General features: G+C 40.0%; 1 protein-coding gene across 4 annotated transcripts; it reads right to left on the bottom strand.

Moving 5' to 3' along the window:
* Positions 1 to 6,313: 6,313 nt before the first annotated feature.
* Positions 6,314 to 60,464, bottom strand: stxbp6 (syntaxin binding protein 6 (amisyn)). Of its 4 annotated transcripts, none has more exons than XM_069707188.1 (7): positions 60,197 to 60,464; positions 51,296 to 51,511; positions 19,316 to 19,446; positions 18,926 to 19,091; positions 16,043 to 16,141; positions 10,028 to 10,185; positions 6,314 to 8,212 (listed from the first exon to the last, which is right to left on the bottom strand). In XM_069707188.1, the coding sequence occupies exons 2-7, from the start codon at positions 51,447 to 51,449 to the stop codon at positions 8,189 to 8,191; spliced, it is 732 nt and encodes a 243-aa protein (XP_069563289.1). In that variant the 5' UTR covers positions 51,450 to 51,511; positions 60,197 to 60,464; the 3' UTR covers positions 6,314 to 8,188. The 4 variants fall into 4 exon arrangements, with proteins under 4 accessions (XP_069563289.1, XP_069563288.1, XP_069563290.1 ...); XM_069707187.1 differs by having other exon boundaries at positions 60,178 to 60,464; XM_069707189.1 differs by lacking the exon at positions 60,197 to 60,464 and adding an exon at positions 51,809 to 53,248.
* Between the last annotated feature and the right edge of the window lie 484 nt (positions 60,465 to 60,948).

The raw sequence follows: 60,948 nt of genomic DNA on the forward strand, positions 1-60,948 counted from the left end.
CACTTCATCCCAACGACAGAGCAGAAGCACTGAGTGCTCCCAGAAGAGGAAAAGATTGCATGTATGTGCTTGTTTAAAGCCAATCTGTTTGTTCAGTCAAGTTAATATTACAACAGCTGGATAAACTAAAAGAGTGGGCTTTTCTATCAATAAGGATGCCACATCATACCACAGACACACAACTGCAACTACTGTACATATAAGATACTTTTTTTTTTTTTTTTCTACAAGGTACGTCCCAAAGGTGGGATGGCCATGAAGAGAAACTGTTCTTGTATTTCACACAAAATGGGCATTTATTTTCTGTGCTCCTTGTATAGTAACAATAATGCTGCACATGTGAACATAAATGGCATAAAAAGTCCACAAGGAAGTGGGTCACTGCAGATATTTCCCTTCCACCCCCATTTGTCTTCTGAAGCTCATTTCTAGCAGAAGCTTAGGGTGATATTTATACTCAGAAGGGATGTACTCTATGTTTTTCACTTCAGCTCAAAAATGTCCCTTCGGGTTTATCAATAAACAAAACCAATGATATTAGGTATATTTTCCTAGTCCAGTGCAGAATTACACAGAACAAAGAATAAAAAAAAAAAAAAAAAAAAAAAAAACTCAATACAAAAAGGAGTAAAGTGAGAGAGAACCTTTACAACAATAGGACCAGTAATTGAAAAAAATATAAGTGTTAAGAGTAAAAGTATGTGAGGTAGGCGCACATCAGCATAATGAATGATGATTCCAGCACGGCTGACATTGCACTCCACAGGAGCTCAAAGGCAGAGGGGAGAATTGGGAGGATAGGCTGCTCGATTTAGAGCAAGCAGCTGTTGTGCACCTCGCCTCGCTACACATCTGCCAAGTCACTGTGGGCAAGCACTGAAGTGACCCAAGCTGCACCAGTCTCTGCCTCATCCTTTAATAAAATCCAATTTCTCCCTGTTAAAGATTCAGTGTGTAGGATTTATGCGTATCTATTGGCAGAGGTAGGATATAATATATAATAATTGTGCTTTCGTTAGTGTATAATTCCCTTAAACTAAGACTCACTTAGAGTTAGCCCTTCATATCTATATAGGGGTTGAATCTAACTGTCCAACATCTGGACTGGTAGACTTCAGTCATATGTACTATGACGTGTACACCATCATCACTGGCAGAACACTGCAAGGCTATATAAGGTGTTGTAAGACAAACCGTTAGACTACAAGAATAAAAAGCTTTTTGATCACCAATACTTCTTCATATTTCTATATAACGTGATGTGGTTAAATATTATTTCTGACCTGAATCAACCAAGTAATGTTTTGATAAAGTAACTGGTATACACATTTATAATAAGTTGTTTTAAAAAAAAAAAAAATGTAGGCAACAACCAGAAAAAAAAACCCCACAGTGCCATGTTCTTATTGCAATGAATTCTGGGTAATATAAATCAGTAGCCTGGTGAAGTCCGCACCCCAAATGAACTCTCTGGACGACTGTAGAAAGCCCTTGAAGACTGGGTGAATTGTGGGTCTGGACAGGCCTCAGCTCTAGCGGCCGCTACACACACGTTCCTGGGATCTCTGCGAGTGCTCAGGGTTTTCTGAAAGATCGCAAGTCCTGACGTTTAGCAACCTCACCACGAGATACCACTGAAACCAACACACTGCTCCTTTAACACACTTTTTTTTTTTTTCCCCCACGGTACTCCCCAGTTGAGAATATATATATTCCTGTAGTTAATTGAACAGTTGACAAGGAGCACTATCAATTATCGGGCGTGGACTGCAGTATTGATGGTGTGAATTCCTCCCTCCTCTTTCAGCTTGTTCATGAAGCTGCATCAGATGCCGACTCTGTCCGTCTGTGAGAGCAGCTCCTTTAATTTGGTGCCATGTGACTACGTGTAGCTCAACTTAGCCAAAGCAATCAGTGTGTCTTTGCTGTTGTGTGTGTAGGTGACTGGTTACCCCGTAGATCTCTTGTACAAAGTTATTATGATCCACAGGCACGTCTAAAAGTTAAGACACTTCTAGCGGTTATAAAGTTAATGACAATCTGGTGTCCCAGAGAAGCCACAGTTCAAATGACATCTACGTAAAGTGAGTTGTTAGGATCTGTTGGGATCGATTCAACGGCCGACTTGGCCGAGCAGATCCAACTGTGGACGCAGCACTACACCGCACACCCACTTCACAGTGGTGAGGGTTTGAAATGTCCAATCACCGCATACAGTAGGGTGTGCTCCCTCCGGCTGATCCAACTTAGCACCGACCTTATCAACCTATCCGTTTCTAACCATAAGTGCAGTGTGTTTACTGTACTGTTGCTATGACTACAAAGCTTACAGAAAGAGTTAGCACTGCACCGCAAACTCAAAAACCGAAAGCATAAAAGCATCGTAATGCACATGCCAAACAACAACTCAAGAAAAAGAAAAAAAAGACAGCCACTATAAGAAATTCTGAAACTGCTATTTAAGAACATAAACCATGAAATGTGAGGACATGACAGATCATTTATAAGTCTTTATTTATTTCTGACAAACAGAAATATGAAATTGTCAAATGTTACTGGCTCATTATTAATTCTACTACAGTAGAGTTTCATGCCTGGGTAGTATTATACAGTAGTTTGAATACATTACTCATTTTAAATACACTTTTTAAGTCAAGCACACAATGGAAAAGTTTTGCAGCACTTTTTTTTTTTTTTTGGTGCAACCAGTTTGTAAAACTCATGTCTAGACAGATTTCTCTGAATCCCACTTTCCAGAATACCTGAGGGACACGGGCAATATCCTGCTGCAGTTACTAAACTTTGACTTTGAGGTAAAATCCAGTCTCTACTAATAGCACTACTAAGGAATCATTGCAGAGATTTGTATGTGATAATGAGAAATAGAGGTGCAGTCCCAATTCATCCGTCCTCCTAACCTCTGGGTGTAACTTGTAATTACTCCTGTGGAGCTTTGGGAAGGCTTGCAGATTAAAAAAAAGAGTTGCCCCGAGGCCTGTTGGTCAGCCAGTTAGTCAGGCAGCCACAGAGGCCCTGCTGAAGTGACACTAACTCCCTGGCTGACAGGAATGTCAATGCACTGATCAAGGTGACATCCCACCAGCCGAGCTGCCCAGTCTTTTGCCAAGATCACCCAATAAATACATTTGTACAGTATGTCACGCGCACAAATGCTCCTTCAGCATGTGAAAATAAATTTGCATCAGCATGAGTCTACATTAAAAGTTTCTTTGAGTAAATCCATTTATTTTCTTTATACTTCCAAGTTTCAATAGGAAATATTCTACTTTTTACTCCACTACATGTATTTAATGTAGTAAGATGTACACTAAAGAAATATGATTCGTAAATATGATTGTCATAGATTAACCTACCCAACAGCAAATCAAATGAATTCAATTTGATCACATTAAAAATGGAATTTGTGCATCAGAAATAACAATTCAAAATGTGATATAATATGTATACAGCAAAAGAGGCCACACACCTGTATATCTCTTTTTCATAAATTGTACTGATAATACTTATGTACATTTCTAAGTAGAACTTTGGATATGGTACTTTTACATTTGAAGGAGAGCTGTTATAATGTGGCACTGCTACATTTCCTTTAATAATAAATCTAAGTACACTTCCACGACGTATAATGAGCAACAGTCCTGCATTCAATTCACAACATTTCTCTGTCTGACATTTAGAACTATTAAATAAAATGATAATTTGGACCTAATATAACGAAATACATCAGACAACAGTGAGCTATTTCTATATATAAAAAAAAAGAAAAAGAAAGCACTTTTAAAATGTGAATAATGTACTTTTGAGAGCAAATTTGGACTTATTCCTTACAAATTTGAGACATAATGTATCAGATGTTTAAGACTCTTTACTATAATGGGTTGTGGTCAGTCTGCTGGTCAGGAAGATGTTTGATGGCTTAACTGCCCACTTGCTCTACTCTGCCATTAACTGTAGCAATTACCGATATTGAACAGTTATTAATCAGCCTGTAATTCACGCCTTAGATCCCACCCGCAATCAATGTACACATTAAAGTGAAATTACACACTAAAAATCAGTAATCAATAATGAGCCGTGATGCCCAACAGACAGAGTTGATGGTTCTTTTCAACAAGACCAATGCACCCTCCTGTGGTGTACAGAGGAAATGACTTTAGACAGTATTCAAACGCACTCGGTATCTGCAAAGAATTTTAAAAGCACGTCTTCACTTTGCATTGAACTTATTTAAAAGCTAAATCTACAACATAATAAAGTGTGCAAAAATTGAAAAATTCCTATTTTGGAAAATAAATGTAAGTGGTTGAATTCTATTTAAGTGTTCCAATAAACCAGATTCTAATCTCAGAGCAAAAAAAAAAAATCTTCATTTTCAGGTCCCGTGCCACAGGAGATTGTGTGCGAGTGCCAAATTTGAGGTAAAAACTAATGCATGAACCTCTCTATAGGAGGAAAGGAGAGATGATGATTTTTTTTTTTTTTTTAAGACGGAGCCAGGAATGATTCACAGGAGTTGGCAGAGTGAGTTATGCTAGCAGAACCCTGTGCAGGGGCTTTAATGAGGTGCTTACTTCCCGCTCTCCGGCACTAAAAGCTATAGATCATGCATTCCAGCTCTGCTACTGCACTAACTGCCATTCTGCGTGTCACATTGATCTGCCTCATTAATTGGAGGATTAAAATACTATTAAGCGGGGCGAGGAGGTGGGGAAGGTAACGTAGATGTTTTGATAAGATTCATTCCCGCTTACTTGAGGTCTATATCAGCGATTTGGCTCTGCAGTTTCTTTCCTCATACTGTGAACACAGTAAATGGGTTTAAAGCTCCAAGTCTTTTAATACAAATGAAATGATATGAAAGATATGATTGAAGTTCCACAAATATAAAATGTTATTAGCTCTATGCTGGTCTGCACTGGATGTACATTATTTTTAATTGTTTTGTTTTTTTAATTGTCAGGACATGTGAGCATCGCAAGTGTATTTCCGTGGGTATCATAAATTCTGTCTATATATTCAAACTTTGCCAACTACATGAACTTGCGTGGAGCCTAAAATATTACTAGTAGATGTGTTCTATCAGTATTTGATGACAGCACTTCACTCAGTGGTACCGCCACAAGAACTGTGAACCTGAACTCCACCCGACTTCAAACAAATGAGAAGTTGTTCAAAAGCTAAAGCTGTTTTGTGGTTGTATTTTGTGTCTGCTCGTCATGGCGTACAGTGGGGTTTCCTGGGATTTGTCGACTAAATATTTTGAACAGAAAGCCTGAATTACCGAGTGGGAACCAGCAGTTTGAAGGATGTGAGCCTCGACCAAGTACGGATCGTCTAAACAAGAGTCGTAACCGTATACCACAGTGGATTAACTGTAGAAGGCCAACATTTTGGGTAGACAGCTATATAAAGATAATATTTGTGAAAAAAAAAAAAATCTTGTAGAAACAGCATATTTGATCACACAATCAGTGTTACTAAATTTGCAAGCATTAAGCATTACTGGGGTGGGGCCTGGTGTTGGAGTTGGGACACAGATCGTCTTTTTAAACTACACCACATGAGGGCAGTCTTTATACTGCAGTAAGCGCGCACACACACACACACACACACACACACACACACACAAATTGCAGTCTTGTCGGTAATGAGCCGTCAACATTTGCTGCCTTACATTGTGCTCAAACTGCCCTCTGCAGGTGAAACAGGACAATTTCATGTCGGCCACTTGAAGACACCCTTAATTTGACTGCAGTGCAGCTGAATCATATAATGTTATCTAAATAGTTGAATCAATGGAACTCAAAAAAAAGTCTTAGTAGTAGCAACAAATTCTATAATGTACTCAACAAACATCACCAGCATTGATCCATAGAAGAAACATCACCAGTCCAGAGGAATCAATTTGCACATGAAGTATTATGTTTATTACTTTTTAAGCAATAAGCTCAAATTAAATTGCAATGTCCCTACTTTCTAAAACATTTTCTTTTTCCACAATAAATAATGTAAATACACACACATTGTAGAACTAGTATCAGAGTTTAAACCTGGTGAAACAAGAAAGGAAATTTTAGCATGCACATAAAATTGAACTACAGAAACGGCTAAAATTACATCAAAGTTGGCATATTTAAAGGCGCAAAATTTGACCAAGAATGAGCCTCACCGTTTTACCTCAACATGCAGTTACTTCTGCATACAGTAACTTTCTTCTGTAAACATTGTACCGATTTCATTCAATTGTAACCAAAACCTAAAGAAAACGTTCTTCGTTGAACCTTGGAGGCAGTTTTTACCCTGGATTGCTGCATAAAACAAAAAAATAGTGACACCAATTTGCGGACTGAAGAGAGACGTTGACATACAAAGGCACTAATAAAGAACCATTCTGTCGTGATTGTGAACTGGACTTTATTTGACATCTTACAGTATTATAGAGAGTTGTGATCAATGTGATGAGATCAGTGTTGAAGCATGAAGTGAATCTGAGCACATCAGACAGAGAGAGTGGCACAATGACCCTTGAGACACTTTAAGCTTTTGGCAGCTTACCGTTTATGAGTAGGGAACATCAATGCGAGTAATACACAAATGCAATAATCAACAAAATAAATGTACAACTTTGGATTCCATTGTTTGATGGAATTGTTAAAGCTGGCTATAAAAAGGACACTGAGAATTCTATAAATTCATCTTCATATATATATTTTTTTTATTATTAAAACAATAAACATCCAAAGTGTTAAAGAGAGGAATAAAAGCACACTAAGAGTTAGGCAACTGGAACGTTTCACTGTGAACTCAGCAGTGCTCTGCAAGATAAGGTTATCAGTGCATTGTAACATCATGAATTAAAAAAAAAAAAAGAATCAAAATATAAAAAGAATCAAATACATCTCAAGTGTGAGCGAGGTCTCTTGCCAGTGAGGAAGCCAAAGTTACAGTCAGTGTGAGCGAACTGGCAAAGAAAGAGAAAAAACGACCACACTGGCGCAGCTAATTCAGACATTATGTCCTCTATCAGCATACACGTCATTATAATGATAAGCACAAAGTAAGACTACAAAGTGTTTAAAGTTGAAATACAGCCAGGATTAATTTCAAAACATCCCGTGTTAAGGGACAAATTAGCTCTACAGACATTGAGATAATAGTACTAGAAGAATTACATGTTGCTTTTTACAATGCAGAAGCTGGTTTACTGAATTGTTCTCCTTTAACATAAATCATTATACGGAATAATTAATATGCTCAAAAAGCTCATTCTTACAATAAAGTTCAAGTACACTTCCAAGAAATGTTAGCGTCTGTATTTTGTGTAGTTTTGGTTGTTTTTGAATTATAGGCATGTCTAACGAGGAACTAAAACACGTCATAATCATTTATGTTATACGGTCACGCAAACCATTCTATTCAGCCTCACCAGCAGCTTATTAATTGGTAGGTTGGGAATATTTTGACGAACACTGTTTTGATACATATTGAAATTGTGGACAGATCAACATACGAAAAGAGGTCAACGCAACAAAATTCAGAGTTGACTATTTTCTCCACAGATGGGATCATCGCTTTCATCTGACAAAAGTTATGGCCAAAATACCCAGGCACAACCTCAAATCTAGGCTCTTCACACAAGTTATGTGTTGTATGTTTATGTGGTATACTATCACCCAAACCCATGAGGCTCTTTAACCCATAAATCAGACTGCATAACCCCCTGCAGTGCTCATAAATAACTCTGAACAATTAATACCTTGCGAGACAAAGCGGTTCGTTGTCTGCTAGTGATTGCTGATAATGACTTGTCAGCACGTGTACAGTCTCATTAGTGTCTGAGCATGTGAAAAGAGGAAGTGTATTGAGTGACTGACGTTATCAAGTACAGTCATAGCTGTGGCTTGTAACTTTCTTTTTGGCAAGGGACACGTGAAACATTCTGTAGACAGCCTGAAGTTGTGTTGTTTACCGCCCCTCCGCTCGATGCTTCACCATCATGAGGAACGAGGTGCACCAGTACAATAACCCAAAACATTAAAATGTTAACATCGTTAACAAATATTAATCATATTAAAACCTTTAAAAAGAATCAAATCTGGAATCCTTCTCCTGTACAGCGACTGGCGATTGCCGAACCCCCCCAGCCCAGTTGGTTTTTGGCAGTGGTCTAACACTTGTGCTTCATGGCAAGCTGTAGAAAAATTGGGGGTGGGGGAGGGGTGGGGGGGGGATTGCAAGACAACACAGTGAGAAAACTGATGAAAGTGGCATCATCGGGTGTAATAACAACTAAATGTACCAAACACTTCACTAAAACTCAGCGGTGAGCAAGTGGGATGATTAAATGAGGAAACAGGATAGAAAGTTGACCACTTCAAAGCTCATGCACAAAGAAGAAAAAGCTGTAAAGCAAGCCAGCGGGCCCGAAGGTTTTTCAATCAGGTAATGACAAGGGTTTCTGCAACTTTATTTACTCCGTCTCATTAACAAGGGTATTGATGAGCTTGACTGGAGACTCACTGAAGAGATGACCACGGCCACAAATCTAATGCAAAGCTACGGGGTGTGAAGACGTGGGGATGGGAGACACGCGCGCACACACACACACACACACACACACACACAGATTACAGAGTGAGTATGGAGTATGTTGCTGTAGCATGAGGAGAACTGAAGTCTGCAGATCGATCAAGTGGGGGCAGTAGAGCAGCACACAGAAATTAGTGGTTTTGATTCAAACCGAGTCAGTGCAGCTGAACTGTCTGCTGTCACAAAGCAAGGCGCAGAAATAGGATTGCAGAAGTGGACAAAGAGAAAAAAAAAAAGAATCAAGGTGACCCAATCGCGGTACTGCAGACACTTAAATTAAAATCAGAGGTCCAAAGGTCTACTTGCACGACATGCAGATGAGTTGAAAGTAGGGAAACTCAAATCCTTCACAATACATCTTGTCAAGCCACTCTCAAAGTCATCCTCAAACAGAATGAGGAATTACTTCCTTTTATCCATCTCTAAGACTGCGAACTACTTTTGACAGAGAGCTCCAGACAAGCAACAGCATGACTCTTGATAATAAAGTGCAAGACTAATGTCGGTTATGAAGCAAATAATATAAAAGCTAATAGCGTCAAGCGAACTGAGAAACGCAAATAAATGAGCAGTTCTTTGCAGGGTGATGCAGTCATTTTCTCCTGAAACCACCAACGTCAGGGCTTTTTTTCTTTGCTTATCACAGTTTTTGTAATTCATCACAGCGGGGAAGCTCATCTGCGAGCAATGAGAGGGCCATGAAAGGCTCTTCAAATGTCTTTCAATTATCCCACCATCTCTAGTATGGTATTATGCATCATTCAAAACAGTCATTTCAGTAGGCAGTGCATGGCTTGACTATTAAAGCCAATGGCATCCAACTTTTTTTCCCAGGCATATGTCTGTCAGTGAAGGCTATAGCGGGGCTGCCTCATTTTACATGACAAGAATTCAAGCTGCAAACCCCAGAGGATGTAATGCTATACGGTGCTAATAGAAAGACAGCCACTGTATGGCGATCACGATCAGGTGTGCTCATTACATAGCAATTGATTTTTTTTTTTTCTTAAGTCTAGCAGTAAAAACAATATTGTGCTGATAGTCTCATTAAACAGCATGCAATTAGATTTCCTGACAAACAAGAGATACGGGATTGATGGAGGATGAGGGAACACCCTATAGAGAACTACAACAGTGAGAGTAAACGAGGGAAGGAGGAGGAAACTATTATCTTCCCAGTGCAGAGAGCCCCACTGTTAACGAAGAGGCTGGAGTCAGTGAAGCAACTCTTACACATATCCTTAGGTTAAAGAAACACGTTTCACCTTTTGGCTCCACTTAGGATTTTGAATTCATGACCGGATGTTCTATAACACACGAGATGGTACTCTGTCAGAATTTCAACGTACTCTGTCGAAATACGTACAGAAAGCCCACCTCGAGGTTACGCATGCATCTTGCTGACCTATCGCCTCACCTTGTGCGCGGTGACAGAAAACTGTTCGGCACTATTCATCATGTCTGCGGTCCTCTCCTCAGCCCGACCTAATCGCTCGCCGCGCTCGTTCAGAGCCTGGCTGGCCTTCTGTACAGCACTTGTCACGCTGTCTGCGGCTGAGTGTAGTATGCTGTTACCTGCAGATAAGGATGGGAGAGAAGAAGCGAGCCAGACGGAGCAAAGAGAGGCAAGAGAGAGAAAAGACAAAGGGTTAGAAATTGTGATTCTTTGGTAAACAGCATATTGTGAGAGACCAATTGTCATGAAACAACCTGTGACATGAGACGCTTGTGGTGCAATCAGTGACCACAAGCATGATTGTTAATGGTGGAAAACAAAATCATGAGAAACAAAATGGCTTACGACAGGTGCGACGTGGGAAGATGGCTAATGGCTTTTTCTTCAAAGCTGATTTACTTCAAGTAAAGATCAAGTGAAATTAACCTTTCCAAACTTGAAAGTATGCAACAGCCACACAAGTAAGTCTGGATTTAATGCCTCCGTGAGGAAAGCATGTCATTCCTGGAGACTTTCAGCACTGATTTTATTTTTGATTTTTTTTTTTACTTTCGGAGTCAGCTCTTCCCTAAACTGTAGAGTAATAAAGGAAGGATATGCGCTTGGCTGCATGGGCCGCCCTGGAGACCCAATAGTGGAGATCAGACAGAGTACACATCTTTAGATAGCTGTGGCAGCCCTGCGGATGTTTCCTCTGACAAGCCATTAATCTACCACACATTGGGAGCGCTGCCATTATGCACTTTGCTAACAACTAGCCTAGGAACAACAATCTTCCTGCTGCTTTCTCTTTGTTTGCAATACAGTCGCATTGCACTGTGGGGTATAATCTCTCATTTTATAGAGATGTACCTCAGGGCAGAATGCCAGTTTAGGAAATGATCACCTCCTTTTAAACAATATTGTCACGAACTACTCATTTGACCGCATACCTTTGGCTGCCCAAAGTGTCCAATAGAACTTTGTGTCTGTGGATACAAGGTCCTGACCAGTCAGTTTTAATGACAGCCGTGTAGGAGCAGCACAGAGTAAACAATTTTGCTAAAAGACACTATAAAACGTGACTAGAATGACAACTGCACTGTAGCACAACACATTATGCCAATGGAATCATTTGTTCTCCTTTAGGTATTGATTTGGTAATGACCACTACGGCAAATACAAGGACCTTCTTTTAATATCAGATGATACACTACAATCTCTACTCCTTTATTCAGCTGTGAACAAGAGAAAAAATAATTTCAAAAACCACCAGAAATACCCAGTGAGAAGGTAAACTAGATTTGATTTTCCGAGGTCCATATCCTCAGATACACATTTATTGAGTTTGCAGAAAAGGTACAGACAGAGTAAACCTTAAAGGCACTGAGAGTATCAAGACCTGACAAGCCTGATTCTATCTTTTCCCACAGGAAACTGCAATATAGTAAGTGTATGTCCCCTGGCATCAAGGCAGGTAGGCTGAGTGACAGATAATTGGGAGAGCTCTGCTGCAGTGGATTATATGACAGCCCAAAAGCAGACGGCAAGACCAGCTGGTATTCCTTCAAAAGAAGTTAACTTGATAAAGTCAAAGTAATTTATGTAGAGACACACCCGTGCTGCAGACACACAGACGGATGGATGTATGCATGGATGGTCATACCCACACCTACGCACACAAAAGGAAATGGAAGCAATTTTCCACAGATTACATTAAATGAACTACGCTGCACACGGCAAACACATCGGGACCAAAGATAAAATAAGATTCACTCCTGTTTCATGAAGTCAAAAGTGTAAAAACAACAGAATTTGTCCACAGTCAGACTGTTTCTAAGACAACAAAGGGAACTTAGTATTTACTTTCATTCGCATTCGCAAAGTTCTCGTGTTGTGATCCTGTATTGCCAGTGTGCTTCTGGTTTACACAAGCTAAAACACTTTCCTGAAAATATACTTTCTCTTAGAGGCATTAGGTCCTCAATGCAAAGGACAAGACCTCTTCACCTTCAGACAGATTTCTCTTAATCCTCCTCCTCCAGGGAAGCCCGAGGAGTAAAACTCCCTATCATCCTCGATATAACCCCAGCACTCAGAGCCACACCACGCCACACACTCAGAGAACATCTCCATCTATTTGTCTGCCCACCATTTTCCCTTCTCTTGTGCCCTCCTCTTCTCGTCTCAAAGATCAGCGGCAGGCTGCAACATGGGCTCCCCCAGTGTTGAATGTAATTAGAGAAAAGGCAGGGTGGAGACATTGTACAGGGTTTGTGAGGGAGGTGCAGCATCACAAGCTGAATGGAAAGTGTGGAGGAGTAGATTATGTTATGTGATGCCACTGCTGCTCAGAGGTTTCGATTCAAAGAGGAAGCTGATCAGCCAACACTGTTATCAGAGGGGATAACAACAGATTTGTACTTTGGATGAGGCAGGAGTTGAAGTTTTATGACACTGATGTTGTATCTTAAAGAGGGGCTTTTTTTGAAGCTACGTTGACACATTTTTTTTAATCTACTAAACCCATGACACACCTCTCTTAACAATGGAGAAGGAATTCTCCAAAGATACCCAAAGATATCAACATAATCAGCCTTGTTTTCCTAAACAATGGAGTCTGAACAAAGAGGCAAGTGGTTTTCTGGCAACAAAATATTCCAGATAATAGAAACTACGAGCATAGACCAGCATAACAAGGAAGTGGGAGAAAAAAAAAAAAAAAAAAAAAAAACACTCCACGTCAACCCCTTTTCCAATTCTGCTGTAAGCAGTAAGTTACAGGCTGCACTGCCATGATGCCAAGAAAACAATCTGATGGTTATCAACAGGAACATGTCAGATACAGTTCACAAGAGGCTGACAGCCAAGTCCCATTTAGTATCACAGTGTATGGGATTTATAAGATTGGACGGTTAACTTCAAAAACAAAACACCCTGACACCAAAAATGCATCCAAACAATACATGCTGTAGTGCATTTAATATTCTCATTCTGGCAGCGAATGTGATCATATAATCACTGTGCTGGGATAATGCTGTGGGGTATATTATGTGTGGGTGTTTCAAGGGAGCGAGTGTCTAACAATGATTTATGTCGTACTGTGCACTTATCTGCACTTGAGCAAGTTCCATCAAAAATGTCCCTTAATACCAAGACATCACGAATTAGGATGGTGTTATTTATCGAAAGACACTCATGAAACATTCTGTCAAGGATTTTGGTAAAGGATCCCAATCCTATTCATAATTCCCTATATATCCAGAGCCTCATCACTGTGAAGCACACAGCATTGCACTTATTTTTAAACAGAATCTTCTTATCCCAGTTTCTGCTATAATGAAAGAGGCCATATCAAAACATTTGATCACTTATTTTACAGCAGATTTATATACTTCCTGTTCAGAGAGGCCACACAACATGATTGGATTTTGCTAAATGTTAACTGCAAATACAAAACGCACGTCAAAGCAGTTATTAGCAGAGAAAAACACAAATGTAAGATTAACCTATCCCATCTATTTACACTAATACAGTCAGCTGTATTTGCAAATAATAAATATTTCTTACAAATTCTTGGTTGATTTTAAATTTATAGTAAACATGTATGTAAAAATGTGGGTGTTCAACATTATGAATATTTTCAACCTAAACCAAACAAATCCTATTTTCCTGATGACAGAAATGAGCCGAAATGGAGGATAAGCAGAGAGTAAACAAGGCTTTGTGATGGCAATATTAAAACATAATCAAATAAATGTCTGTACAATAACTGCTATTTTCCTAATACCTTTTTCACCCAAGCCACAAATGTATCAGCAATTTCAATTTTTATTTCAATTCATTTTTCGATTCAACTGGTTGTTGTTTTTAAGCGTGACAGCAGCACATTGTGAGAATTGGAGGGAAGAAGCTCTATAGTTAATCAGTAATGTAAATTAAAACATTCTTGTAATACAGCTAGTTTCGCTTTTCTGGTTCAGAGGAAATGATTAACCAAAATCTTTGAGGATATTATATACTTTACATCCTTCTGGATAGGGTACTTGCATACTTGAAGTTCATAGTTCATTCGATGCTGTTTGTATACATGTTAGTGTATTTTGCGCAATGGTTAGGTTTCTACAGTATAAAAACCACGATGGCAGGTAAAGCTCTGGTACTTTCAGTAACATTACTGCTACTTTACAATTCCAAAGGGATTACACATAAAAGAATAATGTATAAAATGGATGGAAAATTCATCAAGAAACAGCTATTAGACATCATAGGGGCCTAAAGGCACAGCTATGATGCTCCAGCTGCAGGATAAAACCCTGCTGCAGTTTAATTAATGCAAATCTTGACATTACCCAAAGCAGTGTAATGAAACTATAGCAGAGGTTCAAACAGAAAGGGCACCACCCCCTGGCTCCTGACACACATCTATTACTTCTCTATAGCCCGTTATCCAGTTACATTTTTTAATCCAATCATTTTTCTACACTTTTCCTGCAGTTTTTTTTTTTTCAGTGCAGTCAATTCACTTTCCTCTCTTTCACAAGTCACACCAAAATCTCCATTTCATTGCTCCGTCTCCCTTCTGTACATTTCCCTCTTTTTTCTGAGGCCACTTGTTACCATGAAATACACAGTATAATCAATTGTTGCACATTAACTCATTAAATCTAACACGGTGCATCAAATTAACATAATTATTCCTTGTATTATTACGCTTGAACATAGCGCATACTGCTCATAAATTCGTTCTCAAACACATTTTTGCACTTATTCTTTCACGTAAATTTTGTATTAATACATTCTTAGCTTTTGTGGTAGTTGCATTTTTCATACTTAGTAAGAGAAAAAAAACAAGCATCCATACAATCTATTTTCTAATCATCATGCACTACTACACCAAGGCAAATTCCTTGCATGCAAAAAGTTACTTGGCAATAAATCTGATTCTGAATCTTTGGCCTTACATAAACTCAATTGCACTCCCGTTTAATTGTAAATGTAAAATGTGTGATCCAGTGCTGGAGTTAACCACAAACAAACAGTTACTAAGCAATTAATCTATATTGTCTTGAAAACCATCCTGTAGTGAGAAGGATGTGTAGTTAGAACGACTATTCCAATGCCTTTATTAACAACTCAGAGAAAAGCATGACATTGTTCAGCCCCCAACATTTTATCATGAAGGAAAAGGCTTGACCTTGCTTGCTCATTTGGCCTTTAGTTTAGTCACTGTCATGCTGTTTGAAAATGCTTCAACGAGGCTCTAAAACACTATTGGGGACAAGCATGGAACATTATGTCCTAAATACACCATAGAGCTGTGCCAACAGTGACAGAAAAATAGCTACTAGGTATTCATGAACAGCCTACTCCCAGTGGCTTTAATCAGCAGATAAATGTCAGCGTCACACAATGCATTAAAAAACATAATTTCCATCATTATAGTCAGATGTTACACAGAAGTACAGAATACTGAGGACATCATTAGCGACGAATCTCTCCGTCATTGTATTGCACTCGTACAACAAAATGTGATTTACGTCTGTGCAGTATTTGTCGATGGCTCTGCAAGCAGTATGACAGTGAGGGGTCAGGTAAGTGAATGTAACTCGTAAGCTTTGGATGTAAACTAAAAATCCCCTTCAGCATGTACTCAACCCCACGGTGACACATGAAAAATGTATGCACGTGTTCACTGGGAAAATATACTTGTTTGCATTCTTGCTGCTGTTAAAGGTAAAATGACCGATTTGCAGATAGTACAGGAAACATCCTTCTAATATCCTTGATTTGGTTGTAATACCAGACAAGAGTTCAAATTAAGTGAAAATTAAGTTTCTGCAAGATAATTTATCTCATCAAATTGAATACTAATGAAACCATTACAGGTTAGTAGGGGATATATATGTTTAATTTAGTCCCAGAAACTGCATTCTACATGGAACTCATCATGTTTTTAGTAAAGGGTATAACATCCCCTTCTTATTTTGCTCTTACCTTGTCTTAATAGATGACCAAGATGTGAAACAAATTCTTTCCTCATTCTGTTCAAAAAGACCTGGCAACGGAAAATGACTGAATCTACTGCTTGGCCTTCTGCGATGAGAAAATATCAGAAATCATGGTCAGCTTTGATGCTCAAAACTTGATTTTGAAATTGGTTACTTAGTTTTGAAATTAGTTGAGAGGGGTTAAAGTTTTGGGGTAATTAAATCATGAGTTAAGCACTGTCAGGCAGCCATAAAAATAATTATTTTTATTATTATGCATTTATCGAGTAAACCAGGTCACACAATTAATACTGAATTGTTTTATTTATTTTGGATTAAGAAAATAACCGGTTTGTTGTGTTAGTGAAAACATTTCAAGACTTAACCCACTTTAATACAAGCTGCTTGTTTTTACCTTAATAGAAGTCTTCAGGAAGGAAAATTCACACAAAACTTTGTTTTGTTAGATTTGAATCTAAATGAAATTTGTCTCCACCTAGTTTACACAAACACATCAGTTGGACAGAAAGGGTCAGGTGGGAATTGGGTTAGAACAGGGTATAACAGTGAGGGCAGTAGCCCAAGTTGGCACTGATAACAAGGCAATTAGCAAACTAGCTGCTTTTATTTCTAGACCCATTACATGCCTCATCAAGGATCAAAAACACGGGCCTGTGCATCTACCCCATACCGCCCGGGCAGAAATCTTTGTAAACAGGATACATTAACACAGCTACCATGAATATGAATGAGGGGGTGGGGTAAGAAGCCATTTACGATATTAAAATCATACAAATAAAGTGTTTTTTTTCCCCATCACAATATTGAGTCCCCCCCATGCGTTGCATGGATAAGACAGCCTCAATGTCGTGTCTAAGTTTACTATCTTCCAAGCAAAACATACTTGTCTTACAGAAGTGCTTTTATAAAATGATTTTATTGCACAGATTCACTCGTCTCGACTCCTTGCGATGGGAAACCGGCTTTATGTGCATTCATTGTCTATTCTGTGTTTTTCAGGGGACTGCCATCTTGGGTATTTCTGCAGATAGAGACTCCCACAGTTATGGTCCCACACCTGAGCAGCGTCATGATTTTTGTTTTGCACTGGTGTGAGACTTAAACTGGAGGGGACAGAAGTGGCAGCAGGGTGGGCATCCTCTCTACTACTCCTCTCACAATGTGCGTGGTAAACAGTCAGCTTTTTCATCTATCATGCGAAAGCTTCCTCCATGCATTGAGCGATGAAAGTTCATTATTACTCGTAGAAAACCACTGCTTTAGCACTAGAAAAGTGTCATTTAAATAAGAAATATAGCTTTGTGTGTGAATTTATCCATATTACAAGCATTTGGTGTACATCAGGGGCAGTACTACGATCCACAAGTTTCTTGGACTGCAGTTGAGTTAAAACAATGCTACAGGACCCCTCTGTATAATTTTCAGATGTACTGGAGGCGTGAGGTTGATATGCAACATCTGTGCTGCATAATGCATCCTACTTTAAAGCGTCTCGGGTGCAGTGCTCTCTGGGACGCCACTACCTTCCCACCTACACATACCGAGCATGCACCAAGGTCAAGGTTGAAAAAAGTTCAATGTGGAAAAGTTTTTTCAGAGTAGGAGGGGTGTCAAGGTAACGTAACATGATGTTGGACGTACTGGCAGCGTTATCAATGAAAAGATAGTGGGGTTTCCAAACAGAGTAAGAAAAACAGGCACAAAGTAAATTTGAAAGCACCTTGTGTCTTCATATATATATATATATATATATATATATATATATATATATATACATATATATTTACTTTGTGCCTATTTTTCTTACTCTGTTTGGAAACCCCACTATCTTTTCATTGATAACGCTGCCAGTACTTCCAATATCATGTTACGTTACCTTGACACCCCTCCTACTCTGAAAAAACTTTTCCACATTGAACTTTTTTCAACCTTGACCTTATATATATATGTATGTATGTATATATATATGTATGTATGTATGTGTATATATACATACATACATACATCTCGGTATGAGAAAATAATTTTTTTTCCCGAGATTTAATTAATAGTTTAACAGATGAATTTTTGGTTTTTATGCATATCTATTTCTGGTAATCGATTCTTGTATACTCCATGTGGGGCAGAAGGACACCACGCAGGGGGCGGGTTGGGGGTGTGTTTCTAGAAATGATTCCATGAATAATACAACAGGCGGAATGGTTCTCAAAGACGAGGCTTGGGAGTAAACAGATCAATATCCGATTAAGCCGGCCAGGATGCTGCATTCTCACCATCACCTTAACCCTCCTACAGGAAACAAACTATTGCAGCAAGCAAATGATGTCATGTTATGTTCACATTTTACAAGGCTGAAATGTTTGACAATTGATTGTGTTATGACTTGTTTGATCAGCTTGTCTTTATTATTAGTGTCAAACAGAACCTCAGTGGCTGTTACAGCTTTTACGGTTATGTATAATGTTATTTAGAAGGGTGGAAATCAATCAAAAAATATTGAGTTTCACACTTCAGGCACATTCAAATGTGTCAACATCACCAATTAAGGAAAATCATTACTTAGTGTTATGGTGAGTATTTCTATGTGCTGTAAAACCAGTTGATGTGTGTCTGATAATTTGAGTCAGAGCTGATGCATTTTCTTGGACATCCTCTTTGACTTCATTTCAGCACACAACAGATGCTCTGTGCAACGAATAAGTATACATTTTCATACACACCAGGTGCTGGTTGTCATCATACATAATTCGGTTCAGGCTGGATTACAGCACAGTTTGACAGCAGTGAGTCTGGCACTGTGGACTCACTGGGTACCGAGTAGAAACATTAACAAAGGACAGTCAGCAGTGAATTCTTTTTATGGTCTTACCCCCCAGCAGTTTGGACTGACAGTTGACGAACTCGGGTTTCCGCGCTGCGCTGTAGCGCTGGCAGGTGTGGTGAAGAATCTGGATAAAGGTGCACTTCTCTCCCGCTGAGCCAGCAACCCACTGGTCGAAAGCATTTTCGAACATCAGGTCAAACTCTGGACAGTCCTTGGAAAGACCAGCAGTGAAAGGGAGACATGAGTCAGGGGCTGAGAGAGTGTAGTGAGGGCAAAGATGCATCTCAACTATCAGGCAGAGCAATTCTGAAATTTGGACACAGCAAAATGTTGTTTTGTATGAGCAGGACTTGTGTACCCCTAAAGATTAAAGATGTCCCTCGCTATATTTACTTAATTCATAGCACCGGTTGACGTGAAGTGAAAATGACATACTTTGCTGGGGTCAATGCCGTTGACCTGCCGCAGCTGGTCAATTGTCCACTGTGATCTTTTTATGAAGGCGGATGATCCTTGGAACTGCTTCACCTTAGTGATGGATAAATGGGACGGTTTCTTATTTGTCACTGTGGAAACAAAAACAACAAAACACGTTGGTTGAGCCCAATGCAGCAATAAGCAGCACTGACATTAAAACCCAGAAAATGAGGTTTCTGCAACTTGTAGACACCGTTTAGGTGCTATACTAAAAAGTTTGGATTGGGATAACTAGACAGTTCAGGAAACCACGTGAGAAATATCAGTCATGCAAAAGTCACAAGCTTCCTTCAGTGGGTGGAAACAAAGGGATCTATTAACAATGAACATTTCCCTTTTGGAGCCAACAGCAACAGAGACCTTGATAAAAAAAAAATTTGCGATGAGAAGAAAAAGCCTCCCAATGAACATACAAGCCCTGTAAACATGGGTCTGGCTTTTATATTCATCCTACCACTATTTGTGCAGCAATCTTATATACAGTATACTGTGTGATACATTTCTGTTGTGTAACATTTTCCACACTAATCGTTTGAGGAATACCAGCTTCACTCATCCAAGCATTACAGTACAACTGTTTATATTCCCGGGCATTTCTGTGTTTGACTCTTGCCGCACAGAGATCAGCACGACCACATTTTTCCAGATCATCGAGGCTTTGAGTTCCAATCATTTGCCTGAACTGTTTTATATCCGTGTGGCTGAAATCGGAATCTCTTTGTCATTCTCAGGGGTAACATGCTCCTGTTTTGCTTTTTTAACCCCAGCAGCAAACTTCTGCTTCCCCTCTTCCACATTCGCCATTGTGTCATCTTAGAGAGATGGGAAGTGTTCGGGTCACTTTCTCTGCTGATCCTCTTTACTCCACCACAATCCCTGCTGGCTGCCATGTCCCATTCTCCCCGATTGTTGAGGTTTACTTTGTGAAAGAACTACTACACCCTTGTCTGGAAATGATTTTGAAAATATACTGTAGGTAGGGCTGGTTGTTACATCAGGTGATACATTCAGTAAGCCAACTCCCACGAGGCGTGGGATGTTTGGATATGTTTTGTGTGTCCATTTAGACAGCTGCAGTTAATACTGGAGGTGCTGGCCTGAGGTTGCAGGGTGGAACAGGCAGACAGAGGAAGACAGATGCAATACAAGCAGGCAGACATTTCTCTTTCATCTTTTCTTTGAGAATGTATCCTGATTCAAACAGACAAGTACTACCATGAAAAACAGATGAAGTGAGTGATCAGATCTGTCCGGGGTCACATTGAAGGCTAATAAGAGATCTAGCAAACTCCAAAAAAAAATCATGTGTAATGAACCGGTGTGTCGAGGAGTAAAGGTCTAGAAGCTAAGGTCATCCAATTCACTGCAAGAATATTTTCTGAGTTACATTGGTGTCAGATGATACACTATAGCACAGAAGCACTGCTTTCCCCCAAACTGATAAGGTAGAAATTGGGTTTTTATTACAATTATAGTGAAGGACTGGTAGCTGAGAGATAATAATAATAAAACAAATTAAAAAACAAATTTGAAACTGACATAAGTTCAGTGTAAATTCAGATTTCTTATAAGCAAGCTTCACCATCTTATCCAACCAAAAATGTCCAACACTGCATGGGGCTGCAATTAATTTTTTTCACTATCAATGAATCTGACAATCATTTTTTCAATAAACTGAAAAAGCTTGGTCTATAAAGTGCCACAAAATAATGGTAAATGCTCATCACAAGTTCCCAGAGGCCAAGGCTAAGTCTTAAAATTGAATTTTTTTTATATATTACATTTTATATTATACTAAATCAGAGAAAAGCATGACATTCAAAGGTTTCAGCTAAAATGAGTGAACGTTTAAACATTTTTCTTCAGCCATTACTAATCTATATGATTTCAGGACAGTGCTGTGTCATGTCACAAGTGTGACCTGCCTGCCAGTTTGCTTATTGGAAAAGGTACCGTGACCCAAAGCAGAACAGTCAGCCACAGCAGGCGAATGCAACATACTGGAAATGCACCAACAGCACTTTTACAATATGCGGTCGTAACCTCTGATCTCATGTCTCAGCGGCTGTAAATATTTACACCTACAACATGAAAGATGATGAAAATAAAATCATGATTATGAATGAATACAACCCTTAAGCCCGAGCGGCTCTGACTGACACATTGGTTCATTTGCATACACACTGTCAGATCGCAGGCTTTGTGGTGAAGCTGCTTTCAAAACAATCACACTGACGCCACGATTAGAATAGTGGTTTCATAACTCAGCAAAAACTGTATGACACACAAGAAATGCATAGTGAATGATCAATTGCTCACACAAGAAGGAAAAAAAATACAGCGCATTCAACCTGGTAGCACTGTTTCACTATTTATTCTTCTTCTTTTTTTTTCTTTAAACTATGACATTACAATGAGACCTGACAAGTGAAATGCACCAGCAGATATGTTAAGGAGACCCAATGTCTCAAGGCCATGGAGCTAAATCATCAACACATCAAAACAGAGGCTTTAATCAAACTGCCAGACACCTTTGTGCCTCTCAAATCAATTTCATATTCAACTGTTGACTCCCACTTTGTCTGAGTAGCTCCCTTGAATATTAGAACAATTACTGAAAGTTAGTAGAGCTGGCTTCACTGAAACAGCAATCAAGGAAGAAAAATATGTATACTCAAGCTCTTCTGCAAAAATGAAACTTCCAAGTCCCTCGTCCTGATGCATTTAAATCACAGTGATACTGTGAGGGTGGAGAAAACCCAAATAACAATAGAGTCAATCAGAGATCATGATAAAGTCATAGAGTGGAGTAGGACATTTTTCTTAACATTATTAAGCATGTTGTTGAGCCACATTTAATCAATACTTGATATCCAGTGTCACAGTAAACTCATCTTTTAGATTACATCTTTTAAAACCACTTTCGAATGTTGAACTGTGAATATGAAACTATAATGTGTCATTTTCTTCACTCTCGCAGAGGCAATCCTTGAGCACTATTAAAGTGTAATAAACTGAGAATGAGCAGAGAACACCCGGCTAACTAATATATCTAGAACCGAAGAAAGACCACGACCACTGAAAGGCTGCCAGACGCATTGTTTCCAGGAGGACTCGCTGTCAGAGGAAGGCCATGCTGGGGTTCCTGTGCTGCTCCTTTCACATGCTCTGGTGGTGACATGCTGTCGCTTCCTCCAGTGGATCAGTCCCTTGTTGTGCTTGGCTATGTGTGAGGGCTGCAGCCTGAAGGGAAACCCGTACTGTACCCTTTACAGAACTGCGGACATCACAGTGGAAACATTCTTAGGATCGGCTTACCCGCAAGGAAATATCGCCGTGGTTGTGGTTGTTAACATAGAAACGCGAGCACCGGGATGAGTTTAAGCACCCGCTGTAGTGACATAACCGAACATGCAAGAAGCCTGTATGTTGTCGATCGTGAATGCGAACTGGTGTTTTTTGGGGGGAAATGTTCAATGTACTGTAGCTCTATTGAAACAAATATGATCCAGAACAACCATCGAAGTACAGAGCAACTATGGAAAACAAAAATGTTTGAGCTAACAAATGACACCATAAAAGCCAAGAGAATATGACGGACCACCCACATGGCATAACATTAAAAACGTCCTTTCACTTATATAACGCAACATAATCCTTCTGTCAGCAATGATTCTTATCAAAACTCCTCATCCAAAAAAAACAGAAATATGATAAGCATCAACATTTTGGTCCAACCAAGAAAAAGAAAAAAAAAAACCACAGAATAATAAATCAGATTTTGATGATAAAGTGAAACTGTCCAGTCTGGGAGACGCCGTTGCCTTCGGATTCACCCACTGAGAAGAATACAAAGTGTTACTACACAAGACATTTTAGCCGTTTGTACAAACACAAATTTCTGTCCACTTTGTTTTGTATTGACAATTTGTGATTATGCTGCTGCACAGATCTTTGCTTATATTACAAATTCTGATTAAACTTTGAGGACACTTTATCCGTCAGACGGAAAAAATGAAAGTGTGTTTTTAATTATTTGACTCCTTTCTACCCGACATCAAAGAGGCATTTCACAGCCTCTATGGGCTGGACATCTCTTGACAAATCAAGCCCCTTCTGTCTGTACTAAATTGTTTCTATGCTCCGACATTAAGTAGGGACATTTGCCATGGCAATCTCATTTGCACGGCACAAATTTAAAATTTTTTTTAAAAAAAATTAAAAAAATCTCAGAAGCAGGGCCTTTCACCTGGTCAGGTTCATACAGGGACAGCAAGGTACAATGCTCCACATGCGAGTTTGACTCTATAAATCCATTTGACTAGGATTACAACAGTAGGAAATGCTAATGAGTGATAAGTGCTGTACTACAAAGAGGTGTAGTTTGTTTGGTTTGGCTGAGGACCTTTCTCCGTTTGTAATACAGGAATGCTCTCAAGGGATACATCATGTGCTTAAACAAACTAAACAAATGAGTTCATGAGTTAAGAGCCCAATGCAGCAAATGATGCTTAGAAAAAAGAAGAAAAAAATAATAATCAGGAAATAGTTCAAAACTCAATTGCAGCTGTTTAAACAAAACACAGTATTCATTTGTCAGTTTTTGATATTTGGAAGTCATGTTCTAATGGGTCTTCAGATCATTACATAACAAGTGAGCAGCTGAAAGCTCACAGCTTGTGTGAGGAAACATAATGCTTTCCACTCAAGCAAATCATTTGTTTTACACTCTGTGAATTCATTGAACTAAAGAGTTATTATCAGATGAGTGAAGTAACCGATGAAGACATACTGTATATTTTATGGCCCCATAAAACCTCAAGGTCAATTTGCAATACTTATGGATTGCAGAATAGTTCCTTCCTTGAAACAGCTATCTTGTTACAAAGAGCACCATTTTGAAAGGTAAAACCGTTTATAGTTTGCCTAACAGGTTGAATGTTGTGGTTTGTTATTAGAGCTGTCGTCTGAGGGCACGTCTAACACTTTTCTCCGTCTGGGTCTATGATTACAGCTCTATTTTAAAGCCGCCCCCACTCTGCTTGAGCTGGAACACACTGTTATCTTCAGAAAGAAGCTGTCACCGAATGAACCACAGCACAGACTGGATTGGCAACAACACCCTGAAACAAAGGCCTCTACAGTCTATTCATGGGCCCCAAAACACAGCTACCGCTGTTCACAAGGGCTCTCAGGCAGGATGGTACACATGCAGTGACAAGGCACCAATAGTGAAAGGGAGTGCATTTACCACAGTGAACAACAGCTAAAGAATAGAGGTCAGCTTCTTGCAACCGTTGGGAGTGACAAGTTACTAACACAACAGATTCAAACACCATGAGCTTAACATAACACAACGAAGCACTTTCTACTTTTATAACAATAATATCTTTACGAAAGGCAGTAGCCACGCAGTTTCAAATGCGAGTTACTATAAAAAAAAAACGTGTTTTAATGCAAATGTGTAATATTTCAACTTCTTGTTTAAATTTCCATTGATTTTAAATAACAATTTCATGAGAAGATTTCTAATCAGTGAGCAAAAAAAACTTAACTATCTAAATTTCATTTTGATTAAGACTAAATAACAAGGATCCTTTAAGAAAATGCTTAGCATTTTACATATTCTTTAGGTAAAAAAATCCTCCCAAATATTTAAGAAATCCATGTCATATGTGACGGATTTTTTTGTATTTTGCCATCTTGGAATGTGTTTGAACTTTTATTTAAGATAATCTATCTTGAATTCAACAACTAAAACCCTTTGAGACACGTGACAACGTCGCCACTGTGGTCAAAAAAAACTTATTTCCAATGGTTTGCATGGAATCAGGACGCACACACGTGCCCAAAATTCAATTAGTTTAAAGTTTGGCCGAGAATAGCTTCGTGGCAAAGAGAAACAGGTCCAGCCAGGCATGGAAAGTAAAATAGAGGAAAAAATGATATTGTGTGTTTGAATTCCCTGAGTAGTACAGCATAAGTTTGTGTTCTGAGAAACTTGGGAGGAAAGCCTTAGTTTGGAAACATGTTTCCAACATCCGGTGTGTTTTAAATGTAAGTAGCTCGGTAGGCAGTGTGTGTACTGCTGGATTGGATTAGGATTACCATATGGTTCTAACTATTCCTCATCAATGCCTCCTACAATCTTGGAGTTCTGAAAACTCTGCCTTGCTTTGTCCTCTTCGACTTACTTGAGCATCTTGTCAGAAACTCGCCGTGAGTGCAGCGCAAATCAAGCTGTGTCTGAAAGGGCCTGAACGCTACAAGAATCCTGCACCACTTGCTAAAACCTGTAAACCTCCACAGTAGCTAATACTGATTGCTGTTACAAAGACTACAACTCCAGGAGGCCAAGGTTAATTGTTGAAAAGGAATAAAATGTGATCTCATAGTTGTATCAGATCAAACTGAGTGGCCATGTTTGTTTGTTTTAATTACAATGGAGGTGACATTTATATATAACCTGTTTCAATCATGCTCAAATAATATGTTCAGATTAAAACTCGTTCGTGTCAGGTTTGATCTTTTAAAATTTAAGTCAATCCTTTCATCTGAGCTGCTTTAAAAACACAAGAATCCCAAAGCCAAATGAGCTTTTTAGAACGTAGAGTTGTTGAGGCTGCCTTATGCCTCCAGTCACATCTGTTATCCATCCAATTATAGCATTCACCCAAGGACAGCACATTAAAAGGATTCTGGAGGCTTGACAAATCGTGTGCGTCAGCCATTCAAAACCAAAACTCTTTTAAGGCACTAAAGCGTCTATGGGTTCATCTCAAATCAAGACTAAATGAAGATATATTATATTAAAAATGCGGTTGAGATGAAATGTTCAACAAATTTCATGTTTTGTTTTCATGCTTAGTTGGTTTTTTTTAATAAACGTGTATGGGATGTAAATTATTTGCAATGTGCTATATATGAGCATTCATAACACAATTTGGCAATTCTTTAATTCACTTTCTGTACAGTGTCAAATTTCTCCTTTGACTTTTTAAGATACGAATTCAAGTGGACCCAAATTGGGGATTTTAGAGTGATAAATGGTTTCAGACCAACATGTCAGGCAAAGACTGTATTTAATCGCAATGAAGAAGCAATATGCTCTGTTGGACTCTAATGAAGAGAAACAAGCAAGAATATTATCAGAAAATACAGAAGAAACTAATCTCACTTTGCAGAGGCAGGTCATAGTATTGCTCTTTTTCATCTTGCCTCCTGCTCCTTAGCACATCCAGGGAGAAAAGACGAGGTCTCTTGTGAGACCAATATTCTACATTATGACCCCCTAAAATCATCCATCACCCAGTGCTCCATAGACCACTTAATAATCTGGCTATTCAGCCTAGGCCCCGGCCCACATAGAGATATTCTTCTAGAGCCAGAGACCACGGATACAAGGAAATATTTAATTACAATGGGGCACCGACCTCCGACTTCCCTGCTGTGATGCTGTGGGATGGATTCAATGCCAATCTGTCTGTCTAGGAACCCTACCAGTCATGTAAAACCTGGATTGATCGCGTTTCTGCATGACTTCACACAGTTCAATGGTAAATTACATGTTTTACTCTATTAAATGTTTATTGGTAACTGATTGGTATTTGTAAAAAATAAATCTATATTCCACCTCACTGGACAAAAAGCAAGAACTGAACAGAGAGAGAGTGGGGCATAGACGCCAAAAAGAAGCAAAGACATTGAGACATTGTGATTATCGCACATTTAGCAGTACAATCTCAAAGCCAGGTGTCGAAACACATGTACAAAATGCGTTGAGTGAGCCAAAGCTCTGGTGCACATTAATACACAAAGACCTCATGTCAACCTCATCTGGATAACATCACACAATAGCATGCACTGGTATCTCAAACAGTCAAAACAAGGTGCATTCCTTAACACTTACTTCTTCAGGATGACCTAAACTGATGTGCCTGGAACAGATATCCTCACAGCAGAGCCAACCTCCGTGTCAAGCCTGGGTTACATTGCATTTGACAGATCGTATTAATAACCAGTTTGTGAACCCAAATGGACGGTGAATTCAGCTGATGTCAAAAAGGTTCTTCATCAGAGCAGCATACACTAACTTGTCTTGACATAATCCTGAGACACCACTTTAGGAAATACTATTTAGTGTGTCATTTTATCTTTTAAAAGAAATCCAATTTGCAGTAACTTTATCCCCGAAACGATCCACCATTATGCATGATCACTTCAGCGATACAGGAGTGTTTACCTCTTGTCTCAGTGGTCTGACTTTTGGTTCTAGGACATTAGAAATCTAGTAATATAAACCTACCGCGTTAATGCTAATTTAGCCATCATCTGATTTTAAGTTGTTCACAGCCATTAATGAATTCGCTTAGTGGAGTTGGATTGAATACCGTGTCATCCCAGCGAATTCTCCCTTAGGCTCTGAAAAGTGAAATCAAATGATGAATCAAAGCATTACTTTTCAGGCTTTTTGCCAGATTTCATTTCCTGGCCCATCTGTTCTCTTTTAGACGTTTAGTGAAGCACTGTCTGTAGTTAACATTGGAAAGACGGAGATTATTATTGCGCTCTTTTCCAATATCCAAGAACACACACTGCTCTGAGAGTTGCAGGAAGCCTTAAGAAAACAAGCTATTCACGGTGTCATTGCTGTGATGGGTAAATTCAGAGCAAGATATTTTTGGGGTCTAAAACAGCAGAAAACATGTTTTGAATGGCAAAGAAAATGACTGAGCCATGCAGGATTATGCCTCAGGGCACCTTTTTTTTTTTTTTTTTTTTTTTACTTTCAGTTTTGATAACCTGTCTACTTTTCATAAGATGAAAGCAAAAAAAAAAAAAAAAAAAAAAAAAAAGCTTTGGCATTCGTTTGTTGTTCCTGATTTACAGGATGTGCTGTAGCCAAGAGAAAAATATCTTATGTAAAAAAAACAAAAAATGGTAATATCTAACAGTTGTACGTGAATCTGTGTGCATGTATCAACTGTACAAGGCTTTAATATGTCAGAGACAAGGTAACTGCTATGTTCACAATTCCCTTCACGTACAGTATACAGGCAGGATTACATCCCCACCTGACATGCGCCCTCAGGATTATAGAATGTGGTCAATATTTCATGTGAAGTAAATAAATTACACAGTAGTAAATCTTTATGACCTCTTTGAATTGTATTACACACTTTATAATGGATAGGTCAAACTCCTTCTCCAGGACCAGCAGGGATTAGGGTGATAAACTGAACACTCAAAAAACGCACACCGATTCACTCGTAACAGACACCGCAAGCTAAAAACAGGAGAGTTCAGCTACTCCTAACAGAAGAACTTGCTGCACTCAGCAAATTTCTCAGCAACAGATATACCGTTACATTTTTGAGTCATTGAAGTGTTTGGGCTACCTGACAGAATGACTGTGTGGGGCTCCATGAAGACTCCTTCCTCATCAAGAGTTACAGACTAGAGTATGATCAAGGTCAAGCACAAAGTCAACTGAGCCCACAAATTACATTTAGCAAATGGTGCCGTTGCATGGAACAGAAGGCTCCGTTATGTATGCTTCCTAAGGGACAAAACAAAACCCAGGAGTTATTAAAATAGTATTTTAAATTCAGGAAAACTGGATTAATTCCTCAACACCAACTGCAGCTTTAAAGCTAAAAAATGATGATTGTAATAGGAGCCGAAGGGCTATCATTTAGTCTCTGCTGGATAGATTTTGTCCTCCCAACAGCCCCTTATTTGCTGTCTACATTAACAACAGTCTCCAAGATAATACAGATGACCTAACCGTATATTAAATATGACACAATGGTGACAGATGCGTGCAATTAAAAGGGCTTGTAAGACAAATACCATCTGTACCAAATGAAACTGGAACGTGATTTACAAAGAGGTCATTATCAAAATGATTTGTTCAATGGTTTAAAGTCGACCGAATAGTGAAAGGTTATCCAAAACATGGGTCACAAAAATTCCCTTAATTTAAATTGTTGGCTTTACTCTTCCGATTCATTAGTCCAGTTCAGAAGAACATTTGGTCAAAGCAGGAGTGGAGAGGGTGATGAATAATTCAGTAATCATAACAGTGGGGTGATGGGAGAAAACAAAGAGAGTGTGATCTGGCCACATAAACATATACAGTTGTATGTTGAGGACATATTTTTGCACCGATATGTTTAACAGTGATTCAATCCAAGACATGGCTTTGTGGAACAGCCTGGATCTGTCAGACATATTTAAAGAATAAACTAAGTCACCCACCGGCTTGTATCCATGGTGAAACCGTATTGTAAATCTAAAAGAAGACATCTGGGAAATGGGTCTTTATCTGTACATTGATTAATGTATGATGTGGTCTTGTGTGATGTTGTGAGGTATATTAACGAGAGTATGAAAATCAGGAGGTAAACAGCATCACTGTCTTGCTGCAAGTGCAATAAGGAGATTCAATGAATGGCCCTCAAGGGGTGAAACATCACCAGTGTCAACAATAGCAAACCTAAAAACCAGATCAACACTCTCTTCAAGTATCCAATTAAGCTTGCTAGCCGCCCCACTCAATATTTATATTGGTTTTTAGTCACTTCCCTTATTAGGGACATTTGTGTGGCTGATTTACTAAACTTCCAATTTGCCATGAAGAACGTCTGCAGAAAGTAGCAGGAAGAGCATGAATAATTATTGCCGATGTTTTGCTAAACTCACACTTTGAAGACGATATCCAATCAAAGCCCACAAGAATACAGTGCAGGAATCAGATACAGCACAACAGTCACAAACTTACCAACATTACATGTAAATCAAGTTTGCTGTTGTGGCAGGTTGACAAAGCTTAACTTCCGAACCGATATGCAGTTTAGGATTTGCTCAGAAGCTGGCTTTACCCGTGCTCAGAGTCCTCGTGCTAAGCGTGCACAGACGTGAAACCGAAACTCAATCAACATCTGCCCGAGGCACTCAGAGCAAACAAGCGTATTTCCTAAAAACACAGTTTTCCTATAATCTACAACACCTTGGGTTCAAACCCATCTCCATCTGAACAGAAGGAGTTACAGTGTAATGACTGTATGACTGCACACCAGAGCACAGACTGAAAAGAGACCGTGAATATATCCCCTGGGGCCCTATCTCACACACACACACACACACACACACACACACACACACACACACACACACACACACACACACACACACACAGTAAGAGCCGTGTCACCGAAGGGCACAGATTGCTACTCTGCCAGGATGGATCATAAACATGCAGGAAAAGTTGCATTTGTTCCCTCAGTTGATGGGTTTCCATCTGGTCTTTCCATGAATGATGTCCCATGCAGCAGGAAAACAGCTGGGGGTTCTGAGATTGATTTTAAACTGCGATATCATTCTTCCCTTCCTTCCGTCTTTAGCACCGTGTCAGACCCAAGTGGAAAAAAACAAGACCCTGTGCTGTTTCAGTTCTTTTTTTTTTTAACACGCACAAGAACTAAAAAGAAAAAAAAAGTTTTTTTTTTTAAATACCCACGGTGGTTCTAAAATCATCTTCCACGGACAAAATGTCCAACAAATATACATTTTCTTCCGTATCATGTATAATGTGCGTGTTCTTGGCATCCCACTAGTACACTGTGTGCATTGCTACAGCGCTGTCAGGGAGCCCCCCCCCGGGGATGCTAAGCCGTGCCCTTAATGTAAAATACCAGAGCAAAGCCCACCCAGGGACTGACAGAGGAAGTCTCAACAGTAGACCATCAGAGTCCCTGTGGGCTCCTGTCACCAGGCCTGTTCAGCCACACAGCTGCCTGGAGAGAGAGAGAGAAGACGAGATGCCAAAAGGTGCCAGTCCGTATCCCATCTAACCTTTAAACCGTGACAAATGCTAAACTTCAAGTTGCCCGACTGCCTGGTGTTGGCCTGAACCCCCGCTACGAAAAAGTGATAGTTAGAAGATTTTTATTTATATCCTTACCGCAGCACGTCTGTCAAGTTTTAATAAAAAAAAACAAATGAGCTCTTAAGGCCGCAACCAATACCACGTTTGAACACAATGCCAACTTGACGAATGAGCAACAACTGTACGCATCCTCAAAACAGTCATCTAACAACATCTCAATCCATGTATGCGATACACTTATATCCGATACATGGATTGGATATTCCTTCGCAGGACGGATATTCTGAATCAGCTTCACTGATCTTTCTCTTCGGCCACAACGCTGCTGAGCTACAACCCAGACAGACATTTATATCAAGTTTTACACACTCATTGTCCGGTAAATCCATGCACCGCAGAGTTTCATGTTGTTGCGTTTACAAATAAGTAATAAAGTCGAAAAAAAAAAAAAAAACACCCATTCAAAAAAAAAAAAACATGAACATATCATGAAACAACATTCTTTTACATTTCTCAAGAATGCCTCGTCACCATGCTTTACTTGTGAAAAGTTGGCTTTTCGAAGATAAATGGTTTTCAACTGGTCAGCAAAAAGAGGCAAACTATAATTGGTGTGCACATCACCGTTACACCCTCTGCTTTGTGGTCTGAGAAAACCGTACGAGGTCAGACTGAAATGCGGCCTGAGAGAAGTTGTTGATCTTTGGGTGAAAACTGAAGCTTTGATGTTCACTTTCCACCAAAGGTTGACCTCAGACAATGGCAGCATGGACCACAATGCTCAGCATGAAAGGGATGAAAATAACAAACACATTTCTTAGTCCTATTTGTTTTTTTTTTATATGCGGGATGAAAATGTGCACAGAAACAGGTAGATGTGGCACAAATTACAACTGCAAATTTCTTTATCAGATGGCCAGAAACGACTTCACGAGGACGTTTATGTTCCACTCTATTTGCTGGATAGCGATTTATTGCTGAAATTATTGCAGCCAAATATGCCTGACAACAACTGGAGTACAGCAGGGTTGTGTTTCTTTGGGAGATTGTTCTTTTTATCGTTTCTTCCCCTTCTCGGCTAAAACAAATCTCAATACTTTAAACTACATCTTTAAATTGCAACAGCTGCAACTTTAATTAGAGGGTAGCTTCTGGAGTTAATTTCAGTCCCGAGAGCTCGGTCTCATTTGACTCTAGTTTGGATAGCAGATCTTTACAGTATCTCGCATTGGCTTTGGGACTTGTGATTGAATTTCTCCGTGGCAGGCCTGAGAAAGGTGTGAGGTGGTGGGTGGGGACCATATGGTGTTGTTCAATGTCTTGGTGAGGTTCACACCAGGCAGCTCCTTCCCTACAGGGAGTGTTGTAGATACAGAGAGGGACTCCAGCTGCTCCTCTGGGTGACCTTCATTACCGCAATTAACATGCATGCCACTCAGAGGCACACAAGGCTGCGGTGAATGCTGCACTTTAAGCATGGCCAGAGACGAGCTGGACGAAGGGCCGAACACAGTTGGTCAGTCAGAAAACAACGAGGACAAAATATTCCAAGAAATGGATCCATCAAACCAACAGCGAACCTGTGAAGCCGTGTTTAGACCAAACGAAGCGCACGTTTTCGTCACGTTACTCGCTCAAGTTAAATATTTTCAACTTGCGCGGACGTGAATTCGAGCCCTTTCGCACAAATTCACGTCTTCGCATTGACTTTGTATGGAATGGCTCTGCGTTTGGTCTGAACACGGCTTAAGACAGGAATTTATATTTCCTACTTACTTACATTAGCTTTCAGGGTGAGTGAGTCATTTGGGTTATCGGGTCTCTTATCAGTGTTTTATTGCATAAAATCCATAAAATCTCTGACATCCCATGAAGGCAGAACTGTATTGTCTCTAGTCTTACTGAAATATGAATTTTCACAACAACACTCTGCAAAGGGCCGTATGCACAATTCATAAAGCTGGTGGCTCCTGGTCCCCCTCTGGTTGCTCTGTTGGAGTTTTTACCAATAAAGTCCAGCACTCACTCTCAAACTTAATTGCCAACAAAAAAAAAAAAGAACACAGAGATGTAATACTATAGACCAACAAGAAAAAAACATCCTTATTTCAGGAAAAAGAAAGACATGAATCACAAAGGTACAGCTCAGAGCAGAAAGATTTCTAGTGCAAGTTGACAAGTGTCCCACAATGCAGTCCATCACTTAGAAGCACTCACAGGCTCTACCAGTCATTGAAATGGATGTTCACTCTTCTAGATATGGAGCTGCTAAGCCATTATACATATGCACTGACTTCATTGACATTAGGCTTAAATGTCTCATCACCATTGAACAGTCTGATGGAGCCCAGATTTAAATGCCAAAAGCTAGGTCAGATCATCTAAGAGGCCGAAAATCTTCGTTACAAACATTCAGCTTTTTCTCAAAATTCTTGACAGTAAAAAAAATCAATATGAAAAAACGATCGGCTTATTGCGCAACAGCTAATGGGCACTTTATTCAGGAGCTTTTGTTTGTTATTCTCAAAGCAATCGATCAAAGAACACAGGCCAAACAAGGGGAACACAGAAACCATTACCTCTTATTTTCCACTGCTTTCCCAACACAGACTCATTCATTTCCATACCTGATCAGATCCCTTGGTGCAGCGGCAAAGCAAACAATAACAATGCTTAATTGGTCAGAGAGAGGATCAGATTTGCAACGACACGAGGACAGAGCAGCACTCGGCTGTTTTGTTGTTTAGACAAAAGACTTTCCACACGTATTGATCTGCGTCGCTGATTGTTTGACATTATGGAGGAAGCTAATGACGACAAGTTCATCTGGTGACCTAACATGAAATTAATACTGTTCACAGCGTTGCGCTTCAGAAAAACAAGGATCTGAAGAAAATATCAGAGATTGGGGATGCTATTGGGATCGTTATCAAAATCAGGGCGTGTACTTTGAAAACATTATGTAAACATCATGGAATAAAATACAAATAGCTTGCTCACAGTGTCATTTTTTTAATTGATTATGGCAAACATTGATTTGCAATTGATTGAGCACATTTAAATAGTGAACTCAAAGTCTTTAAACATGCTTCTAGTTTAGAGTCTGCTGTCCTTTGCAGTAAGCCTGTAGACTTTTATTGACATGCAACTGGCAGCCGAGCAAAAGTGAAACTGCCGTGGTGTTGTTGCTGATGTGAGCTTTGGCTTCCTGTCAACAAGAGCACTTACAAATCTTCAGGACTTTCAACATTAAGCTGTAAGTGACAAAGACACATGAACTAGCACGTCAGGTCACACTATTAGTAAAATATAAATATAAGGCATGAACCCTGCAGTAGTTCTTTCTGAATAATGACCAAAAGAGCACACTCACACACGCAAACCCATACTCCTGTCTATGATAGGGATGCAAATTCTGAACCTTGACCAGTAGTAAGCCACAGCCTCATCAACGAGCAACACTGTTTTAATCGTAAAAAATGTATTAAATGCAACGGACATTATTGCTGTTAGAGCAGCGACTCAGTTGGAACACTGTTGTACCGACTTTACCCGTCCTGGAAATCTGTCATTATTTACTTTCACAGCTAAAATGTATTTAACACTCAAAGCAAGGGAGCATTGCTGACACAGCTCATCAGTTTTGTTTTAATTTTGTTGGAACCATGTGTAATTAGAGTCCTGCTGGTCCTGAATGGTTCGCAGCTACAAAAAAAAAAAAAAAAAAAAAAGCAGCTAGGAAAAACAAAAAAGCTGACACTCGGCTCCCGGCCTGCATTTTCACAACTTTATGCTGCAGTGCTCATCAACCCAACTGCCACACTTAGCAGGGCCAGCCAGGCAACAACTTTTCTCTTCCTTACGCCGTGTTGACAGAAAGCATTCAAGTCTCATTTTTCATTTTCTCCTCTGAAGAGCATCCGGACATGGTTCCATTTCTAATCTGTCCAGCTGTTCACATTGGTTTCATAACGGCTCCCGTTTTACTCACGATATATACCTAGAAAAACAAGTTGAAGCGTTTCTTTCCACCGACCGAGCACTGGAGCTGCGACTCTTAACATGCCATCCATGCTACAACGTCCGAGTAGACGCCGCGTTCGACGGCGTTCTACAATTTGTGCGGCTCGTACGGGCAGCTGGCAAACGCGCCCGTTTCTCCATCTCATGATATAGCAAGAAGCTCCGCCTGGTGGTGCAATGACGTACTACAGCAGATCTTCACAACATTTTCTGACAGCTACACCACATATCCCTTGTCTTCTGCATTATCTGTTAATAATTTAAACCATTTAATGTATATGAATGGTTTTAATCAATTCAGGATTAATCATTAACATAATGATATGCATTTCATAAAGTAATTTCAAGTGTCAAACATGCACACACATGTAAGACACGTATTCAACTGGGCCTCTCAGGGAGGCCTGTATTTTTCTTCCTTAGCTTCAACTCCAAATACTCCAGCTGGTCATTGTGAAAGATAAAAAAAAAAAAAAAAAAATTGAGACGTGAGAGATGAAGACCAACATATTAATATAACAAGAAGGTCAAAGATATCAAAGTGAAGAAAGTGAGAGTGAATGGGTGGGGGAGTAAAGGAGCAGATCAAAGAGCCTTCACAGCGAAGGACATGAAAAGATGAACAGATCAAACATGTGGAGGGAAAGTTCTCTCTTTAGCCTCCAGTTGTCCAGTTTAAGAGTTATGGATTTCATGGGAGGAGACACTAATGCAACTTGTAACGATGTATTGAAAGGTCACAGAGTAGCAAAATGTATTCGGAGTAAAGCCTCATAACATCTGGATTCAGGGTGAGGTTGAAGTAACCTCCATCTTTAGTTGAAGTGTTATCACAATTCCGCCAAATTATTCATCGACTCTGAATGAGCACATACAAAAACGATGTCATAAACTTGTTGATTAAAAGGCATTTGTGTTGCATTATTATTTAGGAGAGTAGACCTACGTTTGATACAGAACAGCCTTCTTGTCAGTTTTTCTGGGATTATAATCAAACAGCCTTGTTTTGATTATCTTCTCCATCTCATTCCACAATTCTGATAAGTTTTTTTTTGGTTGTTTTTATGAAACAAAAGCCAAATTCAATGTCATGCTCTTTGTTTTGGCATGAACATTATCAAAAGCCTTCATTAAAGAACATCATGTTCAAAAACCAGTTTAGCATAAATGGCCATGTTAAACTGACTTGCCAATCATGAGGAGGAGAGCAGATAAAAATGTGTTTCCTTTTTTACACTTGTAAGTTTGAAATGTTATTATTATTTGTATTATCATCAAAATATGCCGATAAAATAAACAGACACCATGCCCGACCCTTTGCACTCAATAGCACCTTAAACTATTTAGTTCGAAGAAACAAGGAGGGGTCAATGCAGGCATTTAGAATCAGCAGAAGTTTCTGACCTGAGAAGTGTGACAAACAAATGGGTCTGAGAAACTAGGTGTTGCCACAATGTGTCGTAGGAACCACAATCCCCCTGAAGCTACTGCAGAACAGATTTACAGGGAGGCCTCTCATAATGAACACCAGTTAATATAGTGCGTCTCTATTTTTGACTGTCTCTGCAACATGGAGACGCACCCATTGATAGAGTGAGAAGCTAATTAACAAACCAAACAACTGAAACAACTGCATTCAATACGAGTTGACCCAGTGCTCGTCTATGCCTCAAATACTTCCAATTAACGATCTATCCAACCATCAATAGTGATAATGGGCGGAATGTAAATGTTTTTAATTCGGCTAGTCCATCAGGGAGAGGACTTTTAGGAAAACGGCAACAAATGCTCAAGTGTACAAAATAAATTTGAACCAGTATATGAAGGAAATAAGAAGCATATATAAAGCTTTCTAAAAAAAAAAAATACAGATCCTCTTTTCTTGAAAAAGTTGGTTTGAAGTTTTTGGGCCATCTAACATGTTTCTGTAAAATGTTCCACTGGGGTGAAAGCTCCCAGTGGAAGCTTCTTGCTAGATGTTGCGTCCCCGTCCGTTACAACAAAGCACTCCTTTAACTAACTTGTTATCCCATTGACTTCACTTCAGATTAACCTGACCCCGGCAATGCACAAGATTTGCTACTGGCACAGACAAATATCTTCGTCCAAAAAAAGCAATTTATTCTAATCTCACTGCAGACTGACTTTTATCTGATAATTGTGACGAAGTGATATTATGGGAAGCAGTGTGTTTATGTGTGCCCGTGCTGTTGTGAGTGTATCCATTTTCTAGAAGTCGGTCTGATGTTCCCCACAAGGTCCAATTACTAAAGCTCAGTAGATTCAGTGCTGTCTGTTTGCATCATAGCTGATCCACATCTAATGGCCTGATCTAACTAAACACATGAGGCAGCATTCATAAAAAAGCAAACAAAGAGAGCCTCGCCACCCAAATATAACAGCAATATGAACATCAGCGCAGGACCACTGTGGGGGTGGTTCACATATGCATCTTGTGGAGGAGGTCTGGCCAACCTGCCAGACATGAAACCAGCAGCACTGTGGACAAGTATCCTGCACAGCTGTGCACATGTCTCTTGGCGCTGCCTGAATGCTGCAACAGCTCTCCATCGTCACTCGTTCTCTCCAGCTTTTAATTTTAGTTCTCACTCGTGCTCTTTTACTCAGTCTGCTGCTTGCTTTTGGCCTTTGAGAAGGAAAGGATTAGAAAAAAAGAAATATATGTGCAAAAAAAAAAAAAAAAAAGAAGGTGAGTATGAATAGATATGGTGCCGCATCAAATCCAACTCTGCATCTTCTTGGAGACAGCAGCTGGACTCAGATCTGCTTGGAAGGCAGATTTCTTCTCCATTTTGGGGCCACAGATAAATCCACCCTCCCTTCACAGAGACTGATAGAGTTAACTCCAGATACACTGGCTCAGCAAATCCGTGTGCCTCACTTCAAAATCAATACGAGTGGCTTTAAAATGATATAAGAATGATCAGGCCCAGCCAGCGTATGACCGTGGAATCAGATACACCTTTGAATTCATTACATCTGATGGTATCAATCCTGCCATGCTTCATTTGAGCCCCTCAGAGAAAAGCTTTTCTCATTATAGTCCTTTTAAATCTTCTTTGTCCTTTCTCAGACAACTATAGGCTCATCGAATGCCAAATGGAGGCAGAGAGCATTTCTGCAGTGCAAGAAGCAAAAAAACTGAAAATTGTTGACAGTACACAAAAATAATAGAGCGATGAATGGAGTTTTACAAAATGCTCACCTGCTGTTGACTTTGTGAAATAAAGTCTAATAAAGTGTATTTCCTTTAGGAACCCTGGAAGTATCACTACTGACCAGTGCAATACAGACATTTAACCAAGTTACTACACATCATGTGTCTTCAGTGCGTCATGATGTCCATTGACAATCTATAACAAATAAATACCGCTGGCCTTCTGCATGCATTGTGTTTAACTGTCCCATTAGAAATAAGCTCTGCTCAAAGCCTGCAGGATAAAAGCAGGATGCAGCTTTAATTCATCATCCACTGAGAAGATTTTGGAAGGTAAAGCCATTGGGAGGCTGCATTCGAGGAAATGCACCTCAGATATGTGTACAAAACTCCGCATCCTGTCAACTTGGAATTCCTGTATTGAATGCAAAGTTTTCAAAGATTAATAATAAAAAGAAATAACATAAATGAAGGAGATGAACCTTGAAATTCATGAGAAATGGGGGCATGCAAGCCTCTGGATTCTTTAAAAACTGCCATGGCAGCCGTTTGACTTGGCTCGGAAATTGAGAAAAAACAAATGTTGAATTGATAGGTAAGCCTCGGGCCGGTCAAACAACGATTATAATTCACAAAGATGGAATGGATGAATCAGCACTTCAATTTAGTCTGTTTATTTATGAATGGAGGCAGGAAGAAAGACTCAATGTTAAATATTTGCTTTTCCAAAGTATAATTCAGCATATGCTGCCAACACTGTTCTCTCACCTCATGGCTGATGTAAGAGAGCCAACTAAATATTTACTCAGAGCTGAAAGGTCTTCTCTGCAAACGAAAAGCCTAATCGATAATTTGGAGTCCTTGCCTCAATCACTTACAGGCAGTTAACAAACCAGCTCGTCTCCCTGAGCAGTGGAAACACATTTATATAACCACAAGTTGGTGATTTAAAAAAAGATGATAATGCCATTACTCTACTTTACACATTCCATGGGGAATAACAAGGAGAAGACTGGGTGCAACAATAACTCTAGTTGATCTGTTGGCAGCAGGAAGATACACTCAGGGTTTCCCCCAGTGAGGGAAAACATTCGGCGCAAGCACCCTGAATTGTGGCGCGATGCACTTCGGTTCTCTAACTTGGCAACGTGCCTCCTCACGGAGTCGGACCCTGAGCAAGAAGAGGCTCTTGAGCAAGTTTAAGTGTGCAATTACCTAAAGTTTTATATTGCAGCTGTTTTGTGGCGACTGGATGAAGCACCCTCACTCAATCCTAAACAAATTTCAAACATTGTCATCCCCATTGTTCAGATAGATTCCAAATGATGGGAAAACAGTGTGCCGGTGAAAAGATGCCAACACTTTACCTACCAAACAGTTAATATAATCAAACAGGAGATAACTGGACAGCTAAAGAGTCGGGCCTGCTAAAGCGCAATAAAACTAGCACGATTCTTGTTAAGAAGATGAATCCCATTCCCCCCCATACAGGCTTCTGCTGAGCTGACAAGAAGCATTTCAAAAATGGATGAGTGAGGACGAATGTAGACCATATAAAGAGTATTGAGAACGCAGCGTAAACTACAGTACCCGTTTTCATGGTTCTCCCTGATGCTCTCTCTCTCTCTCTGGAGAATGTTTTGGGAAATCAAGAAGATATTGAGCACTGAGATACATAAATGTCTGTGAGCAGACATGGTCAAAGAAGAAGGTGACAGTTTATGAAGGACATGCATAAATTGAAATGCTCCTTTGGCACAAGCAGATATTTTATGTATGCAGCACTTGAGGTATTAAGATACCTTTGTGGCCACCAAGGAATAAATCAAGGCAAGACACATGAACAGCAGAAGAATAAATGTGTCTCTTATTCTCCAGTCATTTTTGTTGGGGTTAAGAGATAGACAGACGATAACTTCATCAAAGGGAATACACTTCAACTGTGTTACACATACATGTTGCAACTTTGACTTTACACTGAATATGTTTAGGTAATACCAGATCATTTCAATATCAAACTGGAAGAATTAAGTGAAACAATCAAACAGAATCAATGTGGGAAGCACTGTAGATACAGCTGTTCAGCAAAGTAAGCTCCTTTTCAGAAGGACCAATACTTTCTGGCCAGTAAATAAGAAAACCATCAACGTGAATTTCCATTCCACTGAACAAGAAAAAACCATTTCTGACTCAGTAACAGCGCTCCAGCTTTTACTTTCCATTTTAAACCATTCCTCTTTCCAGTAAAGACTGTCAGAGGTTAGGACCCTTGAGAGCTCACTCTCCTTTTCCTCTCCCACGTCTCACTGTCTCACTACTATCCACGGCTCCCTCCCTGCCTCTTCCTCTCCCAGCCTGAGCAATTTTATATTTTGCACAAAACAGTCCTTATTTTCCTCTGATTAATGGTGTCATGTATCTCTGATAGTCTCTAATAACCAGACAAGTATTTCATGGCAGGCAGCGTCACAAGGGGACTCTTGCCTGCACAGATTTACTGGTTGCACCTGTAGATTAACACAGAGAAGATCCAGCCAAGCTCAAACCTGTCATTCACATCCATAAAATTAGTCTTATTTATGGATACTTGGTAGATTTCGAGCTTTTGGCTGCTGCCAAAACAAATCTTTCCTTTCAATGGGGCTGTAGGGAGTGTTGATGTCCATTACCATTAACATGTCTAACAGAAAGAAATGTCCAAGTTAAGTTTTGGATAAAAAAAAAAGTAGTCATTTGTTTTTACTCAAGCACACATCGCATTTCAAACACTGTCAAGTAATAAATGCAACTTATACCTGCGGCTCTAAAATATACCATCTGGCTGGATTTAAGTCATATGGGTTTTTTTTTTTTACAGCTGGATACTTTTTCCAGATATGCAAGATTTTTCAGCCAAACACATAAATTGTACTGGATGCTTGAAGCCAGGATGATATCATATGCGTTAAGATAACAGACGCTCTGCTAAGTCCATCTATGATGGAGGTTAAACTGCGACGGGAAGATAAACAACTGAACCCAGACTTAACAGCACAGATGCCCCTGAGGGACACGAGAGCTCTCCAGTCCTCTTCACATTAAGTGTGTTCGCAGGATTCCTCAGAACTCCATTATGAAGTGATCTGATGATACTGCCATTCTTGGCTTATTACACACGGACAGTGACGCATCATCCAGCCACTCTACAGCTGTGCAATCGTGCAACATTCATCACCTTATAATAAACGTGAGGTAAACTAAAAAGATGTCATATGTTCCGAGTCATGTGACGACAGTCCAGGAGTCATTCATAGCACCCCCCCGTTAATCAGGCGTGCTCCGACGAATACCTTGGTGTGCATACTGATAACACTGATAACGTGTTGAAAGCTCTTAAAGATCTTACTTTTTAAGAAGGCTCAAGTTGTGTGGGAAAAATGTCTGAACTTCAGCACTTTGTGAACTTTGGCACTAATGCATTGATCATTGCGAAGGTGCAAATAAGTCCCTGTGTGGCAGTAACTCTGACACCAAGACAAATTTCCCCAAGGGATAGGAAAATATATCTTGACCTTCATCTTTAGATCTTAGGAAAAGCACTCAACACAGACCAGGTTCATTGCATTAATTATCTGCTTCCCGTGCTTTCAAAAAAAACAAATTAACCAATTAAGAGAGTCATTGTAGTCACACAGAGACATATATAAATTACTCGAGTACCTGTTCCTGCGTTGTTGCAACCTTGATGGGAAAACCTTATCATACTCTTTTATTTGTCTGTATTGTCATCAGTGAGTGCAGTGACTGATGTAATGTTTTCTTTCTGAACTTTAATTAAAGGCCTGAAGAAATGGTGAGGACAATCTATGAGTAGTGTTTTACACATTAAGCCTTTTATTTTGTTTTCGGTTTTTTTCCTTCCCTTTCCTGTAGGTTTCCTAAAATTTACTTTTGACAAACTATAGAGTGATCATATTGTTTAAAAACATATCTTTGAAATGTCTGTACTTCCGTTTCTTCTAATATATTGGTTGACTTGCTGATACCAATACATCTGCAATGAGCTGATATTGACCAAGTTGATTTATTAGACAGGATTTACTGAAAACAAAAAGACAGCGCCTCATTTCCTGGGTGTCTACAACTTATTCGAAGGCTGATTACATGACACTGACCTGTGATGCATTTGACTATCCAAAGTTACACTCGTGATCTGGCCCTGAAAGGATAAAAAATAATGTGATCCACAAAAACACTTCCTCTTACCTCTGACAGCGTCTGGCTACTTTTTCATTTGATCTCGCAACTCCCTCCCCTACAGCAGGACTGTTATTACTTCCAATCTGTGGTGACAGATTGAAAAACAAAGCTTTGTGAAATGTGTTGAATCATAATGCACTGGCAGGACTTTTTGTAACCAAGGAATGTCAATACGCTGTGCAATAAAAAAGAATTCTACTGAAACGAGCCCTGTTGTTCAGCCCAGAAACACATCATAAAAACATTTTTTCTTCATGTGAGCCATTTCTATTTGCAATATCTTCAGAGGCAGTTTAAATACAGCCAAATCAATATGTTGGAAAGTCAACTGGGTTGAGTAACTAAAGTTGGTTATTCAACATTTAGTTGTGGAGGCTCTCAGTTTGACAAGAACAGCACATCAGCTAATTATATGGATGGGTGACTTTTATGAGGCCAGGCTCTTCACTCTTGTATTACAGCTATTTTCTCTCCCCCCTTTTTTCCCTTCATTTCACACTGCACCAGTGAAAGGAAGGATGTGGGGTACAAACTTTGTTTGCACTAAACAAAAGCTGAGAACACCATGAAGATTACTCTTTTTCCACGTACACGGGGAATTGCATTGACACGGTCTTTGCTCCGGTAGTGAGCCAATGCATATGCTCAGAGTACACCGCACCAAAAAACATGTGCTGTCTGGGTCTCTTCTCAAATAATGGCCACATAACCTCATCTCCCAGGGCCATTCCCTGCTGTATGTGTGCCATCAACACTTCAACAACAGAGGAAAAACAACGATACACCCCAGCAAAGAAGCCAGAAACAAACCCTGTTCACTCTAAACAACAGAAGTCATAAGGTCTTCAAGTTAAGAACCATATCTACCAATGGATTTAACATTTTCTCCACTCCTGTTTATGAACTAGTGTATGATTGAAACAAAATATATATATATATATATATATATATGCCCTTTATGTACTGTGGTACATAAACAATCTGAAAACATTCCCTCAGGATGATCTAATTTTAGAGGGTTAGAAATCCAGTGCTGCAATACAGCAAACTCTTCTCAACTGTATATGAAGTGTTTCAAACTACACCTACCCACAAATAACATCCTGAGGTGAAATATATAGTCTAAGCATACAAGGTCCAATGAAAGAATAACCAAGACTACACAAGTCCCTTGTTTTGTCTTTTTCAGTTGTACTTCCTATCTCCTCTCTGCTTCTAATGTAAGCAGGAACACCTCCTGTCCTCAACAAAACAAATCCTAAAAAAAGAAGAGAGGCACGATAACAACAGCAGCCACAGAGAGAAGAGTTAGGGGAAGCTAGTGAGCCTTCCAGACTGAAAACAGTGCACTGCTTCCACCAGCAATCAGCAAATTCCCGTTAAAAAGAAAGCACCCTACTGTTTCTCCTGGAAAGTAAGACACAAACACAGCAGCAGCAGCAGAACAGCACACAGATGGATGACTAGCGCACAGTTGAATTGGGAGGAGGATCAGGGTGTAAAATTATAGGTGTGCAATAGGAACTAAAGTGCTGTCTGGATAGAAGGTAAGCAGAATGAGTTGGGACAGTAATGGCCAGGAGGACAAGCTGATGGAGGATGATGTTAGACAGTTTAGCGTTTGTATATAGGAAAGTAGTGTGAAGAGAGCTGTCAGAGCTACTGGAGCATGTAGTGTTTTCCCAACATGCACATGCCGCACACACACCATGCAAATTCTCTGTAGGCGGCATAAAACAGGCTGGCCATCTTTACAGAGAGAGGCTTTGTATGCACAACATCACTCACAGCACAGTCCACCTGCAGAGCACCTGAGCCTTTCATCTATCAGCTCCACCTGCTGTGTGCACGTGTGTGCTGTATGAGTGAGCGGGTGAAAAGCGATAGCAGAGACTGAGCCTTACTGCATGTCATTGGGTTTCCTGTTGTCCTTCAAAGACTTGGGATATGTTCAGTAAAATTTTAAAAAAAAATAACTAAAGCTAAATGAGAAACCCAAGTTGATTAATTCAGTATTATTCCAAAACTGTGACCCAACAAATACATTTTTGTGATATATCGGGCCTTGTGTTGAGGCGCCAGGAGAGGACACAGTTCCTGGGTAACTGATATGGATGAGTGCACTGAATCCATAACTGGAGGCTGAAGTGCCATTTGAGAGTGATAGGACTGGATAACAACCTGACATCTGCTGGCACTCAAGCGTCAAGGTCAGGTGTGTTGTAGCAATCCCAATCATTTCTGTGAATATGTTTTTTTTCTAGTCAACCGAAACTGAAGGGCAGCAATACCAAACAGATAGTCAAACTGATCATGCTCTCATTTCTGTCTTACCAACAAACAGTTAGTAAGTGAGAAATGACCAAAGAATGACTCTTATTTGTGTGAAGTCACAAAATAAATATTAATCTGATGTGGTTCGATGTCCATTTTTTTAACACTTAAGTCAAAACATGCATACTTATTTCAAAGCTACCCAAAAAGATTTCCATTCAATCCTAATAATCTTCTCACTCTGTTATCTGCCCTTCACTTCTACTACCGGTTACATTCTGCTCAGGTCACTCAAGCACTGAAACCATTCTTAAAACTTTTAAGGACCTTCATCTGGGCCAAGGGCAGATTTGAGGCAGAGGGAGGAGGGGGAGTTTGACATCATTAGGAAGGTAAGAGTGAGGGGTGAGGGCAGTCCATGTTTTCCAGAGAAGTCAACCTTCTCATAAAAATGAGCTGAGCTGCCAAGAACCTAATTAGTTTAGATGAAGACCGCCGTAGCCACTGAGACGCAGCAGTTTTGGTATGTGCGGCACGCAAATGTATGCACATAAACACACGTACTTAAAGAGGGTATGTGGTATTAGTGTCATGCTGATGTATCTGGTCCTGTGTGAGTGGGCTGTATGTCTCTGCTCTCAGTAAACACTGGGAGGCCAGCATCAGTCACTGCTGCTTCCCTGATAAGAACAACCGAACACAGACCACCCACAGCTGGCTAAACCTCATTAACAAACATTTGTCCAGACTCCCTGACATGTTGAAAAAAAAAAAAAAAAAAAAGTTCTACTGGCTAATGTAAACGCTAAAGCCAACTAGAAATGTGAAGCGCAGCACATGGTGCGGTACCGAGCTGCAGTTCCTACCATCTTCTGTCGCACCATTTTCATGTCCACTACAATTAAAATGAATAAGTACAGAAGTCCTCAGCTGCGGAGTGTAAAACACTGAACGATTATTAAAAGTTCGTTTTGTCACCATGTAGCAGTTTCCGTTTAAGTTACATGCAAGCCGCCTACATTTAAAGTATAAATTATATAACTGCTACTATGTCGAAAAGTTTTGTTTACAGTGCAAAGCCAAAGACAATTTTTTTTACTTATGGGAAAAGAAAAAAAAAAGTTTTACCTAACAATTAAAAAAACAAAAGCACTCTGAACCTATGTTACGATATTAAAGTAAAAAAAGAATTTGATCAAAGCTTAATTTTTCAAGAATTTTCTTATCTTGACCTATATCGCCCAAAAACATTAAATCTGTTTAATGGTGCGGTCTGTGTTAACACCTTTGAAATGCTTATGAATATGTATTTATGCTTTCTCATTTGTTTTTCAGTCTCGACATGTAAGGTTGGAGGAACCTTGGCACACAACTCCAAAACCGAAAATGTATGTATATGAATACAGAATGTTACCCTGATGTGTTTTTGAACAGAATAACCAAGGTTATAACTGATCTTACATTCTGATTGGCCTAAAGCATCTTAATATACCAGTGAGCGATAATCTGATTGCTCATCCATAATCTTGAGGATGCTGATGATGAATGGAGGACAGTTGGAAGTGCACAATTGCAATACACAAAGTGGTGTGGTAAGTGGAATTTTCACTCTATGAGGGCTTGGAGGAAATACTGATATTGAGGGCTGTGAATGTGAATGTGGGGATGGAAATGGACGAAACCTTTGTCCCTTCAACAAAGAGGACTCACTAATGACACATTGGTGCATTTGTCATAAATCACTGACTCCAGTGAAAGGTATTCAAATTAAATAATACCTGTGCATCATATGGTTGAGTGGATCGTTTCTGCATTACATTCTTCAACTTTCAGTTAATCGAGTGGGATAAGAAGACGCCTGAACATGCAAAACAAACACCACAAAAAAAAAAAAAGATGCACTCTAAACAGGATGCCGGCATGAGGCTCCCACTACATCACATGCACAAGAGAGCCTACGCATGACATTAAACATTTAAACCGACCCGCAAAATAACATGCCTGCATAAACACAAAACAAATGCACCCAAAACCATGGATGCCCACATGCTTCCCACATGGAAATTCACATATTTACATAAAGCATCAGTGTAGCAAAATGCACAAAGCATGTGTCAGAGACAGAAAACTGCAGGTTGTTTACGTCAAGCCAGGAAAGTTAGGTACTGGTAATCAAAAGAATGGGATTCCCAGATATGATTTAACCAACAGATGGCTTCTCATCTCCTTCACTAACCCCCTCAGGCTGCCAACCTGTAGCAGTTACAAACACAAGTACGAAAAGAGGTAGTGAAAATTATAAGGTGTTTTTCTCAAAGAAACGGGGGAGGGAGAGGAACCAAAATACGGTTTCCTCTCGGATCAGATGAAATGAAAACCATGTAGACTAATAGGCTACCTCCAGTGAACCTTCACAGTGTCTTATCTAGCTCAACTAGCCTCACATCTCTCCTGCCAAACATTCTGTGCGTGGTCCAGTGTTTCAGCCCTTAGGTCCAGCCATAAAGGCGCCGCATGAAGCCCAGTGATCAAAGAGAAAGCTCACTAACCAACTTGGGCCACGTTGAGCTTCTGGCATCGCTCCAATACACTCCTATGTCATCAAGACCCCTGATGTTGTTGTTGAAGTGTTAACATATGTTTCTGTGTGTAGTTGAGCAACTCTGTGTGAATGTGAGTGTGTATGTGTATAGCAGATCAAAGACATCTTAGAAATGTCATCACAAAACAGGCGAGGCAGAGTGTTTAGTTTTGAACTGTATTTGATATACGTCACTTGTGATAAAGTCAAATTGGTATTAAAAAAAAAAAATCAATTCCAATTTATACACAAACCATTTAAATCCTTTCGATTGTGTGAAACTCGTTTACTTCCTTTGGTCTGTATAAAGAATTTAAGAAAAAAAAAATCTAAAAACTTGCCAATTTCTACAATTTAGCTCTCTAGTCTAATCAGTCCTGATGAGCTTCGGTGTGCTTGAAGGAATCAGAAAACCCTGTATATTTTAGATTTACCTTGAATGACATGCATCTTATATTCTTGCAAATGGTCTGTGTTGTGTTCTTACCACAATCACCTGACTCATTCAGAAGCAGACTTTGTTTCCAAACCCAAAGTGGACAAATGCCTGAACAACATCAAACAGATTAGGACATGAACTTAAACATGCACCCAAAAAAAAACAGAAGTATTGTCTTAAAAAAGGCTGAGTTAGACATTGTGGATGAAATTGGAAATGGTTTATTGTAAAGGGAATTTAAGAATATTATTGGTCTGCTTTGCTAACATAGAACTGACTTCCAAGCTTTCACCCTGAAGCCAAACAACAATTACCAAAGTGAGCCGAAACAGTCCTGTTTTCCTGGAGCCACATGTAATTTTCAACAAGCGCTGCTCTAAAAGTGGCAGCTGTCCAGGCTTTTTTGTTCCACTGATAAATCGCTCTATCTAAGACAAACAGCCATGTGTTCAACAGACATATGATTCAAAGCCTCAGTCTCCTCCACAATAAAAAGACAGCTCAAACTGAATGCTGGGGTTACGAGGTCAACTGCATGACATCCATATTCAAGCATGTGACAGCAGTGATGTATTCCAAACAAACAAGAAACGGTCACCACTTTAAAAACGGCAAGGAACGGTCTTTTCATTCATATTACTTGAAAACGTTATGGTTCTTCTCATATTCAGTCAGATCTTATGCCTACAGCATGTGATCCTGGAATTAAGAGCAGCAGTGACGGCCTGGTGTTTCATACTGGCACCCTGCTCAGCTTGAGAGCCAAGTGCCTGCGGTTGTCTCTACAGTACAGCTCTGCATACCGTAGAGGCTTCCGGTAGCAGTGACAAGCCACAGATTACGTAACTCCACCACTGCATGGCCCTGAGGCCTTAACTATCTGCTACTGTAGCCACGGAAATGTCAGTGACCTCCACTCCCCACCCTCATATACAGACACAATCCTTTCACATAGTTGCACACAGGCTGAACACTCAAAGTCACACAAGTCGCCTTGTATCTCAAGTGTGTTGTGAGGCGTGCGCTGGCTGGTTTCACACTCATGGTTTGCCACTACAGCGCAGCAGCAGTAACCCACATAAAACTCTGAACAATGCTTTGCTGGCTTAAAGACATGGCACATGGTAAAGTGAACGACTGTACATAATAGTGCCTTTCTCTACTCCTGCGCTCCCACGTGATACAAAACATCAGCGTGGTCAAGAGTCTGTTAACAAGGACAAGACAGCAACACATCTCAGGCACACTGTGGCAGGGATACATCAACTTGGGCAGTGATGGTAGTGATAGGACAGACCACAAACGCCGCACTTTCTCAATTTGTTTTAGAAAATTTGATTTGTCTAAAGTCGATTCCTACATATATAGATAATGTGGTGGCAAAATGTTTCTTCTTTTAAAAAAAAATATATATCAACATTGAATCAAGAAGTCTTTTCATTACATGTTTAAATCAGCCTGGTGTCTCGACCCATAACACAAAGATGTCAGCAGATGAGTAGCAGTTAGTTCTCGGTCCTATGTAGAAGACAGAGCCATGGCACCTTCATACATGCTCTGCAGACAAAAAAAATCAGAAAACGCACCTATGCAGCGGAGTTATATATATAAAGCACATGAAGTGAGAATTCACCAGCCCACAGTTCCTCTAATCACACACACTCTGAGATTAGGCCCTTTCCGTTCTTACAGCGAGGTCGGAGCCACTGACTGTAGCAAATCTCCATAAAAGTAAATCTCTACAAATCCTCCACTGATAGCAACTTTCAGGCAGTTTAAATTGCCCCCCCCCCCCTCCTCCCCATGCGTCAGCGGGGATTTAAGACTGGACCTGCCTCTGACAGTCTATCTTCCCGTCCGGGTGACACTGATATATACACAGGCTTTCAGTGTATTAGAACAAACAGTCGTACTGACACATTCTGTATTCAGTAACCGAACACTATCAGTTGGAAAATTGTGTTCAGTTACTGAATACAGAATGGCAAATAATAGACTGGTGTCATTTTCCTTAAGTTTTTTTTGTAACATAATTTCTATATGATACAAAACCAACAACAAGATGGAGGACGCCATGATTCGAGCTGAGAAATGTTTTGTTTTTTTAAACTATCATAAGGCACTGTTTTTAAAACTACGAACGTTTAACATTGATTTCTTATTAATAGTGGTTGCCAGTGTTGCTCTGACTCATTTATTCGACCAATCATTGTACACGTATGTCACTCAAAGTTCGCTTGTGCCGGGAAAGTATCTACCTTGAAGTAGGAGCAAAAATAACACAAATACAAATTGAATTCAAATGTGTAAATTCTGAAGTGGAAGACTCAGAGGTCTGAAGAAATATTTGCTAATGTCCCAATTTTCCAACTACAGGGACATAAATCAACTACTTTCCACTCAATACAAATCTGTAATCTATCCATATGTCATATATTCTGCTATAATTATGAATAAATAAATTTAAAAAACTCAAGTTACAAGATCAGATGATTAATGAATTTCCATTGTGTCATGCAGACGAAGCAGTCAAAATATCCAGTGCCTTAAATAGATTTAAGAGCATAAAAGCTCAAACGAGACACAGGGGTGAAGGCTGTTGCTGGGGAAGTGATCGGACTGGCATTTCAAAGAGTGAACATCAAGCAATACTTATTTCCACATGAAAGGAGAAATGACTCATCATGCACCCTTTGGAAAACAGTGTCCGTTAATTTGTGACTTGCGCTTGACACAATTGGCTTTAATGTGTGTGCACCTGAGAGTGTAAACAGAGGCTCAGTGTCGAGTGTCTTGACTACTGTAAAGCAAGCTTGAATTTGAGACCAACACGGGTAAAGCTCTGGTGGCATTTGTACTCTATCAATACATTTCTCCTTGTCACCGTTAAGTAACTTTGAATCCTTGGTGATGCAATCTGCTGCTGCCGAAGCACAATTTAATACATTAAAATGGCAGAATTAAGAAATGTCATTGATCTTCATAAGCAGTTCTGCTCATGAATAATATCCATGGCTAATTCAATTGACAGGCAATATATCAGCTAATGCTCCAATAGCAACAACAACAAAATAATAACTGAAACCTCAGTTTCTGGTGAAATAATTATTAAATTTCAGCTTAAAGCCCAGCAGTAAATTGATTCAGCGTGGCATTCTATTGGCAGAGGAAACGTAAACATGCTCATCAGTGTGAACATCAGTGGGAGACGTGTTGAAATGTCATTTGTGTTGCAAGATCACAATTGACACACACGAGTCCATTTAAACTCAGAAAAACTACCGAGAGAGAAAGAGGTTTTCATTTGTTCTGACCTGAGAGGCAGATGAAGGTCATGTAATCTCCCTGACCGCCAGTAGCCAGGAAAGGGATCTTCTTCTTTGTCCTCCGTTTCACCTGCACAGCAACAAGCATCTTCTCATCGTGGGGTATGAAGACCTCCTTGTTGATGGCTGTCTTGGCACTCATCTCCAAATTCGGCAGGAGGAAACAGCTGGGCAACAGTTAAAAGTGGAGAGGCCCAATCCTCACTGTAGAGGAGAACAGAGTCAAGAGAAATAGCAATTGACATTAAGTTGAAAAAGCAGAACAGGCCAACTACTTATAAGACACAAGAGTCTCCTATTTGGCAAATTATATTGAAAAATAAACACACAAACACTTTCTGACTTACATCTACTGAATATCTGGCTATTCAGATTGTTTGGGTTTTATTTACAACTATAGTCCAGTGAATCAGGTGACGCATACTGTTGACAGTGTAAAAATTAAAAGATACCTTAGCAGATAAAAAAAAAGATCATTAACATACAGTTTTCTGTACTTACAATTCAGGAGTAGTAAGAGGTTAAATGCCTGATGAGGTAAAACTATGCAAATATTAGGAGATAGTATTAAAAATAAACAAAATCAGGAGTAGAACTGAGTCCTTCTTTACCCAAGTAATCATGACATGAGGAAGAGGAATAATTCTGTGTTGATCATTTTGTCCGTTCACAACCTCAGTGTTGAGTCAATCACGACCCTCGGTCTCTGGTAGAGACGCAACCACACAAACAATCTGAGCTGTCTGCTCACACTGCATAGCATGCTAAAGTAATGACAGAGGGAGTGAAGGGTTTCCAAACAAAAAATAGTTGCATCTCTGTGTTTTGCCGCCAGCCTCCACATTCCATATCTCTATGTGTTTTGGCCAATGTTCTCCCTGGAAGCGCTGCCACTCACAGAGATGAAATGACTTCAGCTGAAGCTGTTACGAATACGGGCAAGTCTCACTGATACAGAACAGCAATCATGTTTCTATTATTACAAAGCCAACGTCTACAAGTGATTTTATTTCTTGGAGACAGCAAACACACCGTGAGAGGCACGGCGATGTGTCTGATGGTGTCAGGGAAAACTGTGTTTACTTGGATCAAGTGTGCTCAAGTGCAGGATACGGTCATAAAGCAGCGAGTTAATTAGGTCCAAATGCCCTCATGGGGACTGTGGAAGTTAATCATTTTCACAGGCTCGCACATTCATTTGAGAAACAAAAGCTCTCACAAGCACATACTGCACAGGCCACCCTGCTGCTGATGAACCAATCTGTCAGCATCAACCAGTGGAAGAATTACTCCACTGCAAGGCGAAGCACGGCAGACTGCAAAACTATGTCTTCATCAAACTGACTTGCTAATAACCGACTGCCTACAAAACACCAAGTTGTCCTCTAACAGTGCACCAAGCTTTAAAATCCGTGCTCAGCAGTTAAGCGAAACAGAAACCCCGTTTTATTGACCGTTTGTTACATAAGAAAAACCTGCAGGAGAATAAAGTTGAAATGAGCAGTAGAAAGCCAACTTCCCCATTCCCAAACTTAGTGGCTGAAAGCCTGCCATTGTTGACTGGTGGTCATTGTTAAAGTAGGGTTACGTCAGGCCAGAAGGAACACTTTGAACAACAGTAGCACCTAAAAGCTTTGGACACAATAAGATTGCTACAATATTATGCAAACTAATAAATAGTCCAGCAGTTAACACTACGTCCGTGAAGCTATTGTTGTTCAGTTATTCTCGAGTGTGTGAGCTCTATGGCAGTTTCATAATGAATTGCATTACAGGCGTACAGATGGGCTACAAAGTAAGATGAGTCACCACCTCTCTGACACAATCACCCACAAACTGTAACGTAAGAGGTTTCATAAAGGCAATGTAAGGCCACCATATCATTCAGCATTTATTTGAACAGATGTCCACGTGTAAATCTCCTATAAAAACCCTCTCAGACAAATGAAAGACTCACTGCATGACATTGAGTGAAATGAAAATATCCCATCAAGAAACTTAATCTATGAAAATGACAATATATCTGTTACTAGATTTGCAATAAAACCGCAGTGTATTTATTCATTTTTTTTGGTAAATATAGAAATTGTAGTCATAGTAGTTCTACATGTACAAACTTTTCACGCTCGTGTCTGTGCGAGACAGTTACCGCCTTAATGAATACGCTCTCCTTCTATCCATCTCCCATCTTCCTTCCTGTTTTTTCAGCAACACAAGCCTTCCCAGTAAACAAGAAGCAGGCCAAGAGTATGTGGAGAGTAATTAGAAAGGCTAATAAATATGCCTTTCTTTGGCATTTAAAAGACATCCAACATCCAAACACTTCAGTGAAGAAACAGACCTAAAGTTTCCTATAAAAATAGGCACAGAGTTGTTTTGCATTCGACCCTCTGTCAACATCAGGACAGCGCTTTCAACTGAGGCCTTTCAAGTAAGTCAGACACCATGCAAATGCTGTGCCAAACTGTGTTTGAGCTGTATGTGCATGTCATACTGAGCTCCGATATGGAATGAAAGACCTGTACTGTGCCAGTCCGACTTCAAAGAGCACAGGAGAGCTTTTGCATTGTTATTTTTGAGCTTTTTCAATATTCTGAGGTCAGCTCTGAATTTTGAATTCTGCATTTACATGTTTATCAATGATGGTAGTTAATGTATTGTGTGTATCAGAGCATAGAGCGTTTCTGTACAATTTGAAGACAGATTTGTTTGTTTATTTATATTTACTTTTTATTTGTTGAGGGGAAATATGCTTTTACGACAGCCTGCACATACTTAACACTGCATATAACTGTATGAGGTCCAAATGAAGTCACCCCTTCTCCTTGCTTTCATTTATTCTACATTTCACTCCCCCCCCCCCCCCTCCTCCTCATCGGGTCGTACACTGGAGTAAACAAAACCAGCAAGTCAAAGTTAACCGCTGCAACCGCTCTACTCTTGTTGCCGCCTGGTAGAAAATCAGCACAGCGGAGTTCCTCGCTGTGCAAGCCCTAATCCGTAGCATCTCTCCCTCTTCTACACCATCTTCCAGCTAAGAAGGAAGGCTGCCCATATCACCCCTCAAGCTGTCACCAGTGCAAATCCCCCCTCAGGTGGCCCACTGAAGCATGACAGGAAGGAGGGATGAGGAGACGGGGGATGTGAGGAAGAACACAAGAAGGAATAGGAGGAGGAAGCAGACAGGAGCCTCTCGGCAGTGAAATGTAGCCAGCTACAGTGTACAGCTTACGGGTTGACTTTGAGCAATGCTAACAGTACAGGACTGAACAGTTGTAGCCGAGGAGCCGCTGTGGAAGTGAAAACGACGCACATATATTTAACGGCTGCTCATCACCCCATTTATAAGCAAAGCCCCTTTCAAACACACTTCATTAAGTGTGGCCGGGAATTGCCGAGCAGCCAAAGGAGCAGCACTGTTCCTGCTCATTCCCCCTGCTGCCCTCTTGCCTCGTGTGTTAATGTGAAATGTGTTCAGTCAGTGCTCAATGCTCGCCCGGGACCTCACTAGAGTGGGGTCTTTTGAGTTGGCCCGTACAGCCACTTCTTTAAGCATCAACACAGTTCTGCCCTCCAGCCTGTGCTCATAAGCAAATGGGAATCTGCCACAGTACCAGGAGCAACAGAGGCAGGATCAGAGGAATTGAGCCCAAAACACAGGCAGGAGGTGACCTGAAGGTGCCCCTTTCATTTCATTTAGAAAGACATATAAACACAGAGCCAAACCAGCAGCTGGCACAGGCTGAAGGAAAAAAAAAAAATCTGTCAAAGTCCATCTGTTCCCAAATGTATTTACTCTGCTACTTGTGCAATTAAGTCTGGTAGCTGATGTGACAATTACTTAGTTAGCCATTAGAATTCAATCATATAGCTATGAAATAGTGAGCTACAGGATGCTGTGGATGTGGACTAGTGAGCCAAGGCAGACTGAGGGACAACTGAAACCTACTGACTATAGATTTTGTACGTGCACACACTTTGTCCTATCTTTTGGAGGAGGCGTTAGTTGTGGATCAAGAGAGTGAGAAGAACACTTTCTGGTAAGTGAGGACTGTACGAGGGTTAAGAGTCGGTCGCAGGAAAAAATGTGTAGATTTAAGTTTAGGTTAAAGTAAGGGCAGGGCTTAGTTATACAAATGTGCGTGCGCACACGCGTCAGAAAAAAGTAAGATAAGAATGGGGGAAAACCCATTTTTGTGTCTTATCTTTACTCTTTAGAGAACAACAGCTGAATGGGAATTAGAAGAACTTCTCCTTACCTCAGTATTTTCCATTTAGACTCTGGCAGCTATAACCTGTGTATGTTTACGGTACTCCGTTAGATACAGGGAAACTTTAAAATTCCATTTCTGTAAATAGACAGCAATGCAGAGCCAAGCACAAGCAAAAAAATATATATGTATATTTTTTTTTTGAGTAATGCTAACAGAATATTCTGTTTAAAAAATTTAAAAAAAGTAAATTTAATACATTAATATATCTTACAGAAAAAAAATGAAGAATAAGCAATGACTAATATGTTAAAACATTCTAAACATTTGCAGTGTAGTGTATTTTAGGAGTCCCATGTGCAGTGTTTGCGCATGGGACTTAAATGGTGTTCTTGAAGCACGTTCAGCAAACATACTGCACCGGTGTGTCAACAAGCACTTCTTTTCATTTTTTTCTTCCTGGTGAAGCAGCAAAAGGCGTCCAATTACAGCGTGTCTACCAACAGTGGGAAATAAGAAGGAAAGTAACAAGAGATATCACTTGCAGTTGGAGTACAGATTAACATTTTGTTGAATTAATATAATTTACTGATTAAGTACATATATACAGAAAATATAGAGCATAATGATATGGCAAGATAACCAACTAAATAAGCGACAAATCCTGCTCTCTAGAAGCACTTCCAATCTTCTCCTCCCACTCACATTTGACTGGCTTTGGGAACTTTAAGACAAAATAGTTTCTTTCATTCCATACCGCACTCTCAAAGTATGAAAGAAATGAAACACTTTGGCTCATCGGCAGCCTCTCATGCACATCTTTCATGGTGACTCATGGCTCTGCAGAAGGCCTTGATTTTAAAGTACAAAAACCTCCCACAGTGCTCCCATCCTCAAAGAGGAAATCTTTACAGAGTGATGTCATTCAACAATGTCACCGAGTGAGCAGTATATATTAGCAGATGGTAAATGTTACCTCTCGTGGAATTATTGAGAGATTACACTACCTACCCTGTTGATTGTGTGGCGTCAACGCCAGCCTGGGTTGTATTACAATTTAATCCTACATTAGTGCAGCACCGCACTATAAATAACAGAATAAACTCAAGTCTTGACAGACAGTAAAGATGTTTCACTTACTTACAAGTATCAATATTTGCTGATAAGTGCCAATAATACCAACAATTATTATGTTTTAGAGCTACATGTCCCAGTTCATGCCTCGGAAAAACTCTCTGGTATTTCATAAGACAAGACCTGAAAGTCAGTAAAACACCCGTATTGGATACCTTCAGCAGTATTTCTACAATGTACCACCTTAAAGCTGCTCTTGGGAAATCAAACCGCTCTCTCGCGCCGTGGTAGCTTCACTTTGAAACTGGATTGGTAAATATCAAGCAAAACCATTCTTCTATGAAATAGCCTTTCATTAATACCAAGTCAAAACGAGCACAACAGCAGGACAGCTTATTCAAGCACGGTATGACTACAAGCCTGATTTAGCTGTCCAAGTTTTGCGATCTCGGACCAAATCCCTCCACCAGAACCAACTCGTGCCAGTCAGAAACGCTCATTAATACAATTCATCTGCCATCTTAGACGTCCGGAGATCTTCAAATGGGCTTGATTTTGTCAAATGCACTTGGAAAAAAAGTTAAGAATGAGGGTGAAGGAGTAGAAACGACAATACTAAACAATCTCTCTCTCCAGGCTCAAACCCAGCAGATACATAAAATAGCCACTTGTTCCTGTTTGTTTTTGTTTTTGAGACAGCAGGGCAGCTGTATTCCTCACAACCAAATCCAAATGCAGAGTTGTTTCATGTGACTCCAAGCCTGAACCACCCTGTTTATTGTGTGGATGACAACGTCCGCAAGGCAAGAAATTATTCCACAGAGATTCTAGGTTTCCCATCGCTGGAAAGTTTGTGCTCCGTAGAGGAATCCCACCTATCGTCAGAAAATGAACAGTGAAATCTATTCCAATGTTTATAATTGACTATTCTGAGAGTTGCCCCTCCTGTAATTTGTGGGTCACTTCATTCTTTAGGGAGTAATGCAGCAGTTTCCCTGAAATGCTCTGATTGGATCAAAACCGTCTTTTGCCTCAGGATCCTTCTCATAATTGCATTATTCTTTTTTTTTTCCATCATGTTGCGATAATTTATGTCTAAAACAGAAGCTGGATGTTTTTTTTTATGACAATACGCAGGGCGACCAATACACACTGTGTGCTGTAGGTCAAACGGTAGACGACACTGTACATGACAATAGATAGTCCACATCCCACTGAGGTCTATTTCATGTTATGAAATAAGAGAAACTGTAGATCAAGAGAACCAATAACTCTCCATCAAAGCAGGACTTTAGTCTTTTCCCACAAAAAGGAAAGATATTGAAGGACCCATCCATTTCTCTGGCTGACACCGTTGCTAGTGAAGGTTATTTAGTGCCGGGGAGGCACGGGCTAACCGTGAATCAATGAATGACATGTCTGGCCCCCCAAATGAGCTCGTTCTTTATAGCCCAGCCCCTTATAACAATACAATATTTGAGAGGGACCGGGTAAACGGCAGAATAGCAAACAGAGCACACTCGCCAATAGATGTCTCGAACACTGCAGCGATCATTACCACCACGACTCAATTATATGCTGGGGAAATGGCATGAGGCATTAACAATACAAAAGTGAATGCACAAAATAATAGGTGACGCACGTCGCGCAACAATCAGCAAGAATTCTGCGGTAAACACAAAAAAACGGTCTACATCAATCTTCATCTGACTTCAGTTTTAATTGTGTTACTTTTTCATGAAATATATTACAAACGGAGGTGTTGCTTAATATCATAGCACAGCATAGCACTTCTGTATTGCAGCGCCAGCGACTAGAGCCCGAGTGATTTAAAACTCCTCAGGGAGTCCAAATTCTAGTGTCACTGTGTCCGAAACAGCGACAGGTTGGTTTTGTTCTTCTTTTCACTACATGACCCACTAAAGAAACAAGGAACCGTTACGTTTCTATGTCTGTCTGCAAGATGTCCTGTCGAGCAACAGAGCAGGCCAAGGTGGTGGAGACACAGGCAGAGGGCGCCAGCTCAGCAGTTTACCTTACGCCGACTGTAATTTAAAACACAGCTAGCTTTTTTTTTTTCTACCTTTGGAATAGTACCTGGCAAAGAGCCACCCCAGGAATTTTTGGGTTGATAATAAAAGCTTTGTTATATCCCATTAAACCAGAACGAGCACATTTTCTTGACTAGGAATACCCATTTATCACTTGCTTGTTTGAAGGACCTGTAGGTGGCCCCGTGGAGGCTCTAAAATGCTTAGTTTTGACAGATTTGAATCATCGCACACAAGAAGAGCTTCACTTAGGGGAGCGCACCAATCAATTAGCAGTACAGAAATTACACACCAAATATTTCATTAATTGATCATTTTCTTTAAATGGGAAATCGCTAACGTGGTCTAATTCAGCTTCGTAAAAGTGAATATCTTTTGGTTATGGAGTGATGGTAGAGGGGAGGAAAAAAAAAAAGACATTTTGGGCAGCACCTTGGGCTTTGGGAAACATAGGTCAACATCTTTCAAGATTTTCTGACTTTTTCAGACCAAACAGATATTCAACCAACGAGAAAATAATAATTGATGATGAAAACAATCACATTTGCAGCCCTACACACAAATATACCAAACATTTAATTGAAAAAAAAATGCTTTCAGCCTGTTTGACGGCTAAATGTTTTTGCACAGATGATCCAAATGTTTGCATTGAACATTTAAGGTTTAACATGGAACACATTTTCTACCCGTGGTTCATTTTTCATCAGCTAAATCCAGCAATATTGTTTTGTTGGTTGTTGGTTTTTTTTTGCGCTCTCAAAACGTGGTCGTAAGGTGTCAAGGCATGAAGAGTGGATTATAATGATCTGATAACTCTGCGATCGCGCCGTTTTATGAGCAAGCGGACCGATGATACGGAAGTACTGCCGACTATCACAACACCACCCAGCTATTCAAGTTGGACGACACCCAAACGCACTTTGGGTTGACAGGAATTTCACTGGAATTATTTGCACTTCCAGGTCAACACATTGGACAAGACACGTGTTCTGATCAAACATTTGGGACCATTTAAGACTGAACACAATTTGTAATCTTCTTTACAAAAGAACTGAATCGGTTCACAATCGATGCCCACCCGAAACAAGTAGGAGCCGTTTATCTGCGCGGACGCCATACACACACAAAATAACAACAACAACACAAATGCCCCATTAAATGAGCTGGAATTATTATCAAAGCAAAAGGACAGACTTTGCAAACAAGAGTTTACCTTCTGAAACCGCAGTAGACGTTATTTACAAAGCTTAGTTCCGAAAACCATTAAAACGTCACGTTGAGATAAGTTTAACAGAGCAACAAACATCACGCGCATTAAAAGTTAATGAGCGACAGCCGCGCGCGGGCGCGCGCGCACTTTGCGCCGATTTCTCTGCAAAGTGGCTGAAAAGCTCGTTGACGCAGTCTGTGCCAAAGTGTGTCCTATCAACAGGGGGGGGGAGAAAAAAAAACGCGTATATTGAGCCAAAACATCAATTAAACTTTTTTTTTTTTTTCCCCGTGCGACAAAACGTAAATATTTACACGGAGTTACCGTAGACGGGAGTACTCGCCGAAATGTTTGCGAGCTTCTTTTTTTGTTTGTTTGTTTTCTCCACCCCACGTGCAGCCGCCGTGAATCCCTCGGTTAATTTCTCCAGCTGTCACACTTCCACCGCTTCTGCCCGCAGCTCCTTCCCTGTCGCTCGCCGTCTTCTCAAGCCGAACGGGAGCATTTCGCGTCTGGCATCGCGTCGACTTCACTTCTGCGGTAAGTTGTTGGTTTCTACGCAGCGGGGGAGAGTTTTCTCTTTCCCTTGCTGCCGTTTTCTGCGCGGAGAGGCTGTGTCTCGTCTCGTCTCGTCTCGTCTGGTCTGGTCTGACTGAGGCTGTGGGTGTGTGCGCGCGTGCGTGCGTGTGCGCGCATGGGGAAACCAAGTAGCAGGTTCCCAGACGCCGCAAAACCCGCGCGCCGATCACGTACAGTGTCACAGCTACCGCCGTAGCCCGCTCCTCGAGTCTGCGTGTTATTGGGGAGTCTCTTTAGTGAAGAGATAAAAGAAGAAAACTCCCAGGCAAAAAAAAAAAAAAACCATTAATGGAGCCTCTAGTCTAGCTGGTCCGCTTTATTGCCCGTAAGTCGTAAAGTATTTTAGCACAATCCATCTAGGATGTTTTATCGCCAATTTTTTTTTTTTTTTTTTTTTTTTTTTTAACACCCCCCCCAAAACTCAATACTGTACTAATAAAAGAGGCTGTTTCAGATGATTTGAGCGGCCTGACTTTTTCCACTTTTTTTTTTTTTTTTTTTGGAAAAGTATCCGGA

The sequence above is a fragment of the Brachyistius frenatus genome, unplaced genomic scaffold (genome assembly GCF_029030835.1).
Source record: "Brachyistius frenatus isolate BFR_SWC_R1_liver_20210118 unplaced genomic scaffold, ASM2903083v1 Contig_67, whole genome shotgun sequence".
NCBI classification, from domain to species: Eukaryota; Metazoa; Chordata; class Actinopteri; family Embiotocidae; genus Brachyistius; species Brachyistius frenatus.

Bases quoted from the DNA above. Each gene is read 5' to 3' on its own strand.
- stxbp6 (XM_069707188.1), bottom strand. From the start codon at position 51,449: ATGAGTGCCAAGACAGCCATCAACAAGGAGGTCTTCATACCCCACGAT. The intron at 16,142-18,925 runs GTAAGACCATAA...TTCTCATCGCAG, and splicing joins TCAGTCCAAACTGCTGGGGG to AAGGCCAAGCAGTAGATTCA. The intron at 10,186-16,042 runs GTAAGAGCAAAA...CCTTATCTGCAG, and splicing joins TGGTCATCTATTAAGACAAG to GTAACAGCATACTACACTCA.